At 37.0% G+C, this 72,089-nt stretch overlaps 3 protein-coding genes and 1 long non-coding RNA gene across 5 annotated transcripts; 2 read left to right on the forward strand and 2 right to left on the reverse strand.

Moving 5' to 3' along the window:
- The first annotated feature begins 15,721 nt into the window (after positions 1 to 15,721).
- LOC133789010 (fatty acid amide hydrolase) lies at positions 15,722 to 24,093 on the forward strand. The gene is made up of 20 exons (XM_062226717.1): positions 15,722 to 16,356; positions 16,490 to 16,599; positions 16,696 to 16,756; positions 17,698 to 17,888; positions 17,964 to 18,093; positions 18,473 to 18,550; positions 18,626 to 18,773; positions 19,016 to 19,128; positions 19,212 to 19,287; positions 20,168 to 20,239; positions 20,391 to 20,442; positions 20,577 to 20,657; positions 20,757 to 20,840; positions 20,959 to 21,062; positions 21,158 to 21,250; positions 22,614 to 22,682; positions 22,938 to 23,002; positions 23,088 to 23,149; positions 23,661 to 23,756; positions 23,882 to 24,093. Exons 1-20 carry the CDS (start codon positions 16,278 to 16,280, stop codon positions 23,936 to 23,938), a joined length of 1,821 nt encoding a protein of 606 aa, XP_062082701.1. The 5' UTR covers positions 15,722 to 16,277; the 3' UTR covers positions 23,939 to 24,093.
- An 11,443-nt stretch (positions 24,094 to 35,536) lies between these two features.
- On the reverse strand, positions 35,537 to 37,269 carry LOC133790073 (uncharacterized). Its single transcript, XR_009873874.1, has 4 exons — positions 37,105 to 37,269; positions 36,949 to 37,024; positions 36,419 to 36,480; positions 35,537 to 35,700 (listed from the first exon to the last, which is right to left on the reverse strand). It is a non-coding gene; the product is annotated as an uncharacterized LOC133790073 (long non-coding RNA).
- A 2,957-nt stretch (positions 37,270 to 40,226) lies between these two features.
- Positions 40,227 to 45,159, reverse strand: LOC133789012 (phosphoglycerate mutase-like protein 1). 2 transcript variants are annotated; one of them, XM_062226718.1, is made up of 10 exons: positions 44,979 to 45,159; positions 44,154 to 44,215; positions 43,874 to 43,981; positions 43,638 to 43,717; positions 42,410 to 42,572; positions 41,822 to 41,896; positions 41,623 to 41,711; positions 41,037 to 41,156; positions 40,879 to 40,923; positions 40,227 to 40,646 (listed from the first exon to the last, which is right to left on the reverse strand). In XM_062226718.1, exons 1-10 carry the CDS (start codon positions 45,115 to 45,117, stop codon positions 40,529 to 40,531), a joined length of 999 nt encoding a protein of 332 aa, XP_062082702.1. In that variant the 5' UTR covers positions 45,118 to 45,159; the 3' UTR covers positions 40,227 to 40,528. The 2 variants fall into 2 exon arrangements, with proteins under 2 accessions (XP_062082702.1, XP_062082703.1); XM_062226719.1 differs by lacking the exons at positions 43,638 to 43,717; positions 44,979 to 45,159 and having other exon boundaries at positions 44,154 to 44,221.
- A 2,720-nt stretch (positions 45,160 to 47,879) lies between these two features.
- On the forward strand, positions 47,880 to 48,381 carry LOC133792504 (uncharacterized). The gene is made up of 2 exons (XM_062230415.1): positions 47,880 to 48,038; positions 48,136 to 48,381. The coding sequence occupies exons 1-2, from the start codon at positions 47,880 to 47,882 to the stop codon at positions 48,379 to 48,381; spliced, it is 405 nt and encodes a 134-aa protein (XP_062086399.1).
- Positions 48,382 to 72,089: the final 23,708 nt, after the last annotated feature.

Raw genomic sequence — 72,089 nt, forward strand, 5'->3', positions numbered from 1 at the left:
TCAAGAATAGCCATGCATGTCACCTTTAATAATCAACCAACATGCATCAAGAATAGCCATGCATGTCACCTTTAATAATCAACCAACATGCATCAAGAATAGCCATGCATGTCACATATACACAGGGTGCAATTTTCTTACCTCCGGTTCGAGTGAAAGTTAGAACGAGAACGACCCCTGAGAAAGATCAATCCTTAATCCTTTAATGGTCACCTAGTCATAACCAAAACAATCTCCAATTAATGAAAATTACCAAAGATAGGGTCTTAACCTAAACCCCACTGTCGGGACCTCGAAACATGCCCACACGGTGAGTAGATTCGATCTCGGGCCTTAAGGATTGAAACCCCGAGCCAAAAACCCTTAAAAACACCAAGAATAGGGTTCTGAAGGAACAGGGTAGCGCTACAGCGCTGCCCTCCTAGTGCTCCAGCGCTCAAGACAGAACCATAACCACCCTACTGAAGCCCTGTGTAGCGCTATAGCGCCCTCTGATGGGCGCTGTAGCGCTACCCCCAGACAAAGCCACCCCTGAAACTTTCCTCTTCGACTCCTTCAATTCTAACTCGATTCCAATGCTTCCAAATCCCATTTTTGGTGCCAAATGAACCCAAAAACCATCTCCACATGTCCTAGGGACCACAACCCCAAGAACCCTAGCCAAAACTCCAACCAATTCCCAAGTTTTCAACCCAAAAACCAGCTGAAACTTAACTTGGAAAACAGAGCAAAAGCAAGAGTTCTAGTGGCTAGAAACTCACCTCAATCTTAGCAACACACCCTCTTCAATGGTGGATCATAACCCTGGCTTGGCTAAGCTTGGTTCCTTGGCTTAATTCCTCAAACTGAGCTTGAAAATCCAAAGAGAAAAGAGGAAGAAAATCTATCGGGAGAGAAGGAAAAGAAGCTCTGTTTTTTATACTTTTCTACAACCTTAATGGCTGATATATATCCTTTGAGGGGAAAGGACCTAAATACTCTTAGGTCTAAAATAAAACCATAACAGCCACCAAGGGCAAAACTGTCCTTTCGCACCTTATTTCATTAATCACAATTAACACCCTCCAATTCCTGTTATTCTCAATAACCTCAAACACCAATAATCCATATCCCATTACCCTTTAATTCCTGGTAATGCTCTAATCATTAAACTCACCCCGAGCCTCGAACTTAAACCCGTTATGACTAGACCGAACACTTGCATTTCATGATCGTCTCATGCCGAATAGCTCGAACCAATCCACCTTAGAATGTGGCTATATCAATTAATCACAAACATGCACCAAAATACACATTTACGCCCACAACGGCCGAATACCAAAATACCCTTATAATTATAAATACTCCCATATGCACGCATTTATCATCATATAATAATATAATTCACATAAACATGCATATGATCATTAAATAGCAGCATAATTCAATTATGGCCCTCCCGACCTCCCAATCAAGGTCCTAACCCTTATTAGGAAATTCGGGGCATTACAAGCTTAAGGTTACCAACGCCATGGATCTAGAGAGGTACAAGAACGCGACACTTCGGTGTTTCTACGACTTTTGGAAACACAACCAAGGTGCCGATTTCAGTTACCTTCCAGCAGAGGCCAGGAAGGCCGAGCTAGCGCGCTGTGCTGCTCGGTTAGCTGCTGAAGAAGAAAGAGCTAGGGTCCCTACTTCCCCAAGTATCCAGCCATCCGCCAATTTGGAGGGAGGAGAAGTTGGAGAAGATGCAGCTGAGCAAATTGCTCCAACAGATCCTCCTGCCCCTCAGGCTCCTTAAAGTTTTTTGTTCTTTTTCTTTTCTTTAATTACACGACCTACGGGTCGTGATGTAAAGACTGAATTTTTATTTTTAATTTTGCTGCAAGGGCAGCTTTTTACTTCTAATTAAACAATTACATCCGAGCAGTACTGCTCGCGGTGTAAAAGAATTTTGTTTGATATTATAATATTTCTGTCTATTATAACATCTGTTCGCATGATCGAACTTATCATAGTACTTTGGCTTGATTTAACAAAATATAAAATTTGAAAAATACTTTAAGTACCGTAGCATGCTTTCACTCATTTTGTTCATGTGTTTACATACCTCTTGGTATGCTTTGCTATCGATGTACCTTATATGCCCCCCAAGTGATCAAGGAGCTTTAGGTCCTTGGTCACTTGCCTTGATCACGACCTGTGCGAACATTACTGCTCGGTAGGAAACGTAACACTTATAATAAAGCAAAACAACACACGTAATGAACAAATACTTGTAAAAATAAATTTACAAAGGTTGGCAAGAATGACTGGCTGCGCACAGTCCCTTATAATTCTCGTATTAAAAATGAACTAAACATGTCTTTATGAGTGATCTTAAAAAGATCTTACTCTTATAAGCGATTAGCCATACAACGTGGCTAACCCTTTTTCACAACTTGTAAAAAGTAAAAATTAATACAAGCCAGTCCTTTAAAAAGGACTGTTTATTGGTAGTACTTGCGCAGGTGTTCTCCGTTCCAATAGCGTGGGACGAGATCTCCATTTAAGTGTACAAGCTTGTAGGTGCCTGGATGAAGGACTTCCTCAATCTGGTAAGGTCCTTCCTAGTTTGGTCCGAGTACTCCAGCAATTGGGTCACGGGTGTTTAAGAAAAATCGTCGAAGTACTAGATCTCCGACGTTGAATTTTATTTCTTTCACCTTTGAGTTAAAATACCAGGCGACTTTTTGCTGGTACGCAGCTACTCGGAGTTGGGCTTTTTCCCGTTTCTCTTCAAGTGAGTCTAGGGACTCCATCATCAGTTGGTTATTCTGGTCCTGGTCGTATGTAATTCGTCGGTGTAAGGGGGGATCTAACTCGACGGGCAACATAGCTTCATACCCGTACGCTAAGGAGAACAGGGTATGACCTGTCACTGTTCTATGAGAAGTTCTATACGACCAGAGTACTTCAAGCAGCTGTTCTGGCCATGATCCTTTAGCATCTTCAAGTCTTTTCTTCAAGGTATCTTTAAGTGTTTTGTTCACTGCTTTGACTTGCCCATTTTCTTGTGGGTGTGCGAGTGAAGAAAAGCTTTTGACGATTCCATGCCTTTCGCAGAAGTCTATGAATAAGTCGTTGTCAAACTGGGTTCCGTTGTCTGAGACAATTTTTCGAGGCAAACCATATCCGCAAACAATGTTCTTGATGACAAAGTCAAGAACTTTCTTGGTCGTATTGGTAGCGAGCGGCTCAGCTTCGGCCCATTTGGTGAAGTAGCCAACTGCTACGACTGCATATTTTACTCCACCCTTCCCTGTTGGCAGGGATCCAATCAAGTCTATACCCCATACCGCGAAAGGCCAAGGACTCTACATCTGCTTTAACTCGTTGGGAGCTGCGCGTGGGATTTTGGAAAACCTCTGACACTTATCGCATTTTCGCACAAACTCCATTAAGTCTTCGTTCATAGTTGGCCAGAAGTAACCCTGCCTCAGAATCTTTTTGGACAAGCTCTGCCCCCCAGCGTGGTCCCCACAGAAGCCTTCATGTACTTCCTTCATCAGTTCTTTAGCTTTTTCTGCTGTAACACATCTGAGCAGTGGCATGGAGTATCCTCTTCGGTACAGAACATCATCGACCAATATATACCTAGCAGCCTGTCTTTGAAGAGCTCTGGCTTTGTTTCTATCTGCTGGTAGTGCACCATTCGTGAGATACTCCAAGTATGGTGCCATCCATGTATCCTCCATCCGGATTTCCATATTGGTTTCGCCTGCTCGTATGCTCGGCTCGCATAATCTCTCAACTGGCACTATATTCAAAGTGTCAACGTCTTTCGCACTTGCGAGTTTGGCTAAAGCATCTGCGTTTGAATTCTGATCTCGGGGAATTTGCTGGAGGGTATACTTCTCGAATTGCGCCAACATATCTCTAGTTTTGTTTAAGTAGGCCACCATTTTGAGGCCCCATGCTTGATACTCCCCTAAGACCTGATTCACTACCAGCTGTGAATCACTTTAGATATCAAGCACTTTTATATTCATGTCTTTGGCTAACCTTAGTCCTGCGAGGAGTGCTTCATATTCGGCCTCATTGTTCGATGTCATGAAATCGAACCTAATAGCGCAGTGAAATCGATGCCCTTCTGGTGTTATCAATATCACTCCTGCTCCTACGTGAGATTCGTTGGATGATCCGTCCGTGAATAACCTCCACGAAGGAGCTTTGACTTGCGGCTCAGGCGCACTAGGCTCTTCGCACTGCTCGTCGTCTAGGAGCTCAGTGCATTCAACGATAAGGTCAGCCAAGACTTGTCCTTTTACTGCTGCTCGCGATGAATATGTGATATCGAACTGCCCGAGTTCGACTGCCCATTTCAATAAGCGCCCAGCCGCCTCTGGCTTTTGCAGAACTTGCCGAAGGGGTTGGTCAGTTAAGACTGTGATGGATGGGCTTGGAAGTAAGGACGTAACTTCCTTGAGGCCAAAATCAAGCAATAGGCTAACCTTTCGATTGGAGGATACCTTAATTCAGCCCCGATTAATCTCTTGCTTACATAGTAAACCGCCTTTTGTACGCCTTCTTCCTCTCGTACTAGCACCGCACTGGTAGCAAATTCAGTGATCTCCAGGTAAATGAACAAAGTTTCTCCGTCCATGGGTTTTGATAAAACAGGAGGCTGTGCCATGTGGGCCTTTAAGGCCTGGAAAGCCTGCTCGCAGTCTCCTATCCATTCAAATTTCTTGTTGCCTCTAAGTAGATTGAAGAAAGGGACGCATTTATCCGTCGACTTGGAAATGAATCTACTTAGTGCTGCAATTCTTCCAGTTAAACTTTGCACATCCTTGATTTTCATTGGCGATTTCATGTCGATCAGGGCTTTTATCTTGTCGGGGCTGGCCTCGATTCCTCTCGAATTAACAATAAACCCCAAAAATTTCCCTGATCCTACTCCGAAGGAACATTTGAGAGGATTTAACTTCATCTGATATTTGTTTAGAACGTTGAAACACTCTTGTAAATCCTTCACATGTCCTTCTGCTTTTTTCGACTTTACCAGCATGTCGTCCACGTACACCTCCATGTTTACTCTGATCAACTCCTTAAACATGTGGTTGACCAATCGCTAGTAAGTCGCACCAGCGTTTTTCAGTTCGAAGGGCATTACTTTATAACAGTATAACCCTGTATCGGTCCGAAAGCTAATGTGATCCTCGTCAGGGGGATGCATACTGATCTAATTGTACCCTGAATATGCATTCATGAAGGATAGGATCTCATGTCCTGCAGTTGCATCGACCAACTGGTCGATCCTTGGGAGTGGGAAACATTCCTTCGGGCAGGCTTTATTGAGGTCTGTGAAATCCACACAAGTTCGCCATTTGTCGTTAGGCTTGGGAACCAGTACTGGATTAGAGACCCACGATGGATAAAACACCACCCTGATGAACCCATTCTCCTTCAGTCTTTCGACTTCCTCTTTTAAGGATTTCGATCTATCCTTATCGAGCAGCCTTCTTTTCTGTTGCACGGGTGGAAAACTCTTGTCAACGTTCAGGACATGGCTGATAATTGCAGGATCTATCCCAGCCATGTCTTTGTGTGACCAGGGAAAAGCTTCCTGGTTCTTTTGCAAGAATTCCACCAGTGCTTGCTTCGTTGTTGTTTCTAAATTTTTCCTGACCTTTACGACTCTGGTCAGGTCTTTTTCGTCAAGTTGGACCTCTTCCAGGTCCTCGACGGGTCTAACAACTTCCTTAAAATCCCCAAAGCGAGGATCTAAGTCCCTATCCTCACTTTAGGCAACACCTTATTTGGTGACTCCATCACCAGATTGGGCTTGTGTATCAATTGTCATCTGCAACCTATCTGGGGGAGTGCTTTTCAACGTTCCCTTCTTCGCCTTTGTAACTGAGGCATTGTAGCACTCCCTTGCTTCTCTTTGATTTCCCAACACGCGTCCTACCCCTGTGTCTGTCTGGAATTTCATGGCCAAGTGCCATACTGAGGTGACGAACCGAAGATTAACCAGTATGGGCCTTCCAATGACAGCATTGTACGCCGAAGGACAATCGACTACTATAAAAGTAGCGAGTAATGTCGTGGTAGCAGGCGTTGTACCTGCTGTGACTGGAAATCTGATTGACCCTGCTGGGGCGAGTCCCTCGCCAGAGAAGCCGTAAATTGTTTGGTTGCAAGGCTCCAAGTCCTTGACGGACAACTTCATGCGTTCCAGTGAAGATTTGTACAGGATGTTCACTGAACTTCCTGTATCCACTAGTACTCTTTTCACCATCATGTTGGCGATTTGAACGTCCAGGAGGATCAGAATGTGGGAACCGGACATGTTGGGCGTCGCTATCAGAGAAGGTTATCTCACCATCCTCTGACCGAGCCTTCTTTGATGCCCTGTCCTCCATAGTCATCATCTCGATGTCCTGGTCGTGACGTAGGGTCCGAGCATATCGTTCCCTCGCCTTTCCACTACTTCCCGCGAGGTGCGGGCCTCCACGGATGGTGAGTAAAGTGCCAGCTACGGGGTCAGGCTGCAAAGGTGGCGAGCGTTGGCGTGTGGGCGCATGCTCGTTGCCACCTGGAGCCTCTCGTTGGGAATTTCCCGAGGCCCGTACATATCTTCTCAAGTGTCCTTGTCTAATAAGGAACTCGATTTCATCCTTTAGCTGGTTGCATTCATTTGTATCATGTCCGTAGTTGTTATGATAACGACAGAATTTGGTAGTGTCTCTCTTCGAAATATCTTTTCAAATGGGAGCAGGTTTTTTATAAGGCACACTGGAACTCGTGGCCTGATACACCTCTCCCCGAGACTCAATAAGGGCAGTGTAGTTAGTGAGCCGAGGTTCATAACGATTACCCTTGGCTCGTTTATTGTCAGAGGTGGAAGGCTCATTATGTGGCCGTTTCCCCCCATTCTTGCCATTGCCATTGCCGTTCCCGTTGCCTTTGCCGTTGCCGTTGGGTTTTGACCCAATGGCGGCTTTGGCGGGCTCGGAAGTCCCCTTATCCTTGCCTGGGGGCTTTCCTTCACTGGCTATGGCGTCTTCGAGCTTGATGTATCGATCAGCTCGATCCAAAAATTCCTGGGTACCCTATGCTTTTGGAGGCTGTTCCAAAGAGGTGTGCGGCGCTTAACTCCTGCAGTTATAGCCATCATCTTGCCTTCGTCTCCCACTGTTTTGGCTCCAGCAACTGCTCGCATAAAACGCTGGGCATAATCCTTCAGTGGTTCTCCGTCTTGCTGGCATATTTCGACCAGCTGATTTGCCTCAGTTGGGTGCACACGACCCACATAGAATTGTCCGTAAAATTCCTTTACGAACATCTCCCAAGAAACAATACTTGCAAGAGGGAATTTGAAAAACCACTCCTGTGCAGCATCAGAAAGTGTTGCAGGAAAGATCTTGCACCGAGCGTCTTCGGACACTTTCTGAATGTCCATTTGTATCTCAAACTTGTTGACATGAGATACTGGGTCACCATACCCGTCAAAGTTTGGAAGCGTAGGCATCTTAAACTTGCTAGGAGTTTCTGCCATAGCTATCCTTTGAACGAAAGGAGTGCCATTTCTCCTATTGTGATCAATATAAGACGTTCTTCCCCCGACCAGCTATTGCACTGCCTGGTTGAGGGCATCTATCTGGGCTTGCACGGTGCCAGGAATCTTCGGGGCCTCTGCTGCTGGAGGAATGTACTCATCATGTCATTCCCTGCGATCGTTGAGTACATCTCTTAAATCCTCGTCCCTTCTTCGCTGCTCGCTGGCTCTGAGCCGGTTGAAGACGTTATTTTGTCTGGGCTGCCCCCCAGCGTCACGTCTTTCAGGTTGGTCATCCCTAGGTGGTGGGCTTCTTCCCCCACCTATTTCTTCATTTCTCCGACCGGCGTTTCCTCTGCCTGAGTCGGCCTCATTATAACCATGGCCATCTCTGAACCTCGACTAGCCATGGTGGGATTGACTGTTCCCTCGGTTGCCTCCTTGGGCTGGAACGTCCCGAGCGTAAGAGGGTGGTCTGCGTTGGTCGGTGGGTCCCCGTGCATTGTCATGCTGTGGGGGGCCCCGGACTGCAGAGCCTGTCTCTGAGTTCCTTCTGTTACCAGAAGGACACTGCCCTCTGCTCGGTGGGTTCGGCTCTTCGCCCTGCTGCCCAGCCCTATTCTGCCTTGACTACGGGGGATTGCCGCGACCAGCCTGGGATGGAGGCTACACTTCAGGATCCCTTAGAGGGACCTCGTCATGAGGCATTGGTGGCTGCTCGGGCCTTTGGGGGCTCGAGGGCTGGATCGGTGGACTAGGATTAGGGCCCCTTTGGGGTGGCCTATTTGAAGGTTGATCAGGCTGCGATGCAAGGGCAACCTGATTCCTAGCCAGCTGTAGGGCTGCTTCGAGGGCTGCCATGGCTTCCCTCTGGCAACGGTCCATCTCCGCCTGCCTTTCACTCAGTTCCAGGCGCTGTCGTTCAATCTCTTGGTGCTGCCATGCCATAATCTCGGCAGCACTTTCCTGGCCGGCCCTCAGATTGGCCAGTTCATCCTGCAATACCCCCAGGGTATTCTTCAGCATCTCGGAATCCAGTTCTTCCTCATCGAATTCCAAATGTGGCTCATCTTTGGTCACGTTTGGAGGAGGAGGCAGTTGAGATGGTGCAGCGCTAGCCGCCTGCCCAGTCTTCTTTGTTGTTTTCGCCATTGATACTTCAACAATATTATATCAAGCTCTCAATGAAAGCACCAAAATGTTGACCCTGATTTTGGTCAACTGACACGGAGTCAAAAATGCTTGATGTAGACAGATATGTTGAAATGAGAATAATGACAAAAACAGTAAAGCACACAAGAATTTATAGTGGTTCGGCCCCAGAATCTAGTAATAACCTACGTCCACTTGAGCTGTTATTGATATAATATTTCAAATGAGTGATCAAAGAACTAGGGTTCAATGAGTTTCACCAACCTCTGAAGAACAAAACAATATATCGAATGTGATAGCTCTAGCTCACTCGTAAATCTCTAATCTCTAGTAATTAGAAAGCCCAACAAAAAGTCCTTTCCTTGAGCTATCTTTTCATTATTTATAGGCTCAAGGAAGATTACATGAATTAGTTACAGATATTCTTTCCTAATTAATCGGATCATCAGGAATTATTGGAGACAATCTCGGGATTGACTAAGATCTTTATAAAATTATCTTGAAATATGCGGAGTGTACGACCAGGCTGGTCGTAGGAAAAACTCAACCGTTATGCATGCAATATCTCACTGGTCGATAGTCGAATCGGATTCTGCCAGGTGTCAGCCACGTGTTAGAAATCACTTGCCACGTCATCTGTGCCTGTTTTTTGGATAACATTAACCAACTAAAAAAATATTTTATTTTTCTAACAAAAATAAAATAAGATAATTAATCTTTTAAAATCAAACAATTTAAAATTTTAATTAAATAAAATATTAATTACACAAAAATAGGATCTAGTTTTAGGGTCAACGACACCATGGAGCCTCAAGGACTCGGCAAGCTGCTATAGTGCAGTTGGTGCATGGGGCATATCTGGGCATGCAAGCACGCAGGTCAGGGGTGCGCGCAGCAGGCGCAAGGGCTCGAGCTGCAAGCGCACGAGCGCGGGCTCACAGTCGCACAGGCGCAAGCATCTTAAATTAATTACATACCTTTTTACATATTTGATTTCCACTCTTGCGAGCCTACATTTCGATGCTACTTTTTATATCTCGAGATTTAAGGTGTAATATTGTTTTTTTTAGTTATTTTCTTTACATATTGTGTTGTTAGTTAGTTTAATTTTTCTTTGTAGTTTTTGAGAGTTGAAAGTTATGAAAACAATTATTTTATGCATGAATTGTCAAAAGAGAAAGAGGAGAAGCAAAATGATCTCTAAGTTGATTTTTGGTGCTGAACATTCAGGTTTTGCTGTATCAGGGCAGATTTTGCTGAAGCATTTTCATCGGGATTCAAGTGGAGTTTTTCAGCATGTGAAGGAAATAGCTTGGCACTTAATTAATTGAACTAGAAAAAATTGTTGAGGTGGTGAAGACAGAAGCATTAATCAGTGTTTTAAAGCATTTTCAGGAGAGAAAAAGAAGGAGGTTCGCATGTGAGGGTGAAAGGGGAAATTTTGTCATTTGTTATCAAAGTTTGGTACCCTAGCTGGAGAAAAGAAAGTATCAGTCGCCTATTCTGGGTACTCTGCCATTTTGAGAAGAAGAAAACACACAGTACAGAGGAGAAACCAGAGGTACAAGAAGGGAAAAGAGGAAAGGAGAAGAGGGAGAAGAGAAGGACATTCATTCATCATCAATTGGCTTGTCTCTTCTTCTTTATTGTTAATCTTTTTCTAATATTCTCTAGTACTTTGTTATTTGATTACTCATGGGCAGATTTGAACTTGGAGTATTGTTTCTTAATTTAGCCATGAACTATCTCTTTTGAGGCTTGAATTATTAATGAACCCTATATCTTAGTGTATTAATTTCTAATACTTTATTTTAGCAAAATATATATAGCTCATTCAAGTATGCTTAATGTTTAATTCTTGTTGTTGTTTGGCCATCAATGGGAAAAAAGATGAGTTATATTTGATGCTGGAAAGTTTGAATATAATTGATGAACTTGAGTGACACAAGAGTGTGATCTTTATTAGGTTGTGTTTAGTGAATAGCATAGGGATGTGTTATTTGCATTGTGTAACTATTGTGAATTGAAGCATAAAATTGTGTCTTAAACCTGATTTGGCATGTGAATATGTTTAATTAGGTGAAGGAACTAATATCATAGGATTTGAAAAAGTTTTATGAACATGTGTTGAATTCTTTTTAATTCAGAGACTTTTGCTAAAATATTGCTGCAGCAAACTGTTCAAGTTACTACGGGAATTTAATAATTAAAGTCAATTTCACTAAATCAAGATTCTCTTGCTGTTAGAATTGTTATCTTGGTTTGCTTTAAGCATTTTAAATTCTCTATAATTAGTTTTAGTTTAAAAATCAACCCACATTATTTTTCACCATTATTAAATTGTTTAGCAATTGATTTTTGCATTTAGTTTTAACTTTGCAGACCATGTAGAGACGAACTTGAATACTTATCACTTTATTACTTATTGTATCATTATGTACACTTACATATTATTCATCAAATTTTATCACAACATGCATATTTTCTTATTCTTGGACATCATGTCTTTCAAAGTATTAACTTAACTATTGACAATATAGATTATGATACATATTATGATATACTCAAATCTTGCTTTAACTTAGCAAATTTAAATGTAACATAAATAGATAGAAATCATAATAAGCTAAACACGATTTATTAATAGATCAATATCAAATTAACCTATATAATAAAAAATTAACTTAATTAATATGATTACAAATTAAGTTGATAAATTATATTTATAATATTAAACATTTTAATAAGTAAATTTTGACATATTTGAGTTTTAATATGATTAGATGCAGTGAAATCTACAATTAAAGTTATTGAGATGGAGGGCATTGAAAACCTCTTGCACAAACAAAAATAAGTAATCGTGAAATCTTTGGGACATCAGTTGGGTGGTGTCGACCGAAGAAACTTCAACAATCAAGTTCGTTGATAGCTTAATAGTGGCTAAAGAAATTGATTTTTTGTCGGAGATTGCCAGCATTGCCGGTTGATTTCGCGTTGTTGTTCGCTAGATTTTATTACTATTGTTTTCTAAAGCTTGTTTCATGTGGGTGATTAATGAAGAAGAAACTCCCCATGCGAGAGCCATGACCAGATAGTATTTTTTAAGTAAGAAAAAAATACTCAAAATAGAATAAATTGAATTGATGGGATATGGTGGACACTTATTGGAGTTGCTTACGGTTGGAATGATTCTATAGGAAAGGTGCTCAAATATTGATGTGGAATACAAAAATAATAAAATATAATATTTTATGATGATTTGGCAAGTTTGGGCAACTGAGACACTTTTAAATTGCTCTGGTCAGAATTGCTCTAAAATTGATGTATATATAAATATATATATGTCAACTCTTAATACATGGAAATCAACATTAGAATAAGTCTAGGGATGATGTAAACTACCATTCTATGGTTGAAGTTTGCTTGTGTTTTTTAAATATATATATTTATATTAGAAATCAATATGCCCAACACCAAAATGATTAAGGGTTTCCATGGTAGAGTCGTACCTTATTCAATAATCAGTTTTAGTTGTTTTGTGAAAAAAACAGCTCAAACATAAAGTTATTGTGTGTTTAGTAAATTATAATTATAATATTTAATAAACTCTATTAAAATTATTTGTTGGTATAAAATTAGTAAAACAAATAATATTTTAAAATATTTTTATAATTATTTATTTATTTTAATTTTTTTTACTTTATATAATATATAAAAAATAAATAAATACATAAAATCACTATAAATTCTCATATAAGCTCAAATTTAAAATTAGATCGTGCATTCTAAATTTAACTTTTGCATAAAATTTAATAAGCTGTTTATTTATCAAACATATTTATTTCTTAGTCATTAAGAATAATGTGGTGACTACTTTTAGAATATTATCACCATATGCTACTATTGATACTAACCAATATTCGACATTAGGTGGCACAATTGATCACTTATCATAAGGTAGAAGAAAACCTAATAGGATGAAAAAGTACATCTTCATGGAGTCATCAATAAGTTGAGCCTTTGGTGACTTTAGGCTTATATTAATGTTGTAGATGCTGAAATTTACAATTACAAAAATCAATTATCGCTGACAATCTATAGAACAAGGGTAACCGGAAAACCTTGGGACACTGGAATGGTGCCGCCCGAAGGCACTCCGATGGTCAAGTCAATAAACTTGTAAATAAAAATATCATAAAGAAATAACAAGTAAAATACAGAGTGTAGAAAGAAAGTAAGGGTCTGGGAATTAGAGTGTGGCTCTCTGTATTGAGTGCATCATTGGCGCGATAGAAAGATTGAGTCTGAATTTGGTTATGGTAGTAGTCGGTCCCCTTGGTTGTCCTCCCCTTCAGTCTCAGATGAAGACCTTTTGTAAGCCTCTTAGGAGAGTCGTTCCTTTGCCATTCGTGGCTCCCTGGAGAAGTGGTCTCTCCTCTATTTTGGAGGAAGATTGCTACTTAGTTGGAGAATAGACTGTTTCCATTCTGCCACGTAATGTTCATAGACTAATGACCGTTTTTCCCTCCTACTACATGGTTTCAGTTACAACTCATTTTGGCTATAGATGAGTACTAATCTCATGGGCTCCAGACTATGGACTTGATCCAGGTAGGTGTTGACTGCTTTGAACTTGGACCTATTGGCCCAAGGTTACTAGAATACGTTTGCGTTGTGAGTTAAGTCTTACTGTGAGCCCAAGTTGTCATGTTAAGCCCATGATCAAATTTTGGCCATTATAAATACTAGGTGCAAGCGGTGTAATGCAAGTTTGCTTAGTTTTATTTATAAAATTTATTAATTTTTTTATTAATATTTGAATTTGTAGTAATATAATTACTAAATATTTATTCTACTGAAATTTTATTAAAATTATGAATATGTATTATATATTATTATAATAATAATATTTTATAACATTTGAAGTTATATTAATATTATTATAATATAATAATTTATATTAATATAATTATTAAATATCTAATCTTCTATTATTATAAAAAATGATATTTTATAATATTTGAATTTATACAAACACAATTAATAAATATTTATTCTACTGTATTTTTTAATTGGATTTAAAAGTATATTCTGTTAAATATTTGTAATATTCTGTTAAAATTAACAAAAAAAAATAGTCAAAACTATAGAGGTGATTTCCTACAATTGATTAAACGGGCAACATCAACCTATCAAGAACAAAGAAGGAGACACTAGTTCAATTGGGAGCACGGTGGGGTGTTAGCCAAGGGACTCCGTTGATCAAGTTAGTCAGATTGTTGTTAAAGATAACTGAAAAAGTAAAATAATAATGTAAGTAATAGTGAATAAGTGAGTAGAATGATGGTCAGGGTGATGGCGATGGTGACGGTGGAGTTTGACAGTTCGGTCAAGTTAGTCTGAATGGTTCGTGGTTAGGTGATGGCAGAGCTCGACAGTCTGGTTAAGTCAGTCTGACTGGTTCGTGGTCAGGTGACGGTGGAGCTCGACAGTCTGGTCAGGTCAATCTGATTGGTTCGACTCGCTTGACTGGATCAACTCGAGGGAATATTGCTAATCAAAAAAAGTATTGTGAGTAATGGTTATCAGATGATCTGCTACTATCCCCCAAAGGTCTTCCTTATAGTCATTTTCCCTACCATTGCTCCTCTGCCTTCCTGATCCGTCTGACTCACTCCAAGTGGTTTCCTTCCAAAATTCATGGGAAGGGTTGCGTGTACCTTGACCGTTTCAAGGTCCCTGGCTGACTAAGTGTATTCGGATTCGGGTTCAAGTATGAATTGGCCATTCAAGTGGTTCATTTTGTATATGTGAATCTGTTTACGTTGGGTTATGTCGTACTAGCTAGTCCGACTGGCTTATTGGGCCTGGCAGGCTAGTTTGACTAACTTGTTGGACTTTTTAATATATACACAAATTTTGTCCACTACAAGATCAATGAGTGTTCTCTTCCTCCCAAAGTGAGACTTGAGGAAATCTTCTACCGAAGATCACAAAGAACGTCCATAAGAACCATGACCTGTTACTAAGAACAAGATGGATACAAGAAACAATGGTGCACTCGGCACAACACCAAAGACTAAGGTGAACAACTTAGTCTTTACAAAACAACACAAAGTGCTCTCTAAAGAAATCAAACTATTATCAATATTACAAGATAAGACAGACAACTTTTCAAGAGCTCTAGCTATCTATTTATAATTGTTTGTACATTTAGAAAAGGCTCTCTTGTAATCTGGAGCAATAAAGAAATGATTTGCGAATTTCTCTATAAAGAAACAATCTCTCAGTCAGTGTGATTCTATTTTGACAGATTGAGCATTTGTCTGGGCAATTTCTGTACTTGGCAGATTTAAGTCTAGATTCATTTGAAAAAATCAATTACAACCATATCAATTGTTATTTTGAAAATATGTGATTTAATCTGCATGAAATCATCTTGATAATATCATATCTTCAATAATTTAATTACCATAAGAATCATTTTAGACCAAAATAAGAGTTAAAACTTTGACAACTCATCAATGAATCATACACAATTTTTACATGACACAAAATCAAGCTTTAATTTATAGAAATCATGATAAAATAAAATAATATATTTGTCAAACAAGGTCATAGAAATGTTTAGTTCATGTATCAATTTGTAATGTAGATGTCATATTCAATTTTATTAATTGAGTTTTTTACACGTAAACTTTTAAATTATTTGCTTTATAATTTGATGTTGATTATTAATTTTGTTGTTGAAAAAGTAAAATTATAAATATTACTTAAAATGTATCAAAATTAATAAATAGTCTTCATTTTTTCTCAAAAAAGTAAACAATTACTTTTTCGGATTGGATTGGAATGATTTTGAGTTAGAGTTTGGACTGTATTGGACACATAGTACAGATTGAATTGGTTATGGCGATGAACACCTACCTCTCAAGGATAGACAGAGAAATTTTCCCAAGTGATATTAGTAGCTATACTAACTAATATCACCATGTTATAATAGGCTCAGTACAAATAAAGCAACACATTTAAGTACAACCAAGTTTACGTAATTGGTTGTTTGTTGAGCTTCGTGGTCCCTCCCTGTACTAAATCTTTCTGTTTCACTGGTCGCCCCGATGTTTTTCTTCAATTCTCATTAATGTCCATCTTCCAGAATCAGATTTTGCAAATAATAGAGGATCAAAACGCTGTCGTTTTTTCGTCGGATCACGACTCTCGAAAAGATAACCAGTCTTTAATGCCAATTTACGGAGGTCCCATTTGCGTTTTCAGTCGACGAAAGTGTCAGCGTTGAATTCGTCGAATTGATTGAGAAGACATGAGAGAGAGATGGTGAGCGAGAGAGAGTGTGAAAACTAAGTTTGATCAACAAATGGCCTTTGTGGGTCGGTCGATGTCACCAACCACTTTGGTCTTCTTGTCGTTATAAGCTCTGAAGTAACGACAACTGGGTCTTACGGCACTCCCAAAGCTTCGTCGTTTTCTAAAACTCTGTCTCGGTTAATCTGGGGAAAAGGGTATCTGGGTTATTCTCTCGGAGTTGTGTCTCTCTGAATTGTTCCTTAACTGTTTGATCATTTGCTTTTGTTCTCTGAAGATGGGAAATAAGCGTTTTTTGGTTCCGGCAGAGGAGTTGGACTTGTCTACTGTCAAATATAAACTGGAAGAGGCTAAGGGTGAATTTTTTTTTTCATCAAGGAATTCACATGTTTTTGGGGATTTTTTTATGTAGTTGTTTTGGGTTTGGCTATGAAAAGTTTGAAGCGATTGATGGAACTGAATTGGGTTTGTATGATGTTGTTGTTGCAGCTCCTCATTTGACTGGATTTGGCTTGAAGTTTTTTGTTAGGATTATTGAAACGCCGATGATAGGTTCCTTTATCATGTCTCTCTTGAAGAAGCAGAATAGGATTGTTGAGGTAAGCACTAAGCAGGGTTCAAATATAATTAATTTTGTTAGAAGGAAGAGGAGACTAAAATAACTTGTTAATTTAATTGGGTCTTGTAATTTGCAGTTGTTGCAGCAGACTGTGATACCGGAATCACCCATGTTCAGACCTGAATATCCTCCACAAGGTATTCTTACTTTTTATTGTTTGTTTGTTTGTTTGAAAGTTATATTCTTTTTAGAATTTCCTCTGTTTCCTCTGTTTATAATTTTTATTCTCTGGTTGGTTATAAAGTATGAAGAGTCAAAAGACCATCTTCTTTACTTGTGTCTAATACTTAGCAATCGTCTTTGTATGGACATGAACATTCGAATCCAAACGCAGTATGATTAATAAACTTGTAACTCAACATGGCACTTGTAAATCCATTTAATAAATGTGATTTCTCGAATTCATCTCGATTAAGCACTCTTTAAATCAAAAGACACATATAAATTTTGTAAAATTAATCAAAATTATATATAATATATTAAAAATGTTAATAAGTTGGTTGTGATTGTATCATTTTGGCATAGAAAGGAATGGTACGATATTTGAAAACATAGAAAATAAAGCAGAGGACCTGTCGAAGAAGATCAAATTCTGGGTTGCATCCTGGGTTTACAAAACCAAAGGTTTCACTGAACTTGGCTTAAGAAACTGATGGTTATTTGTACTATTTTATGTATCGAAAGGATTATGTTCCTTAGGACCTTTATAATTGCCTTTTGTTACTACGGTTTTCCTCAGCCATATGTGTGAGGCTCCCTAATAAATTTGGGAGGAGGTCAGTCTAAGAACATTTGAGCTCTGTCTCTTTTTCAAAAAAAAGAAAAAGATTGTATCATTTTGACATGACACTGCCTTTTAGGTAAATGTATAACGAGTCTCTTTTGAGTTAAATGTATCTACACATTATTATCAACACAAAATATCATACCATGTAAAAAATTGTTCATTCTATTTTAATGCTTGCGAGGCATATTAGGGTGTTCATATGTGTAAATGAATTGCTTATTCCCGTGGTTGCACTTGCAAAACTAAGATATATTATCCATAAATATGACACAACTATGATGTTGACTTTAGAATCAGAACTGGCTGTTGTCACTTTTGATGAAGATGGGAAACCTGAAGAGAGAGTTTCATTAACCTTGGAATGCCTTCCACAATATGATCCTGCTAAATGTTGGAATGGGGATACAAATCAAACTTTTCGCTATTGGAAGATACGTGACTATGCTCATGCTTATCGTTCAAGGATTGCAACACCTTCTATGGTGAGTTGATGTTACTTCATTAAAATATATATTACTATTCTTTTGCTAATGAATTCCAACATCACATGTTTATAGGTTGCAGAGCACGTAATTTCAGTTCTTGAGGAGTTTAGTTGCAAGAAACCTGCAATGCCTCTGTTGATTTCTTTTAATGCTGAGGAAGTCAGGAAGCAAGCTGCAGCGTCGACAAAAAGATTCGCGGAAGGTATTCTGGATCATATTATTTTTGCTTGTACATTTTCTGTTTCTGCTTCAGTTGCATCTTAAAATTTTGAAAAGATGCTGGACATCTCTGGTTTCTCTGTGTTGTACAAGCTTTTTTTTTCTTATTTTTTTGCCTGAAAGAAAATTTTGAGTCATATTTGATTTGACTGAGGGCTGGAATTTTTACCACCAGTGATGGATATGCATTTTTAAAAAGGGAATTAAAATCCAGTTATAATAAGCTATGCCTAAAGCAACTAGTAAAAGCATTTCTCATGGAAGATATTTTTTTTCTTTTTTAAATGTCTCACAGAAGATTTGGTGAACTAAATCAATTCCATTAATATCCTAAGACGCACCTATTGATTTTGATTCTGTAGGCAATCCACTATCTATCTTGGATGGAATTTTTATGGCAATTAAGGATGATATAGACTGTTATCCTCATCCATCAAATGGTAACACTCTCCCCCATTTTGCTTTCCAATGATTGTATTTCTTTCTTTAATAACAGTTTACATCCATGGTGACAGGTGGAACAACATGGATGCACGAGGTTCGCCCTGTCAGCGAGGATGCAGTTAGTGTTTCGAAACTACGTAGATGTGGTGTAATTTTTGTAGGAAAGGCAAACATGCATGAATTGGGCATGGGTACAACTGGAAACAATCCTAATTATGGGTAAATTTATTTCTTGGCACTCATTAGATGTGAACATGAATTATGGTGTTTGATATCACTATAGACTGTCTCCAACGCCATGATTACATTTTTGCGTCAATGAATTCAATCTGGTGTTGGCCAAAACAAAAGGGCTTACAAATATTGTGTGCTTATGATCATGAATCTTTTTGTCATGCCTTTCTTGATTTATATCCTTCAATCTTCACTGAATTAATTTTTTTTTTTAATTATGGATCAAGAACAACAAGAAATCCTCATGCAGTAGATAGGTACACGGGTGGATCTTCCTCAGGTCCAGCAGCAATTGTAGCTTCTGGAATATGCTCTGCTGCACTTGGAACAGATGGTGGAGGTTGTGCAAAACTTAATGAAGGGACTATTAAAACTACATTATTTATAGTAATCTTCTAGACTTAATTTAGCTTAAAAATGCAGGTTCAGTCCGTATACCCTGTTCCCTTTGTGGTGTAGTGGGATTGAAGACAACATATGCACGTGTAGACATGGAAGGGTAAGCTCTTTACCAGTATGCTTTGAAAAAGGAAATCACTAGTTCCTTTTATAATGTCTTTCACCTATAATCATTTATAAATATATATATATATTATTTATATTTAAGGAAAGGATTTGAAATTGCATAGTTGGTAGGTACTAGCTATCATTTAATCTTGGGTTATCTATTACTTCTTTTCATTGGTAATTTTGTGCACAAAAATAATGTTTATGAATGTCCATGTACTTATAATTTACTAGGTTTAAAGGGAATCAGAATCGTAAACTAAGAGTATGTTACTCATAATCTCCCACTAATTGAATAGCCATAATTGGTAAGCATTACATTCAAGGCATGATGGGAGAGGGATACATTTGCTTGATGCTTCATTGGTAATCCCTTAGTATATTTCCTTAGCATCGGCTGGCCAAAATGTGTGTATTAAGAGTGCCTCGCACGTCAAAAGAGTGGAAAACATTGATTCATTTATAAGAATATGGATTCCTCTACTGATTACCAATTGGTTTTGAAATGGAATATTATGATTCTTGGTATGGTATCAAAGTTCAATAGTTCTAACGAGTATTTGATCCAAAAATCCATCCGAATAGCGAGTTTATATTTCATTTGGGTGTCAGTGATACGATTTCTGCTTCTTTACCATATGTATGTACATATTTGAGAAAAACTAAATTTGAAAAGTTTAATTTAGAATGTACGTTTCCTACTTAGTGCTGTGGATATAACCACAACTCGAATCTGAAGATTTGAGAATTCTCTGTTACTAAATGGAATATCTATATCATACATTCTATTTGTTATAGACACCTATAATAATATTTGATAGTTTTGGTTAGAAATGTGCTAAGTTTATATGTTAATTTTCTTTTCTTGATAGTTCTTTATGTGGTGGCGGGACTGTGGAAATTATCGGACCAATTGCATCATCAGTAGAGGATCTCATGCTAGTGTAAGATTATTTTACATTAATTGTAGTTTAACTACACTTCTTTTAATTTTAATTGTTTAAGAACTCATCTTAGAATTCCCTTAATAAAAAATACATCTTTGAATCCCAATATTTTGATAATTCTAATGGTAGATGTTGGGTGTTTCATCAGGTATTCAGCAATACTTGGTTCCTCTCTTGCTGATAGAATTAGTTTGAAACCGGTAACATTCCTTATATCTTTTGATAGATTACTAACTAAAATAATTGCATTGTTGATATTTTTCTTGCTATGTTTTATTATTGGATATTGCACCCTAAGAACCTTTTTTATTTTTTTTATTATTGTTCTGGATAGTCCCCACCTTGTGTGCCAAACTTGTTAGCATATGACAGTTCAGATATCTTGGGATCCTTAAGACTAGGAAAGTACACAGAGGTAAGCTGTAACCCTTCTATTCAGTACTTTTTTTTTCTTCCATTGTCTGATTAGTTATCAAGTTTCATGGCATAAACATCTAGTCTCATTTTCCTGCAGTGGTTTAATGATGTATATTCAACTAATATATCTGACAAATGTGATGAGGTTCTTGAACTTTTGTCAAAATCATACAATTGTGAAGTAAGTCATCACCAACCCTTGTAATACTTTTTCTAATTTCTTTCTATTTCTATTAGTGGAAGTAAAATTTAATTTTCAACATTTGGTGCAATCTGCTTATTAACCTTAATATTCCAAGGTGGTAGAAATTGTGGTCCCCGACTTACATGAGATGCGCACTGCTCATGTTGTTTCCATTGGATCTGAGTGTGCTTGTTCATTAAATCCAGATTGCGATGACGGGTATGTTCTTAGTAATTTTTTTTGTTGTTCTTTACTTTTTTTTTTATTTGTTTGTTTATACAAAATTCATCTGCAATTTAACTTCTTTCTTTCAGGAAACTTGAGAGACTGACATATGATACTCGTATCAGTATGGCTCTTTTTAAATCTTTTACTGCGGCAGATTATGTGGCGGCCCAGTGTCTCAGGTAAGGAAAATTCCTGGCTAACAAGACAGATATTCTTGTGGCAAATTTTTTGCATTACAACTGTCACACAAGCCATTTAAATTAAGTGAGTTATGACTGAGAAGCATCTACACATGTCAGATTCTAGTACTTGTCCACTGCAGAGTAATAGTTTGCTTCCAACTTCTTTTTGATCTGATTAACATGTGTATACAGTTCCTGAATAACATTGTTACTGATCCATAATTTCAAAATTCCAGTATGATTAGGAAACCCCAAGAATTGCTTAAGGGCTTTAGGGTTGTGAACATTGAGGACTATAATGTTATTTAATAGGAAGAGAAATGGAAAACAGTTTTTATTTATTATATTTTTATCTTAATAAATCTCTTGGATATTCCCGAAGTTAATTGGAAAGTTTAAAACTTTTGGGATTGTAGGATTTTAATTGTTTAGTGAAAAAATGTATACAATTGGTCTTTCATAGAATTAAGAAAGAGAGAAATTGAGGACTGTACTATACAGCATTGTAGAGTATGTAAACAAGGTATTGAGACTTCAGAGAGGAAGTGAAGAAGGATAAGCACTCATGGAACGACAGTCTTGTCTAAAAAAATTCTAGGAATAATTAGCTTGTTAAAACCACTAATGGAAAAATTGAGTGGGGGATTTTTTTTAAATTTCTACATCTGCCCCTGAACATGGCCGCTGCTAGAACTCACATATTCAAAAGTACACTCTTAGCTACTCTGTCTTTTGAACTGTATAACAGATTATTGTTCATCTTCATTGCTCCAAAAGGCTCCACATTGTAGAACTTGAAATACAGAAATTTAGAATGTAGTTTGAAAAGAGAAGTTTAATGTTGTTTTTATTGCTGCCTTGAGCGTTTGTAGGCTTTTCTTAGCAGGGAATCAATCTATCAGTAGTTAGGCCAAGAAGTGATGAATAACCTCCAGAAAATCTTTATTGAATGATGAAAATGGTACACAGAAATAGCTATCATTCGAGAGGCTAATCTCTCCTATTACAACAAGTTCGAGAGGGCTGTTCTCTCCTTAGTAACTCAAGATGCCTTACAAAATGAAAAAGACCCTCTATATATACAAGTTGATTGGTTAAGTGATAATGCCGCCTAGGACTAAAAATAGAATAAAAACTAAGCAGCTCTTACCGGAAACACAGCTAGAGAAATAAAACAATAAAGAGTTAAAATACATAACACTTGCTATGCTAGGTATAAACAATCTTGACTGGGGGTTTATCAAGCGTATCGTAAGTGAAATGGGTTTGAAATTCTTTTACTATTTTACTTCCCAACTAGATTGATTGTATGCTTAAGTAGTATGGTTACACTTTCAAATTGCTATCTTGCTTGATTCAGGAGAAGGATGATGTACCATCTTATGGAGATATTCAAAAAGGTTGACATCATAGTTACCCCAACAACTGGGTATGTATAGCCTCTGTTAACATTCTAAATGAGTGAATGATTTGATAGATGAAAGAATTTTATATGCTTATATTAATACACATAAAATGTGATTCTTGTTGCATGCAAGTAACTATATATCATCCTATACGGAATTTAAAGTATTACTGTTATAGTTTTGTTTATTGAAAGTCGTTTTCTTGGTTTATTTTCTTCCGTCCTTTTGCTGTATTGTAAGCAAAATGACATCCATTTTCTTTCTTTAAATTAAAACAGCATGACCGCACCTATCATACCATCAGGTGCTATTCAAGATGGAGAATCAAACATGCAGGTTACAGGTATGTTGATAACAAATAAACAACACATTCGTTTCGCATTTTTCGAGAAATTAAAAGACTGATCAAATGCATTTCTTATGTTCAGGTTACCTTATGAAGTTTGTCGCCATTGCAAATCTTCTTGGACTTCCTGCCATTTCTGTGCCTGTGAGTGATGTCCACTTTTCTCTTAAACCTATTTCTGAAAGTGCTAAAAATAACTTAACAAATTCCAATATTAGTACCAGAGGTCCCAACAAAATAAAAGTTTTGGAAAAGCATTTTTCTTTCCTTACTGCCTAACCAGCAAATATTGCTAGTGAGTAAAAACAGAACTTTTACAGTTCATCTCAGCAAAAGGATAGAGAGATTCTCTTGAATTCCTTTATTTTCCTGAGTATAAATACATGAGGATAATTGGGTTGAAAGGAAATAATATTTGGGTTCTAAGTCTGTATACTATTAAAATTGGATTCAACTAAAGGAACTGGAAATTTCTACATCAGGGTCATTCTTGCATACTTTCCCTGGCATTATACAAGACAGGCATCATACTCTAAAGGGATAATACACCATTGTCACCACAAGAATAATTGTGTTAGATAGTCACCATTAAATTACACATAATTTCTTATTGACTGGTTTTCAATCTTCTTAATCAAATGTGTTCTAAATTTAGGTGGGTTATGATAAAGAAGGCCTTCCAATAGGCTTGCAATTGATTGGTCGTCCATGGGCTGAAGCTACACTTCTGCGTTTGGCTTCTGCAGTGGAGGTATCATCAATTCTCAGAACTTGATAATTGTTGCACAATTAAGAAACAAAACTAATATTTCACAAATTTTCTCAAAATAGTAAATATAATATGATCTAAAAGAGTCAATCTTCTCATGATTTCAGGAACTCTGCCCCTTAAAGAAGAAGCCTGCATCATTTTTTGATGTTTTGCAAAGCTGAATTTGCTGCTCTCTTTACTTGAATCATTAGATTTTCATGATGTGATCACATGTTTTAAATTAATATTTGTATGTGTCTCCCCTCACATGAGGATCGCTCTAACTATTAAGTGAAATAATTTCAAGCTGAATAGTAGTAGTGCTTGTAAAACTTCATGTGATAGTATTGGAATAGATTAGATCGTCCAACCCGAATAAACTGCCCAAACCAAACCGAAAAAACCGATAAAAAATGCAACTCAAATAATCCGACAATAATTCAAGCTACGTAATTATATTATTGGGCGGTTTGGGAATTATATCAATCCGCTCAATATAACTCGAATATACCGATAAAAGTTTTTTTTTCATTTATACATATATATATTACGAATATTATTACCTATATTATGTGTATTATTGAAAAATTTTAACAATGAATTTAAAATATTGTTTTAAAGTTTCAATTTAGAATAATATGTCTAAGTTTGGAAGGTGGAAATTATACTTTTAGTTTGTTGAATCTAATTGTTTGAATATTAGAAAAAATAAAAAAACTCAAAGATTGGTTTGGGCGAGTTAACCCAGCCAAACTGCCTAAAACATTGGATGAGTTAAACTTTTTTTTCTAAATTTGACAGTTTAGAGTGGGATTTTTGCAATCGGAATTTTACATTGGGTTGACTAAAATATGTTACAACCGACTAAATCTACCAATGAACACTGCTAGATTAGATTGTGAAATAGAAAAAGAAAAATATATACCAAAAAATAATCAGTGAGTTGATCATTTACACATTATAAATTATGAATACAAAGCTGTATATTATATATGAAGATTGTGAAAGAATTAAATTATTGTAAATTCCTCATAGCAACTTCAAAGGATTTTGAAATTACTTTTTCTTTTAGCTCCAACTACTCTCTTTATTCACCTTCCAAAATAGAGGAATAAAAATCTTCTGCCCTCGCCTAAACGAGGAACGGGGTAGGGACGGAGGCCATTTTCTAATCTGGATGTTAAACAGGGCAAGGACGGGGATAACACTCCCCGCCCCAACGAGACCTCGTTTAATTTTTTATATATTTCACATGTTTCTTTATGTGATTTTGTAGCATATTAGTAACTTTTTAAAGATTTTTAATTTTATTTTGAACATATTTCATATATGTTTAGTGATTAAAATGGGGTGATACATATTAATTTTAGGTAGTTTTATTTTTGTTAAATAAATTGGTACCCACGATGATTCTCTGCCCCACCCCTACCAGAGCATATGCGGGGATGGGGAAGGGATGGAGATTAAAATAGTTAACGGGATGGGGGCAGGGGGAGCACCCCCACCAATTACCTGTCTTGTTTCCATCCCTAATCCTTTCTTTGTTGCATCAATGAGAAACAACCACGTGTATTCTCTTTTTTCTACTCACATGATTTACCTCTCTACCTTAGTCTACCCTTCCTTCAAAAATTTGAAATAATAAATACTGTAAATATATTATTAAACCATTTCTTTAGTAAAGTAAATTATGTGAGTATTATAAAAAAAAAAAAAAAAGTAAATCGCGTGAGTAGAAAAAGAGTAGACATGTTTTTCATTAATGCGACAAAGAAGGTGTTGGGAATACATTTTACACGATCATTAATATTTTTATGTATGTTTTATATATTAAACAAATTAACATATAAAACAACCTAGAAATATGTTTCTAATTAATTTCATTAAGTAAATCAAATAACAGAGTTTAAGAATCTTACTTTTACACAGCGGATATTGAGACTTCTTCCTTCACTCTCTCTAACTCTTGTTCTTTTCTGTCGCAAAGTAATGACAAGAGAGTGGACTGAATCTTCAAACTATACAGTCTTTCACAATTTCCTTTGATCACCTAGACTAGAGTGGGTAATTCTCTACACATTAGATGGAACAATTATAGAGAATAAGAGAAAGGATATGAGCGGCTACTGTAGGTCTCTTGAGTCTGTTTTTTTGCACTACTTTGAGATTACAAAACCCTAGACTTAAGTACCTATTTATAGCAACACTTTAGGGTTAATTCAATTTAATTAAATAATTAAAATAAAATATTTATTAATTAATTAAATAAATATATTATATACACTTTCGTATATTACCAAATCTTTAAAGTTTTATTAAAACTTTATATATATATTTAAACAATAATTAATTAATTAAATCATTTATTAAAATAAACTAATTATAATTTTAATATTGCATTAATACTATTTATCAATTTGACATCAGTTTGTCATAATTAATAAATTTGCCCAAACTTCTCTTCTTTAAATTCCACATCTTAGTAAAACTATCCAAAACTGACACAACACAATTTTGACAATCCTAATTGATAATTAAATCAATTAATGGAGACTATCTAGATGATTTAATCAAAGGCATTGTAGGGATCATGGACCCATGAATTCAAGCTCCAATAAGTTACCATAAAATTATTATCGAATAACTTCACTACTTTATTAATTCATCGTGACTCCACTAACGACTCGGAATTACACTCTTGCACTCATAGAACGCTTTACACTTAAAGTAAATATGTTATCCATTGTTACAACCATAGTTTGTCATTCGATCTTCTATAGATGATATACAACTAAGTCGGGTACAAATTATCGTTTTACCCTTCATTGTATTTTATCCTTAAATACCACTAAGTTCCTTATAAATGATATTTCTGTGAACTTTAATCACATAAATGAGTACTCAATCATTTAAGTCGTTGAACCAAGCTATAAGGTGATCATCATTTCACTTCTTGCTAGAAGCTATAGATGTTCATATCTATGATTAACACTCCCACTCAATAATACTACCAAGTCCCCAAGATGTAAAATTGGGCCAGTCCATAGGGTAAGTTGATAACGAACAAATCAAAGGACTTGACTAATACAATCAATTAGAATACTAAACACTCAGAATTGAGATTGAATTGACATATGATCAACTTTATGATATGACTATATTAGATAATAACGGTACATTTACTTATCTATCTAAAGTCAATATCGAATCAGTCTGATGTAACAAATACATCCGATCTTATCTACTTTGTTAATGTTTTGGAAAGAACATAACACTACAATGTGTAATCAGACCATATCGTAGATTGGAAAGTCAGTGTAAATCATGTGCACTGACTAATCTTAGGACTAACTTACTTTTGAACATATAATCATATTTATATTCCATTGTGATTATGTCACTATAAATATGATTAGCTATATAATCGGGAGTTAATAGAAGTTTATATTAAACAAATAATCATGAAAATAAAACATGTGAGAAAAGTGATTAACCAAGTAAAAAATGATTTCTAGTATTTTATTGATAGTAAAATGAGATTACAAAGAAATTAGGTTTTAATTAGAGCATAAAATCCCAACAGAGGGGACAACTAAGTGGGAGCAGAAAATTTTGAGTACCAAAGTGGCTAGCCAAATATGGAGATTTCTCTAAACATTATTCCATAGCTTTTAACTTGATTTTTTTAATGAATTATTAATAAAAATCTAAATTTGTAAAAAAATTAATAAATGTTAACAAAGATAATGAATATGGTTGGAATAGAATTAACAAAAGTGACTATCTAAAATATATATATTTTTAACTATTTTAGATTTTTAAAAAATAGTGAGCACTTTTAGAGTTGCTCTCAATAAACTAATATTGTAACGTCTTCCTAATCCAGAATCGTTACACTGTGTATTTTAAATAGTGTCAGACTTGCTAATCAAGTCATTTGGTTATAAATGTGTAACTATGGTTAATGTCAAGAATTAGGGTTAAAAAATTTGGTTAAAGGAAACGTTGACTTTTCATTTAAAAGTTTAATACATACATGGAATCCCAAAAGGTTACAAATAGATGTTTGAAAAGGTATATACAGTCAAAGGCTACAACCAGCCGGCCTAAGCGGCAAAATAAGGGATACAACCCTAGTTCCTCTGAGATATCATCGGTCGTGGTGGACGAGCAGCCGCATATGTACATGCCGCCACCGAAGCTCTCCAACTCATGGCTAGTCAAGCTTTCCTTTCCCCTTACCTATACCACATAGCACCCATGATCCAAGGCTCAGCAAGAAAACTTAAACATGTGCATGAACAGTAAATACATATTCTAAATACATATCTAGCATGCCCAATAGTAATAACATACGCATGCATGCATACATACATACAATTACAAATAAATGATCATTGGATCATTCTGGGGCTCGTTGCCCTTAATAGATGACCATAGAGTCAATCCTGGGTCCTATGCTCTAGCCATGTGACCATAGGGTCACATGGGGCCCTTGCCCTTAGCTCTAAGTAACCAACCAAGAGCTAGACAAGTGCTTTGTTTTCCAACGACCATAGGATCAACCAACGTAATAGTACGTCCCTGATTGGGCCTAAGCCTTTCGACCAGCACGCATCGCACTATTGCCGCCCTTGACTAATAAGTCAAGCCCTGAAATAAGTATTCAAATACATATACCGATACAGATAAGCATACTTCAGACAATACAAGTATGCATACATATTAATTATATAACACAACCAACGAAATGCAAACATAGTAATAACCATGCTCCTTAACAGGGTCAAGCCCTAACCACGCAGACTATGCGAACAATCATATAACACTTAGCCAAAAATGGAGCATTCAAGCATTTTTAATGAACGAGCACAAACATAACTCAATCACATTCATTCTCAGACCCGAGCCCTATTCATAGTTATAATCAACAACTAGGCCAAGCCCTAACCACATATATCACGTATTGGGTGCATTTTTCTTACCTCAGGTCTGAGTACATCGTAATAATAAGAACGACCCTCGAGCACGATCATTTCCCAAGCCCTAGTGATACCCTAGTCATAACCAAATAAATGATATTCATCAATATCGAGTAAATAAAGGCTTCCGGACCGAGTCCTAGCCTCCAGGACCTCAAATTCTACTAAACCGAGTAGTAGAATCGATCCCGAACCCTTAGGTTTGAGTTCCCGTTACTCAAAACCTAACCTGGCCAAAGTTTTCCAAGTAGGCGACGACTTGACCTTAAGGGTCGCGGCGCGCCCCAGAATAGAAAGCCCCATGTTTGGAATTCGAGACATGGGCCGTAACTTGCCCCTGAGGGTCGCGGCACGCCTCTAAAACAGAAACCCCTCCTGAGCCCTGGGTTCACATGGGTCGCAGCGCCCCAAGAACAGGGTCGCATCGCGACCCTTTGAACCTTGATTTTCCCCATTTTCTCCTTAGTCAAATCCTATCAAAACCATCCCAAATAATTCCTAGAACCATAATTCAATCCCCATAACAGAATCAACATATTCCCAACAACAAAACTCAACCTTAACTTCAGCCAAAATCCTACCAAAACACAAAATCAACACTTTGAGCCACAAAGCTCAAGAACACTTCAAGAATAAATCTAGAAAACCATGACAGAATTCAACTAAAATAGGGACTGGAGCTTACCTCAACTGTGTTTAATGACCTCCTAGCTGCAACAAATCCAAATCCTACCCAAGCCTTCAATTCCCTTGGTTTCCTCAAGAAATCCACACCAAAAGTTGAGAGAGAGAGAGAGAGAGAGTCGGTCGGGAGAGAAAGAGAGCTTATGAGAGTTTAAGTGTTTGCTAAGTGTTTTTTATTTTGTGTGGTTTACCTAGGGTTCAAGTAACCTTAAGTAAATCTCGAGACTAGGGTTACCCAAAAATGTCCGTGAGGGTAAAATGGTCAAAATTCCCAAAATCCCCTCATAATCTCGCTAACTCCAAATATATCCTCGAATACTTATTCCCGTTACCCGATAACCTGGTAATCTACTAGATTCCCAAAATACCCCTTGACTCACCCCGAGTCGGGTATTAGGTCCCGTTGTGACTGTAATGCCCCGAATTCTCCGATGTGGTTTAATAGCGGGATTAGTAGGTCGGTGATAACTCTACAAATTAGAGTTATTTTACCATATTTTATATGCTAATTGTTGCTTAATTCTTGAGTTTTTAAATAACTTATTAAATTTTTATGTAATTTTTAATTTATTAGTCTTATTGTAGTTTTCTAGATTTTTATATGTTTTTATAGTTATTTTATTGTGTTATGTTGTAATTGAATTAGTTAAAATTAGTATTGTTAGTTTGAATGTTAAAAATTTGATTTTATTGAAAAGAGAATGTTATGTAAATTAAATTTTAATTAATGTTTTCATGGGAGTTTTATGGTATATTTTATTAATGAAAATATTTAATTTTAATTTAGTTTATAATTTATTTTGTAGGAGAATTATTTCATTTGTGGCATTTTTGAGGAAGAAACAAAGAAATTATGGCATTTTTGTAACATATTCAGCCCAGGCCCGTGCCTCCTGCCCATGCTCCAGCCGGCCCACCATGGCCCACGCCTGCCTACTGTACGGCCCAAAGTCCCCATGCCTCTTGGTGCATTCCTCCTTCAGCATATATACACTAATGCCCAAGCCTCTCCTTCAATCGCCCAGCCACGCCAGCTGTCCTTCTCAGCATTCAGCTTCTATAATACCCAGCAGCCTCAATTCAATTCATCTCCTCATATGCATATATGCATTTGCCACCTTGGGCCTTGCCTTCAACCCAGCCCAAAACCGTGGGCAAGTCCTTCACCATTCAGCCATGCATCTCTTCAGCCTCATCTCCTTCAGCAGGCCCACGTTGGCCCAGCCTTGCACCAGCCCGTCCGTACGGCCCAGCAGCTCCACGCCTGGCACAAAACAGCCCAGCCGCCTGCCTTCAATCAGCCTCTTGAGCCCATAAAATTACATTTTGTCCCCTATGACAAAAATGCCACCTTTTTACCCATTTTCTACACATTTTTTACCCCAAAATCATCATCACTCCTACAATTTACCCCTATTTACCATATTATTATTAATTTAATCAATTTACTTAATTTAAATTGATTATTTTAATAATCTCATTTTGGCTATAAATAAGGGTTTTAAAGACCATTTTGGGGGTGCTTAATGTTTTGGTTACCATCTTTTTCTCTCATTTTCTATCTACCATTCTCTCTTCCATTTGGGTTTTTCAAGAGCATTTTGCAAGTATGTATGTCATTTATTTTGTAATTTCTACTCTAGTTATGTGCTTCTAATCTTTTTCATAAGATTATTAAGATCATGATGAAGCAACTTGTAACTAGGTAATATTTATGTTGTATGTTGATTTCCCTTGTAATACAACAAAGTTTATGGATTTTTCTTCTACATATATTTCTTTCATCTTAAATATCTTGTATTTTAGATTGTTAGAACATATTTACACTTTGTTCTTCATTAGTGCATAAACATAATATTCTTTGTGTAAGATGTGTCATTAAATTGTACACATCCATGCTTAGAACAAAAATATTATGTTTTGCCTTATAAATAATGTTCATTGATTTATTTGTTATTTCATTAGATTGATTTACACTAAATGCTTTGAGATTATAATTTTGAAAAGTGAAGAAAAATCCTATCTTTTTATAAGAAAATTGTGTTTAAAATTATAAATCTTTTTGGAAAATGATAGTTTAAATTATTTTAACTATCACTAAAACTTGGGAATCAATATACTAATAAATATTATTAAACTTACATTTTGTGGATTCTAGTATCTTAATAATCTTTTCTTTTAACACTTATTTTCAACTCATTATTGCTTTATTTTTATTCTCTTAAATAGCTCTATTTTTCAATCTTTTATTTTATGTTCATAATATTAAAATTTATCAATCTTTGGAGCTAGGTTAGAATTTGTTACTCTTGATATTAAAAAGTTTTCTTTTTAATTTTAGACAACTCCTTTGGGTTCGACCTCGTGCTTACACGAAAACTATTCTATAAATACGATTCGTGCGCTTGCGAGTATAAATTTTAAACATACCCGTTTTTGGTCCATCAGTCGGGAGGGCCATACTTGCTTAATTATGCCATTAATTGATAATATGCATGTATATGTGAATTATATTATGATATGATGTTATATGCGTGCATGTGGGTCCACATTTGAATATTATGTTGTTTTGATAATTTGGCCCATTGAGGGTGAATATGTGTATTTGGGTACATAATGTGATTTGTGAATGAGATCTCATTATTACGGAGATATATTTTAGCTATTCGGCATGAGACGGTCATATATAATGGATTAGCGATTTTATCATAACGGGGTCAATTATGGGGTAATAGGAATGTTTATTTGATGATAAATTGGGAGTATTTGAGATCAGGATGGACTTCTGGAAGTTTTGACTATAATGTCCCCGGGGGTGTTTTTGGGACCCCGAGCACTAGGTTTTATTTGAGGTTACTTAAGCTTGAAGTAGCTTATTAGATAGAACGTACGTTAGAAAACCTCTTGTTCTCCCTTTCGTCAATTCGTTTTACCGTTTGAGCCTTTTTGAAGAAATCTCGAGTTCTAGAAGTCAGAATCAAGCGAGGATCGAGGCATAGCGATCCTAGGAAAGATTAGAAGCTTCTTAACCGAAGGATTTGACGGAAAATAACCCAATCGAAGGTAATCGAAGTTTAAGTTTTGAGTTTTTCGAGTTTCTAAGCTTTGAATTAGATTTTGTAAATTGTTGAGTTTTCAGTTCGTTCGAACCTTGGGTTTTGAGGGTTTTGGAGCATTGGGAAGCTTGGGAACTTTGATTTGATGATTGGGGAATGTTTAGGTATGATTTTGGAGGCTTTGGAGTGTTAAAAACGTGTTTTGGAATGGCCCAGAGTTGGGGGCCGTGGCCCTGTTCTTGGGGTGTCGCGGCCCTGACTTGAAGAAGCAGGTGGGGCTCTTTCTGCCTGCTGGGCGTCGCGGCCCTTGCTTCAGGAAGTTCTGGGGGCTGCGGCCCAAGGTGCTAGGGTCGCAGCCCTTGCCCAGTTTTCACCCCGTTTGCATGTTTTGACCCTGGGAACTTAGTTATAGGCCTCGGGAGTGTTCCTACTACTTGGATTAGTTTGGATTGATGTCCCAGAGGCTAGATATTGGTTTGGAAACCTATGTTGATCATTATTATTAATGATGTCCCGTGTTTGGTTATGATTAGGTGACCACTAAAGGACTAAAGGTTGATCGTTGTCAAAGGTCGTTCTTTTAATCGTTCTAGCTCGAATCTGAGGTAAGAAAACAATGTAAGAATACAACTGCACCCTGTATATGTATATGACATGCATGATTGTTATTGAGGCATGTTGGTTGATAAATGTGGACATGGATTGCATATTATATGCTAGTGAATATTGTATATATGTATATGGCACTGACTAGTCAGGGATACTGACCTAAAGGTCAGAACTGGCATAAGCGTCATGAACGCAGGGCCGAATGAAGATTAGATCTAATCGATATCAGCGTTTAATGGTTCTAAGGCATTAACGCTGGACCGACCCTAAGGTTGATGAACTTATAAGCGCTTGTCTAGTCTAAGACTAGTTACTAGAGTCGGGGCCTAGGGCCCAGGTGACTGGTTGTCACATGGCTAGGGAACGATGTTCCAAGGTTATGACTCTATGGTCATGAGGAAGGTTATGTTGGTGACTAATCACCATGCACCTATCATGTTTAAGCTATGGAAGGTTCACTTATCTGTTAAGCCCTGGTGACCCTATCGTCACATGGCTAGAGGGGGCTGTACCCACTTTTGTGACTTTTGCGACTGTCACCTATCTGTTTTGGACTGATAGTCCTGAATGATTATTATGATCATTGTTAATATTATATCATGCTATATTGTGTTTTCTTGCAGGGCCTTGGCTCATGGGTGCTATGTGGTGCAGGTAAAGGGAAAGAAAAGCTCACCCAGCCTTGAGTGGAGAGCTTAGGTGGTGATGTGTACATATGCGGCCGCTTGACCACCACGGCCAAGGAGTTCTCAGAGGAACTAGGGGGTTTACCCTATTTTGCCGTTTAGGTCGGCAGGATTGTAAATTTGAAACAATAATGACCAATTTGTACTGAAAACAACTTGTAAATGTTTTGATTAGCTCATGAGCAGTTTATAATAAAATATATCATTTCCTTTTTATTGGTTTTACACCTTAACCTGTTAATTACACTTAGAGCACGTTTTTAACCAAAGGACTCGGGTAGCGGGTCAAATTTCCAGTTCACTATAACTGTTCTGGGGTAAATAGGGCGTTACAGTGACTTTCCTACTAACTTGCTCTCTAGGATCGTCTCGTGCTGAGTAACCCAAATATATCCACATAATAATGTGGTCTCACACATATATTCCAAATATACCCATAACGGGCCAAATTACGAAAATTGTCATTCTAATAATAAACGGGCCCACGTGCATATTTAACATAATTAAACATGCATATCTAGTCATATTATAATATAACTCACATAATCATATAATGATACACATATATACCACATAAACACACAATTTTCATAATTTTTCATCCTGACCCCCTAATCAAGGTCATAAGCATCATTAGGTAATTTGGGACGTTACAAATATATTTTCTAATTTCATAGTAAAAACATATAAAAATAATAATTAAACCATAAAGCAATTGAAGAGAATAAATTTCCTTGAAAATTAAAACAAACAAACAAATGTATAAATCCATTACTTTTCACTAACTAACATGTGGCACTCATCAGAGCAGTGATTAAGCTCCACGGGAGCTAATGAAGTCCTTGACAGATCGCCTAGAGCTCCTCGAAAGGTAGGCCATTCCCAGTATGTTGTGATCCGCTTCCAGAGGTGAATGTCTCCATGTAAGGTTACATGATGGCTGTCGTATACCACAACAAATTTAACAATGATTTTTCTTTCAATACTTCCAATTATTTTAATATAATAGCAAGGACAGGTCGAACACACGAGGATTATTATTCACTTTATTATTCAATAATTAACACTAAAACTTAAAAGGGGATTTTAATTTTTAACTCAAAATTAAATAACATAAACTAGAAAGCAAATAAAGATTGATATTACGATATTAAGAAACAGTTAAAGGTTAATCTCCACCATCAACAATCATTCCTAATCACTAATAATAAATATTATTCAAATTTCTCAATTAAACTATTAACCCCGCAGATAACGCAGAAGCAGTCAATTATCCCAGTCTCCCTATTATAAGTAATCAAGGCAAAGCGCTCTATAATTAACTCTTTTAGCTAAGCAATAAATCTATGAAGCATACAATCTATTTAACTTAGATAAAGCATTAAGTCCTATGGAAACAAGTTAATCTAGGTAATAAATTAATGAAGCATATAATTCATTTAACCTAGGTTCTATTTTTTATCACAATCAACAATTCTTTTGACATCACTATCAATTGCAATTTATCACATACACTTAGAATCATAAACTATTAGGTTAGTAGTAATAAGATGACAATTGAATAATGTAAAATCTTAATTAGTTGTGTAACACCCTCACTTATTTTAGTTAAAATCATATTTGAGATGTTACGTTTTAAAACTATATCATAATTTATTACTGCGGAAGTCTGAACATTTTTTTTTTTTTTTAAAACTTGAAAACTTATTTCACATTATTTACATTAAACATAAAGTGTGTCTCAAACATATTATACATAAGTATTAAATAACCCAATTTATTTTCAAAACATAACTTCACACTTTATTACAAACATCTCACTAATAACTGAAATAACCCAAAAAAGGTCGATATGTTCATATGTACAAATTAGGGTCAGGACCATGCTTCAGTTCTCCTCATGTCATTCACACATTTCTTTCTCTACCTGCAACACAAGACAACTGTGAGCCTAAAGCTCAGTAAGCAAAGTAATGCATGCAATGCTAATGATTACCCAATATCAATGGACATACACAACTTATTTTTAAATTTTGGGCCCCTTAATATTGTGCACACTGTTTGAATTGGTCAATGCCTGCAGGGCTTGTTACACATACAATACAAAATCCCATGGGTTCTCCTCCGGCTAGCCATCACCACAGTAGGGCACATTAAAAACCTTATTCCATCGTTGCCCCGTCAGGCTCAAGAGTTAAGGCGGCCACACACTGTGGTGTCAATACATATAACAATAACTCATATGGAGGAGAAATAAAAACGGAAACATGGCAAACAATATAATTGGTTCACTAAAACCTAGCCCAAATTATTGGGCAGCCACTATAAGCCTACTATAGGCCTCCGTTTACACTTATTAACATTTTCATTTGCCTTTTCAAAATAGTGGCACTGAACTTAAACTTCTTATTACAACTTTCTTTTATGTTGCACAAAACTTGCAAAGGCATCATATAATTAATCATCATAATATCATGCATGGTCTTATATCATATAATAATTTACCATATCACTATTATGCCATGCATAAAAATTTATGATGAAGTGTCACTGTATGTTAATACCACTTACTCACAAAATATTCATATAATGCATACTTTCACATAACACATAATTCTTGTGTTGCAGTTGAGTACTTTACTTACCTTTTGTCCAAAATATATTTCACCGTGTAACAAGTGATGTCTTAGGTGTTGATATGCTTATCCTGACAATGGCATGGATTTCTCATCATAATGAAGGCAGTAAGACATTGAACTCTCATTTAAAAATACCCATAAAACACCATATCAAATTTCATATCAAAATCATGCCTAAAATGCCTTAAACCACCTAGATCGAGCGTTAGATTTATCTTAGACACTTAGAGAAATTTTGACAGAGTTTCCCCTTAATTTTAGCTATCCTAAAATATCAAAATCATCCAATAATCAACATCAAATAACCTGCCATAACCATATATCCCAAATACCAACATAATTCATCATAAAGTTATCATATACCGATTTTGATAAAATTCTAATTTCCTAGATCATCACCCAAATTAAATGAGTCTCCACATCTATTTAAACATTTATAAACATATCTACCCTCTTATAAACTCCATAAAATAACCAAAAATCAGCTTGTAATCCAAGAACCCCAAAAACCTCATAAAACACAAAATTTCACTTACCGAGCAAATTTTCGGCGAAAACAATTTCTTCAAGCTTTTCTAAACCTCAAACCACTTGGAAACCACCAAGAAATATCTTTAAAAAGATAAAACACCATAGATAATCTCTTAGCATAATTCAAAAACATGGTTTAACTTCCAAGTACAAGAACTTACCATAAAAAGGCTAGAACTAAGCTTAATCCACTTCTTTGGCTTTGATTTCACTTGGATCTCCTTAGAATTTCTTCAAACCAGCCAAGAAATGGTTTTTGGTTTTCTTTTCTCTCTGTTTTTCAGAGTAATGGCCGTGCAAAGTGATAAGGTTGATGACAATCCCTTATTTTCAATGATTTAGCCTTATTGTATCAAAATTTGACACCTTTCATCTCATCATTTCACCTTTTGACTTATGAAAACCTTATCACTTCAATAATTACGACTTAATCATCTGCTAGGCCTATTATCCTTATGTGTAAAATACTCACACCAAACCTTAGGTCCATATGACTTCATACCCAATAGTTATGCTTACCCGATCGAGCGTAGCGCACTTATGCTAAGCTCGTTTTGACTTTGCATCAATACCACTGATTATGTATACCTCCCATCAAGAATTGATCTAATGGTTCTAAAACAATTTTTACATCATCAATGAGACCTTAATCATACCTCGATTACATTTGGTAAATCCATAAATACTCAATTTTACACCAAAATACTAGTAATCGACATTGTACTATTTTTCACTACTTAACCTATTTTGCCTTCTATATCTCACTTTCACCACTTAATTCCATGCCTTGTCCATATTTTTCATACTTTCTTATATCTTGAGCACACCAAACACCCATAAAAGACAACTCAAATGCCACAAGGTTAATAATATTGAGCATACATATAGACATCACATACACAACTTTTATAAATATACATGAAAACACTTATAAGAATATGCATATGCTCAAATTATACATATTGTATGATATGTAATGCAATGCAATCATGTGATTATTGGCTATATTATATCAAAATAATGTGGGTGCTACAAGTTGGCCACCTAACAAGAAATCACAAAATTCATAACATTCAATTGGAAAAATAGAAACAATTTAATATTGAGAGAAATTAAAGAATAATATTCATTATCAACAATCAAGAATTCATGTCTTGGGTTTTGAATTAACCCTTAACCTAAAAAGAACCTTGTACGCCCTAATTTTCCACGGACTATTAGCAAGTTGAGATATGACATAATTATATCAGCCACGTGGCCGGAGCTGCTGTTGTCAGGTCCTATCTCTTTAGCTCGAGGTAACCAAAGGTTTACCAAGATTATTTAAGGGCCGAGTCAGGAATATGAAGACCGAAGGTCAAGAAGGCATCCAGCTCGAGGCACGAGCTGGAGTTAGAAGCTGTGACCCTTTATAAAGTCAATTACGCAATGTAAACGTGCATATATCAAACATCACGTGTCTGATATATCCCTGAATTCTCGGACACGCAGCTTGAATGTGCGTGTTCAGGCACCCACGACTGGGTTGGGCCGTGCGGCCCATTATCCCCCTTACCTATTGATTAGACCACACTTCATTTGTCAGGTTTTAGGAATTAATCATGAATGTCACAGAAGTGACATGATGGGTAAGAAGGTCACGGGATGCCCCCCCTTACCAACACCCAGGTGTCCTCTCCTATAAATATGGAGATCCTGGGAGTTGCAAAGGGTTGGATTCTATTATGTAACGAAATACCTTGTAAGGAATACCAGAAATATAGCAATAATATTGGCTGGTAGAGTAGAAAGATTTTAACCTTTGAACCATCTAAAAAAGTATTCTTGTCATTAGTCCATTTTAAGATCATTCATCTGTTTCGGTTCATTATTCAGCACTAATCCCTTTCTCTTTTTTTCTTAATTACCTGTTGGCGAAGAACCGCGTCAACAAACCTACTCCATAATAGTAATCATAATCACAAACATAATTATAATTAAGATTAAAGAGATTAAGGGAATAAAAGAAACTAGATTGATGAACAAAAGTAATGTAGTCTTGTAGTCTTCTCTCCAGCCCTTTCTGAGTCTTTTTCTCTCCTAAACCGTCATAAAAACCTCTCTAAAATTAACCATAATAATCCTTTATAGTCTCAATTAAATTCTAATTAAAAAGTAATTAAAAATCTAAAAACGATGTCGCAAGCCGCGGCCTGGAAAATGCAAGACGCGGCCTAGAACAAAATATGTGCAGAAATTGGTCATGCAGGCAGCGGCCTGAAAAAATTGAGCAGCGACCTGTCTAAGAAAAAAAATTCTGAAACACCAATTTCATTTAAAGTGTCGCGGCCTACCTTCAATTCCTTCATTTCTTGACCTTAGATAGCTTGTACGTTGCCGCCATTTCAACATTTCAATCCCGAGAGCCTGGAATACTCCTAAAACTTCATTTTAACTACACTTGCCATCAAAATGTCTGATTTATCATCATAAAATGCAATGTAGAAAATATGTTGTAGAATCACGAAACTAAGTTAAAACTATTAAAAATGCTATCATGACACCATCCAAGTATAGAAAAACTTAACAAATATTAATACAAAAATGACATTATCATTACGTTCGGAGGACCATCATCGTGGTTCTCCCATTCTCTTGTTCATATAGTCCTCCAAGCCTAGGAAGTTGTCCTCGGGGCATGGGGTGAAGTGTCAGGTGTCATGCACAGCGAACCTGGACCACCAGCAACCATCTGACAAAGTTACTGCTCTCTCAAGTAGTGGTGTCGAGTCCGTACACTTGACAAGCGGCATGTCCAAAAAGTTTGTGGGCTGTAACCTCTGAAATGGACCTCACACGGACCCACCACTACCTTTATTATGAGAATGTGTACTAACTAGCATTTAGCTCTCAATTAATTGGGAATGTTGGTAATAAATTCCCGTTAAGGGAATTGATTGTTCAACCACTATAAATAGGGCTAGGATACCATTGTAAAAGATCCCCCAACTTTTTGTATTTAGGGAATTGCTAAAATACCGCCTGAAACTCCATAGAAGCTTGACTCAAGCTTCTCAAATCGTAATACAATCACCTCGTTGACTAGGATTAATTAATAACTTGGACCACGTAAATCTTCGTGTCCTTTACTGCATTTCTTTAAGTTTTTGTTTAATTAATTGATAGCAAAAAAGACAGATGTAATATTTATCTTGTTGAATCACTAATAAGAAATGACCTAGTAGATTTGAGATTTTTTAAAGTTTTGGATTATTACAAGAAATCATTATTATAACAATCGGCATTGATAAAGAGTGATATGGTCATTCAAATCTCCCAACAATTTAAGCACAGATATACATGACTTGTAATCTTACTACCTCAAATCCATAGAGAAGAGACTCCATATCACAAGTCAATCCCTTTGTAGTGATGATCAATGATGCTTCATATATGTTTTGTAAGCATCCAAAGCTATCTAAATACAAAAGCCCTCAAGGCACTTTGGATGGGAATGCCATAAACTTTAACTAAGAAATCCAATAAATAATTCTCCTCTTCAGCTTTCATTCTTTCAATCCTCTTCTTTCTTCTTCCGAGTTAAAGTCAAGAATTTGAGCTCCCATTCTCAAGGTTCTTGTCATCTGCAGCATCACTGGGAAGATCAAGTCCACTAGGAATCTTTCCAGGGTAATTAGTTGTTGAGGGATCTGAGCCTGCCATACTGGACATTGAAATTTTTTTTCACAGAATCAATATACTTTGAAAAAATTATTTTAGAACAAGCTTAAAAGAGAATACTCAGTTTGCCAGAACTGGAGCTTGGTGTTGGGATTTGACCAGATTACTAAAAGGCGGGATGAGTGATAATGTACAAAAGTCCCACAATATGATTTCTAAAGTGCATCTACAATTCTTTGTTCCTATCAGTGGAATGTAAACTTTCACAAGCTAACCTTTTATCAACGATGACCATAGAGCGAAGCTCACAGTTTGCGAAGCTGCAAATATGTTAAAAACAATAGGTTATTTCTTACAATAGAATGTCATAAAAGGTGATAACATTGTACTTAAAAAACTAGATTACATGCTAAGAATAAGTATGCACACTTACTGTTTGCCTATTTCCCTTTTCACCAAAGGATGACAATCATCTCCCAATGCCTTTAGTGTATGAAACAAAAAACCGCTGTGAGTAACAATGGCTATCTCCTTCTCTTGCCTTGTCCACAACCTGAAATTTTTACATTTCAATTATAAGCTTCATCTGTCAAATCAACTAAACACCCATATGTTTAATATAAGTTGTATGGTCTGGACTGGAGCACTGATTATTTTGTCTAGACCTCAAACAAAGTCCGGGTTAATAAACTTTAAAGGCTAAAACAGAAAAATGGACAGGGCATAAAAAATGACTAAGATGATGGGCTTCCCTCACTTTTGCTGACAAGATAAGCTCAAGTAAAGAGAAGCTCCTTAAACTTGTACTGTAAAACAATAGAAGTTTAAAAACACCATTCTCCCTTTCTTCTAAGAAGTATCTTGATTATGCCGTTATAAAGTCAAATTATAGAAAATTGCAACTTAAATGTAGGAGATCTAAGTTCTGAAAATTTATTTCATAGCATTGTAATTTTGAATTATTTTAGGGTCTGAATACATCAAAACAAATTCATTGTCCTACTCCTAGTAGTGACTACCAGTTCAGAAATTTCAGTCCTCTGGCTGTAACTTCTTCTATTGTCTCTCTAACAGTGGCCTTCCATAACACATCCTCATCACTTTCAATCTGCACAGATACAAAGGGTCATTCAACACACCACTCAAATATAACAGTCATCATACATGAAGTTATAACCAGTAAATTATTCCAGGTTATTTCGTCACATCAACACTTGCCAGTGAAAAATCAACTGCTGGAAATAGATACTGATATTCACTGATGCTTCTCCTCCTATCACAAGGATGAACTCCCTGAAACCAGAAATATTTACAAAAAAAAGTTAAAAGGCCTTGTAAATTGATAGGACTCTGATACCAATTTTTTTTTCATAAAAAAAAATAAAGAAAGAAAAAAAAAGTATGCAATGAAACAAATCCTGTGTTTAGTATGTGTTAGTGTCAAGTTAATGAAAATGAAAATTTAATAGTCAAAAACCTCTCCAAGTCAATGAACCAGAAAAATCTAGAGTAGCAATCAAACAATAAGCAACAAGCTAATTAATATAAAACTTGCATCAAACAGCATAAAAAATAATCAAGAAGCAAATGAAATGGTCACTATCTCCCCTCTGAATGAGATAATCTTTTTCACTAAACCCTTTGTTTCTTATCGAAAAATTATTCACTAAACATAATATATGCATTTTTTGTCCTTTGATTACAACTCAGGGATATACTACACTTGAAATGTATCCTTACCCCACTTATCTTTTCAATAAGATTCATGTATAATTGTGAGAAAGATATATTGTCATTCTTACATACCAGATGTTCACGACAAAGCTCTACTGCTAAGATTGGTGGGGCGTCAAGACTGGAAATTGCAGGACGTTTACTATTCCCTGCATTTGCTGCCATCAACGGCACTACATCCAATCTATCTGTGTAGCCCTCACCTCCAAACACTCCAACAGCTGTTTGCAGTGTCCTAGAATATCAAAGTTAGAATAATACGAAGCTTAGCAGCGTCTAACAACGGAAATGTGTTCTTTAGGGAAAGTTATCAGGGGCTCTTAGGGAAATGACCCATCATTGAGTTTTTTTTATTTAGTAAATGAGCATGTTTATTAACTTATTAACATAGTTTACCAAAATATGAACCTGATCCATCAACATGCTTTATCAAATTTTCAACATGGCTTATCAAATTATCAACTTGGTTTGTCAACATAGTTTATTATAATTTAGAGAAGGGTTGGACACTATATTAAAAGCTTAAAAGTGGATCATTCACCCAATATCCCAAAAATAAACATGACCACATACAATAGGCAAGTAACACAACAAATTGAAGACAACTGTATTCAGAATTGAGAATACCCTTAGCAATTTAGTTCTGATAAATGACATTTGGGAGCAATGGATTCATCAATTGTACTTATATCAGATTAAAGTTCCAAAGACAATGCTAGATTACAACTTTAATTTTTGTCATACTTCAATGATACAACAGTATAATTCATGTGTGACTTCCTCACAGGATGTGGTTTTAACATTTAACTTTATTTATATATATATTAACTCCTCCTAAATTCAAACCTGTGCATCAGTATTTGACACCAGTTGAAGATAACATTAGCATGAAAGGAAGCCATCATATTAACACATACAAAGGCATCTGATACTTTGAGTGGTACAATACTTCTAAGTTCTACTCCATCAGTGGGTTTTTACTGTTGTCTACCAACCACATACGATAACAAAGGCTAAAAAATTCTACAAACATGGATATGAGAGTTCGTACTAACAGAATAATTGCAACACTATGGAGATGAACAACAGGATAACCGATTAATAAATAAGTACATTCTGATTGTAACATACTAACATCATATAATACTTTTGAAACCACAAAGTTAAATGTAGTACTATAAAATGAAAATTCCAACAAAAAGAGGGTGCCAAATATATGATCTAAAGTTATTTTGAGTTTCAATGATTTTAGTATTTATTTTAACTAGGCTTCCAGAAGTACAAAAATAAGTCTAATCACCTTAGCAAAGGAGATACAATGACTAAATCAATCTTCTTGTAAAGCCCAGATGTATGAACATGCTTACGCAAATTGTCTACCTGTCAAAACCAAGAATACTAATGTATTTTTCTCATGGACATGGTAATGCTAATATTGCTTTTCGCTATTGGAAAAAGTTAAATGGTGGACACTCCTTTTCATTATTAATTCAAGGATTTTGCTGAAAGAAATATATATGATGACTGGCTTCTTACTTGCTGCCACCCCAATGGAGTAAGATGGGCATCGAAATAATCAGGATTCAAGTATGCTTTGTAGTTCTTATCTCCTTCCACATTGTGGATACCTTGGGCATGCCTGACCTGGATGTATGGTTTTATAAGAAGAAAAAAAAAATAGAAACCAATCTTAAGTTGTTCAAATTGCGGATTTAGCCATTTCAAATTTACAATAAACAATGTATCTAATGGGTGATCAAAAGGCTCAAATCTACAATTAAAAAGGTATCTGACTTGAGATGAGATGATTACAAACCAGGTGAATAGTTTTGCAACGGTGCAATGGAAACAAACTGGGAGTTGCACCACTATCCATCTCTGCAATTAAGGTGAATAACTCAGCTCTTATCAAAAGTTAAAATGAATTTCTTGAACGAAAAGCGACCACCATTCTTCTTCAAGGAAACAAAACACCAAATACATATCTAATAGAAATTCCAAATACATCAATTTACACATTTTAACAAGACAAAGGAGGAAAGAAATTACACAATGGTCAGTAAGTAGATGAATTTTAATTAATTTAACTGGCACCAATAACCAATTTCATCAGATCGAACACTACAGTCAGATCACAACTCAAATGAAAGCATACAGTAAAAAAAAATTCTCATTGGCTTACATTGATCATTGTAACATAATCACTACCCACATTTCCAAATCCAAGAACCATCACTTTTATGACCAAGGATTCCTTTTTTAAAAAAGAAAACCAAATGTCAAACACAGTTCCTAAATACCAAGACCCTTCTTCCGCTAAAAAAAGCCATTAACTTTTCAGCTTCATTAGCTACTAGACAACCAATAATTGATATGTATAATCAACCCAAGAAGTCACGTCATGTCAACCATGCAAAAAAAAATCCCAATTCCCAGTTCCCAGATCAGATATCAGATTATATACATACTACAATTCCCATCCGATCCAACGTGCATAAATTATGAAACAAGAACAAACCCAGATCAAATCAAACCCACCACAACAGAAAAGCAATCTACTTTACCAATTATACCAGAAAAGAAAATAGTGCAAACTCTGCACACACACATACATATAGATTTAAAGATTTAAAGGTGTTACCAGAAAAAGCAGAGAGAGAGGAGAAACAGAGAGACGAGAGACGAGCTGGGGGTGAGGTTGACGAGGACCTCAGTTTGGAAGAAGAAGAAGAGAAGCAATGGGAGGGAAAGTTCAGGACAATGCTAGTGGTAATGGACATGTCGATTGGGCGCAGACCAGACCCATTGCTTTTGTCTTATTCTTTTTTTATTCAGATTTTTAATATTTTAGGCATAACTATCCAATCTCCATCCAATTAAATTATTTTAGGATTTTTTTGGTGGGCCCCACACTCTTTTCTAATACTATTCTTTTTGCATCATCACTTGACTCATCTCATTAAATCAAATCAATTCGGTAGCCTCACTCATCCATTAAATTAAAAAAAGAAAAAGAAAACAATCAATTTGGTTAGAAACCAATCCATTATTCTAGTAGTAATGTATATTATATGTTTATTGTATTACTTTTTTTGCCGAATTTTTTAATTTCCTTCTAGAATAATTCTTTTAGTTATTCTTTGTTGTTTGATGTAAAGTTATACTTTTACCATATTGGTGGGGGTTCAAGTTGTCCACTTTTAGTTTCTTTTGCACTAAGTTTTTTTTTTTTTTTTTTCTAAATTTTCGAGTAACTCTTTCTCTCATGTTAGGTGCATTATTTTATAATACAAGTTATGAATTGGTTTAGTATGTCATTTGGTTGGATAAAAAAAAAAGGGGGGAAAATCTACAAAAATACACTAAAAGTTAAAAAAAATATGAAAAATATGGTATATTACAAAAATACAGAATTTTTGGATAAAAATACGGAACGACAAAAATGTAAATACGGAGTGACTTTTAAATCTTAAATAAAAGCGGTAAAATACAATTTTTTGTGATCAATGTTTACAAACTTATAAATATCTGTTACAAAATTGTAAATATCTTTTACGTGTTTGTAAATAATATTTACAAAAATTAGTTTTAGAATTGTATTATTTTGTACATAAAACTTACGAACAAAATTGTAACTAATTTTTTATTTTTGTAACAATAGTTTACAAATCTAGTTTCATAACTAGGAAAGATATTTTTGTAACTAACATTTACAAAAATAATTTATAGTTAAGAAATCGTAACCAAAATTTACATAAAAATATTATAATTTTTCATATGTTACAATATTGTACCAAAAAATTACAGTAAACATCAAATTTATATTATACAACTTAAAAATATAATTTTAAGATATTCATCATTTATAAAACACTTTATTATTATATATATTTATATAAAAATACAGTTAGAGAGTAGTGAATTACAATAATTTTATATACAAGTTTTACATTTTTGTAACAACAGTTTGCAAAATTAATTTCACAATCAAGAAGTTTATTTTTGTAACTAACATTTACATAAATATTTATAAATTTATTTAACATGATTGTTACAAAAATTTACAAAATTAATTTTTTAACTTTAAAATATATTTTTACAACAAAGCTTAAACTTTGACTAGATTAAGATTTTAGTTTAACATTGAGTGTTGAGATTTGACTAGCTATGATTTTCAAAACAATGTAATATTTTTTATCACTATCTCTCATACTACTATTAATATATGTTACAAAAATTTATGAATATATATATAATAAAATTGAAATATCATTTATATCAATTTAAATAAAAATAGGACTGTAAACAAATTAAATATAAAAAGTAATATTAATGGAGAGAAAAAAAAAAGTGAAAAATGACATATTTAATTAGAAATTTTATGTATGATACTCTGACAATAAAATAAAAAAGTAGAAGATAGTTGATATTAGAGAAAACTTATGACTGTGGTGTAAAATCACCGTATTTTAGTAATTAGTTTACATTACCGTATAAATCAAAAAAAAAATTCAATTACCATAAAGAATGTAATTTTCCAAAAAAAAAAAAGTTGTGTCTTACACATGTCACATACTAGAAATATCACATGAAATATTATAATTTGTGCTAACTAATAGTAGTTTTCATATATTTTAATTTAAATTAGATTATCAATATTTTTAAAAAGATAAAGAAATATCAACTAATAGGTCTATCCAATATAGTTCATTACAAAAAAATAATACTCATAACAAAATCAACCAACATATGCATAACAAATAGTTTACAATAATCAATAGAAAAAAAAAAAACACTAATAGAAACTTTAACTAAATGTCTAATTAAAATACCGTAATTTTATTATAATATAAAAGAATAAGAATCATAATTTGTATTATATTATTTACTTTAAACTAACTATAAAAGTAAATGGAATCATTTATGTTTTTTACATAACTAATAGTCTTAATAAATGTTTTAAATGACTAAATTATCATTTTATTAATAAAAAATAGTATAGGATAATATTGTAAAAAGATATATTTTTAAAGGGTAAAATTATTTTTTATTTAAAAAAAAATAAAAAAAAATAAGTGACGGAAATGACATTTATGAGGCAAAAGTATTCTCATTCTTCCAGGGGTGAAAAATTAAAACAATAATAATATTTGATTAAAAAATTATAGAGTTAAAATAAAATGAATAAATAGCAATTTCCCCCCCTCAACTATTACCTCTTCAGATATTACCCCCTAAATTATTTTCAATGTTTAAAATCCCCCTCAGATTATGAACTTCATTGAAATATGGTACCATGTTAAGTTCCAGTCAAATTTCCCGTTTAGTACTGACGTGGCAATGCTAGTTTGAGTTTGTTTAAATAATGAAAGAAAATTTTATACCATTAAATAAAAAAACACAAAAAGTAAATAAAATTATTTATCTATATATTCATTTATTGTCTTCCTTATAAACTGTGGGTTTACATCTCTTCTTCTTCACAATTCTTTTCAACCTCCTGTGGCTTGCTACAGTTGTGGAAGAAGTTATTTCAACATAAATGTCTCATTCTAGTAATTCTATCAATAGTAGAAGAAGGTGTGAAGAAATTTTGGAATGGAGTGGACCATCTTGTGATTGTGGGTTTGAGGCTGTACAACGCACTGCTTGGACAATAGATAATGCAGGTAGAAGATTTTATGGCTGCCCAAGATACAAGGTTGGTTGTTGTATTTGTTTTTTTTTCTTCTTTGATGGGCTTAAGATCTTCTACTTTCAGTTATTAATCTTCTCTAATTTATGTTACTTTTTAACAGAGAAATGTGAACGATGGATGTGGATTTTTAAGATGGATAGACCCCCCTACAAACATTCAAAGATTTGGGAATGATTTAGGAGGGTTGTTTAGAAGGCTAGATGAGATTGAGGACAATCTTAAGGAACTGCAGGGAATCATTGAAAAAAGAGATGAAGAAGTTGGAAATTGTTTTAAGTTAATGAAAGATGTGAAATTAGGTCTTTGTTTTTTTCTTGCAATTTTTTATGGTGTTTTGTATCTGTAATGCCCCGGATTCCCTATTATGGTTAATGGCTGGATTAGTAGGCCGGGAGGGCCATAACTGTTTAATTATGCCATTAAATGTGTTTATGCATGTTTATGAGAATTATATTATAATATAATGTTAAATGCATGCATGTGAGTCCACATTTGTTTACAGGGGTATTATGGTAATTTGGCCAGTTGAGGGTATAATTGTATATTTATATGTGCGATAATGATATATTGTGAGACCACATTATAATGTGGATTGGTTCGAGTATTCTGACATGAGACGATCGTTAAACGTGATTATCGGTTTGGTCATAACAGGTTTGAGCTCGGGGCTCGGGGTGAGTCTCGGGGTGATATTAAAGGTTATCGCGTTACCGGGGATTTTAGGGTAACGGGTTATGAAATATTGGAGTTTGAGGATATTGAGATTAGCGGGAAATGGGAAGCGTTAATTATAATTAACGGGTTAAGCTAGAAGTACCAATTTTACCCCTAGAGTAGTTTGAAAGGCTTTAGATGTCACAAGGGCATTTTGGTCTTTTTAGGGGAGGATATATATAAGGTTTAGTGGCTGAAGGCTGTGGAATAAAACAGAGAAAAACAGAGTTTTGCCTCCTCCATTCCCGTACATCACCCTCTTCATTGCTTCTTTGAGGTTTTGGAGCTCTAGTTGTGGATTCAAGCTAAAGGAACTTAGGGCTGGGTTGGAGACTTGGTTCTGCTTGTGTGGGAAGTTCAAAACAGGTTCTAAGGTAAGCTTTGACCATTGAATTCAAATTAAGCTCTGTTTTTGTTCTAGCTTTTGATTCATGGAGTTTGATGTGGGAAGTGAGAATCAAAGAGGGTTTTGGTGTTGGTTTGTTTGGGGTTTGATGTGAGTAAGCTAAGGGTGTTGTTTGGGGGTTCAATTATGGGTTAGGAAGAGGTTCTATGAGGGTTTAAAGGTCTGGTTTGAGAGGGAATTACACAGGGAGAAAAACTGGTTCGTGTGGCCGACTTAACCATTCTGGGCTGGGCGCCGCGGCGCAGCAGGGGAGCGCCGCGGCCCTTGGCGTTTGGCAGGCAGGGAGCCTCTCTGTCTGGAGGCGCGCCGCGGCGCAAGAAGCAGGGAGGGCCGCGGCCCTTGTGGCTATTTTTGCTAAAATGAGGTTTTTAGCTTGGGGATTCAAACCATAGGCCTCGGGGTTGGACCTAGTACCCGGTTGGGTAGTATTTGATGTCTCGGGGCTGGGATTTGGTTTGGGAACCCTTGGTTATCATTTTTTATTGATGAATCCTATATTTTGGTTATGACCAGGTGACCGTCGAGGAATTTAAAGGTTGATCGTTCTCAGGGGTCGTTCATATTATAATACTCACTCGAACCAGAGGTAAGAAAACAGTGTATGAATACAGTTGCACCCTGTATAGGTACATGACATGCATGGTTTGATATTAAGGCGTGTTGATTGATATATGTGGACATGGATTGCATATTAAATGCTATTGAATGCTGATTACCTGCTTGAGACACTGACTAGTCAGGGACCGACTCTAAAGTCGAGAATCATGCATTGAATGGCTCTATAGCATTAATGCCTGACCGACCCTAGGGTCGAGGAACTTATAAGCGCTTGCCTGGTCTACGACCAGATGATTATAGCCAAGGTATATGACCCCGGTGACTGTTTGTCACAAGGCTAAGGGACTTTGCCAGCCTTGAGTGGAGAGCTTGGGCGATGTAATGTACATACAGGGCCGCTTGACCGCCACGGTCGAGGAGTTCTCAGAGGGACTAGGGGTTTACCCTCTTTTTGCCGCTTAGGCCGGCGGAGTTTGTAAATTTGAAACCGTAGCGACTCTTTTGTAATACGAACTACTTGTAAACATTTTAAAAGGCTCATGAGCAGTTTAATTACTTAATGAAATGTACCCTTTCCTTTTACTGGTTTTCCACCTTAACCTGATAATAACACTTAGATCACGTTTTTAGCCAAAGGACTCGGGTAGCGAGTCAAATTTCCGGTTCACTGTTCTCCGTAACTGTTCTGGGGTAGCCAGGGCGTTACAACTTGGTATCAGAGCAATGCCAAGGTTAGGGTTCCTGTAGACTGGCTGGGTATGTACACACATCACCGAAGACAAGCTCGACTCACGGTTTGGTAACTATTTATGTGGTTACATGTATAATTGTGTAAATGTGATATATATGTGTTACCTGCGTGCATGAGATATTATGCTGAGCCTGTGCCCTGAAATATCATATCTTCAGCAAATGTGTACTGATTAGTACTGAGATTGCTGGCGCCTGCTTATTAGCATGGTTGTTTATAAGTTATTATGTGATACATGCTGAGTGCTGAGTGCCATAAACATGTATCTGATTGTGAATATTGAATGACCGTGGAATGTGACTATTATCTGTTTGTTCTTGGACCGTAAGGCGGCAAGAGGTTTAGTTATTACTACCTGACTGGCCGTGTTGATTGTTGTTTCAGTAAGGTATCAGTGACAGAATGAACCCAGAACAGACAGGCACCTCAGCTGGCCAGAATGGTCAAGGTCAGAATAATGACAGTTGTCAGGGTCAAGAGAATGACCAATCACAGGTTCCACAGCCAGCACCTGCAAACTGGCAGCAGTTGTTTAACGATTTGCAGGCTACAGTGTTAAAACAAGGAGAGGAGCTTCGTCTCCTAAGACAGCAGCAAGTGCCTGTAGTTGCCAGTGTTGCAGAGGCACCTTCTGTGTTGATGCCAGTTATTGGGCCACTGCCTGGGGTTGAAAACAGATTGGAACCTTTTTATGAGCGGTTCAGGAAACAGTAACCTCCTGTGTTTGAAGGCAGTGCTGATCCCACCAAAGCTGAACAATGGATGAGCATGCTTACCACTATGCTTGACTTTATGAGGGTAGTTGGTAATGAGAGGGTGGCCTGTGCTGCCTATATGTTTCGGGAAGATGCCCGGATATGGTGGGAAGTGGTTGGCCAGACCAAGGATGTTAATCTCCTGAGCTGGGAGGAATTTCAGACCTTGTTCAATGAAAAGTATTACAATGACGCCATTAGAGCGGCGAAGGCTGATGAATTTATGAGGCTACTTCAGGGAAACTTATCAGTGCCCGAGTATGCCTTAAGGTTTGACCGTTTGGCTAAGTTTGCCAAGGAGCTGGTGCCCACAGATGGGACCAGGAGAGTGCGTTTCTTACAAGGGGCTACAGCCCAGGTTAGCCCGAGATGTGCGCATCACCACTGTGGCAGGAGTGACTACTTATGCACAGGTGGTGGAGAAGGCACTTACAGCTGAAACTGCAGAGATTAAGATCTGGCGTGAGAATGCAGCCAGAAGAGATTTCAGGAGGCCAGGTCCTCCATTTATGGGTTCTGGTAGGGGTGTTGGCCCCAATGATCAGAAGAGGAAGGTTCCTGACACCTTCCCAGTTCCAGGTTCTGACAGGAGACCTCGTGGTGTTACAGTAGGTCGTCCTGGGGGCAGTGAAGCCTGGAAGTCCTATCCCGAGTGTCCTAGATGCAAGAGGCATCACTTGGGAGAGTGTAAGGCAAGGGCCTGCTTCTCTTGTGGAGCAGTAGGTCATCTGAAAAAGGATTGCCCTAAGGCAAGAAAGGAAGAGCCCAGGAAGGCAGATAGCTCGGCCCCAGCACGAGTGCATTGACTCAGGCAAAAGCTGAGGCTTCCCCCTCAGTTGTTACAGGTCAGCTTCTTAGTGCAGGAACTGTTTATAATGTATTGATCGACTCAGGTGCTACGCACTCCTTTGTTGCTAGTAGCGTTATTGATAGATTGTGTAGACCTTGTGATTTCCATGCTGTGGGGTTTGGTACTTTGTTACCCACTGGGGAGCTGGTTGTATCCAGAAGGTGGGTTAGATCTTTGCCGGTGATAGTAGAGGGCAGAGAGTTGTCAGTGGATCTTATAGAGTTGGTTATGACTGACTTCGATATGATACTGGGTATGGACTGGTTAGCCAAGTATGGGGCAACCATTGACTGCAGGAGGAAGATGGTCACCTTTGAGCCTGAAGGTGAGGATCCTTTTGTATTTGTTGGTACTGTGCATGGACCCCGTATTCCTATGATTTCAGTATTGAGGGCTAGGGATTTATTGCAAGGGGGTTGCATTGGATTCTTAGCCAATGTGGTTGATACCACTAAGGTCGTGCCAGTGAGACCAGAGGATACTAGACTTGTGTGTGAGTTTCTGGATGTATTTCCAAAGGATTTGCCAGGGTTGCCACCCCACAGAGAGATTGAGTTCGTTATAGAATTGGCCCCAGGGATGGAGCCAGTGTCTAGAGCACCATACAGAATGGCCCCAGCTGAGTTGAAAGAATTAAAGGTACAGCTGCAAGAGCTGTTGGATTTGGGTTTTATCAGACCTAGCTTTTCACCTTGGGGAGCGCCAGTTCTGTTTGTGAAGAAGAAAGATGGTTCTCTGAGGATGTGCATAGATTACAGGGAACTGAATAAGTTGACAATTAAGAACCGGTATCCTTTGCCAAGGATAGATGATCTGTTTGATCAGTTGCAGGGTAAGACGGTATTCTCTAAGATCGACCTTCGTCCTGGTTATCATCAGTTGAGGGTCAAGGAGGGAGACATACCGAAGACCGCTTTTCGCACTAGGTATGGGCATTATGAGTTTTTAGTTATGTCATTTGGATTGACTAATGCCCCTGCCGCTTTCATGGACATGATGAACAGGGTGTTCAAGGATTATTTAGACCAGTTTGTGATCGTCTTTATCGATGATATTCTGGTGTATTCTCAGACTGAGTTAGAGCATGAGCAGCATCTGAGGTTGGTTCTGCAGAGGTTGAGGGAGCACAGATTGTTTGCGAAGTTCAAGAAGTGTGAATTCTGGTTGTCTCAGGTGTCCTTTCTTGGGCACATTGTTAGTAAGGAGGGGATTACAGTAGATCCAGCAAAGATTGAAGCGGTCAGAGATTGGCCAAGGCCAAAGAATGCTTCTGAGGTTAGGAGTTTCCTTGGATTGGCAGGGTATTACAGACATTTTGTAAAAGGGTTCTCAAAGATTACTACTTCGTTGACTGAGTTGACACGCAAGGGTCAGAAGTTTGTGTGGTCAGACAAATGTGAGAACAGCTTCCAGGAGTTGAAACAGAGGTTGATTACAGCTCCAGTTCTGAGTCTTCCGACAGACCAGGAGAAGTTTGTGATATACTGCGATGCTTCTCATCAGGGTTTGGGCTGTGTTTTGATGCAATCAGAGAGAGTTATAGCTTATGCTTCTCGTCAGCTGAAGGAGTACGAGAAGAGGTATCCTACCCATGATTTAGAGTTGGCGGCGGTGGTTTTTGCTTTAAAGATATGGAGGCACTATCTCTATGGAGAGAAGTGTGAGATTTATACAGACCACAAGAGCCTAAAGTATTTCTTTCCGCAGAAAGACTTGTCTTGGTTTGTAGGGCCAGTCGTCATTCCAGAAAGCAGCCATAGTGACGTGGGGCGTCACATAATGGTATCAGAGCCTTGACCCAGCCGGAAGTGTGGCCGACGGGGACGTCGGGCCTGTAAGGGGGGGTGATTGTGACAGTCAAAATCCTGTGATCCGTAAGGGGAAAGACCGGGTAAGCTGTGCAATCCCACACCGCCTGGGGAAGGTCAAGTGTAATGATTCTAAGACTGTGTAGGTATGGGACTACATAGTTGAAGAGGGCTTATATGGATTGATGGGTACTACCTATATCAGGAAGGTGCATCTTCTTTTCGCTAGCCCATCACTTGAGAACTCCATGGTTAAGCGTGCTTGACCTGGAGTAATCTAGGGATGGGTGACCTCCTGGGAAGTTTTCCCAGGAAGTGTGCGAGTGAGGACAAAGCACGCTGGAAAGACTTGTCTTGGTTTGTAGGGCCAGTCGTCATTCCAGAAAGCAGCCATAGTGACGTGGGGCGTCACAGTATCTGTTAGCGGGGAGGGTCTAACTTTGAAATCTGTTGTTATGGAATGTAAATTCAGTTTAGTTTTTTTTACTATCTAAGATGCCAATAGTTTAATGAATGAAATTTTAGTATCAGTTTTGGTGTTCTAATTTACTCTTGGTTTTGGTGTTGTGAAATTATTGAATATGTCGTCATGTAGCTTAAATGGTGGCAGATTTTGGTGTGGAACATAAATAAATTTTGATAGTAAATAAAAGTTTCAAATACTGAACTAAAAACTTCATTCACTTCCATAATATGTCTACAAGAATCCAAAGAGGACAGCTGCTGAAATACAATTTCATAAGATAAAGGTATATATATATATAGGCAACAAAATAAAAAAAATGGATAGAGTAATTTATCTAAATGCAAATTTACAATCATCATGATTTGTAGTGAAATGCTAAACAAACAAAAAATGATACAATAAGTTATCCAAACTCATAGACAATGAATACAACCAAATACATAGGTAGTGAAATATACAAAAAAGATCCAATAACTTATCCAAATCTATTCATTGAGCATGAAAATGATAAAAGATAACAAACAAAAAATCGGCATTACAGCCCTGAAATTCAGTTCCAAACTGATAAAACCAAAAGCACATTAGCCAAAAAAAAAAAACTGATTCCAAAAGATTATGCTTCTTTGTTCCCAGCTGCAATTTGGTTGCTCCTCCTGACCATGTTGTTCATAGATTGGTTGTTGGAATTGTTCCATGTAGAACACCTTGATTAGTTGAAGAACTGAGTGAAGCATTTTGTGTTTGACTACTATTTCTGTCATAAGTTCCAGGATCTTTAGGTAGAGTTCTATTTGCCTGTAAATACAAACATTTCCAACCATATATCATTAATTATGTAATTTTCAGTTATTCTGAAAATGAAAAAGCAGTCAAACTTACTGAATTTGTATTGTTTCTAGCACAAGTTCGGAAGTTGTGACCCACTGCACCACAGCCAGAGCATCTAATCCTCACATATCTCCTTTTTAGTTTATTTCCTGTTGGTGGAGCAAATTTGTCAAGTTCCACTCTCCTGTTTTTCTTAGGCCTACCAGGTTGTATTTTGCTAATTGGCTTAATCATTCCCACATTCCCAGTTCTAGGCCACTCATCTTGATTCCTAATTGGAAAAATCTGTTGAGAGTAGGCTTTCATGTAGTATTCCTTGGTGTACCACTTACTGACATAAAGGACTGGGTCCTCTCTTTTATGCCAAATTGCAGCAACAGCATGACTACAAGGAATACCAGTCAAATCCCATCTCCTACATGAACAGACCCAAAGTTGCAAATCTACTGAATGCATGCCTCCATGCATATTCATGACCTAGTACATAAACTCATCTGATTTAGTGGGAATGTGACTACTAGCTTCCACTTTGTTCTTCTCAAGAATTGCTGCTATCTTTGGTCCAATATTAGACTCCCACATTACTACAGATTGCCTATTTCTAGTCAGCCTTTGCATCATGTACATTCTAATACGCTCAAGCATTGACAATATTGGTCTATCTCTAGCAGCCAATATTGCCTTTGTACCATTAAATCCCTCACACATGTTATTCACAAGTATATCACACTTAGGTGATGTCCTAAAGTGTGATCTACTCCAGTGATGTGGACCTGCAGCCATTAACCAATTGAAGGCGTCCTTATTCACAATTTTAATCTCTAACATGGCAGCTTCAAATCTCCTGACAGTTACCTCTCTTGCAGCCTTCCATAAAAGATCTTTCAATATTTTATCCCTGAATACCTTGTTAAAATTCTTCTCTAAATGCCTAGCACAATGTCTATGCTCTGCCTCAGGTATCCCCTCATCCCACATACCCTTTAAGGCTTGTTCTAAACCTTTTTGCTTATCTGTAATAAAGCTCCAGTGGTTTGAGTTTTCAATGCTGAGATCCACCTTTAACAAGTTCACAAACCAACTCCAAGAGTCTTTATTCTCTATTTCCACAACAGCGAAAGCAATAGGATACATTTGGTTGTTTGCATCTATTCCCACTGTCGTTAGGAGTTGTCCTGGATGTACACCTTTAATATGACAACCATCCAAACCAATCAGTGGTCTACATCCATTATTGAAACCTTGTTTCAATCCAGCATAACATATATACATTCGCTTGAAACGTGGCTTCCCATTATCTCCAGGTTCTGTCATATATTCTATAGTTGAACCTTTGTTGGTCCATTTAATCTCCTCAGCATAATCCCAGAGAGCATCATATTGTTCTTCATAACTCCCTTCAATTGTTCTTATTGCCTTCAGCCGAGCTCTGTATGCTTTATCTCTTGAGATATCAATTACATGGTCCTTACTCACCTTGTGAATGAATGATGAAATAGCCCATTTGTCATTCATCTTGAACTCATTCAGATACTTTTGACCCAACCACTTAGAAGTTGCAAACCTATTTGTGTTCTTTCTACTGCACTTGTGCTCACCAACATATGTTTTGATGACAAATGTCAAATTGTCATCAATCTTAGATGCAAAACACACCCAAGGACAGTTCACACCCTTGCATTGTGCTCTAATCCTATGTGGGTCATTCTTTTTAAACCAAATATCCTTTCCATTTTGAATAGCATACTCTCTAACTGCTTGCTTAAAAACTCCTCCACTTGGAAATGATAAACCAAGTTTAAAAACTGGTTTTTCCATATCAACGGCAGCCCTAAACTCTGGTAACTCAAGTAGCTTAGTTTTTCTAAACCTCTTGCTTTGTTTATGAAACTTTTGCATACTATCATTAGCAATCTCATCTTCATCCTCACTAGAACTATCTTGTACAATAAAGTCACTATCATAATCATTAGCAGCCACATCCCCTATGTCAATGTCTAAATGTTTTTTCCCTAATCCTTTCAAGTATTTTTCAGCTGCATCCCCCACATTCAAATCATCTTCACTTTGGGCATAGTCTGGATCAACCTCATAATCAACATCTTCACTACTATCTTCATTGGATTCTTCATTTTCAACCTGATCATCAACCCCAAATGCAACATACAAAGCAGGTGATATTTCCCAATTTTCTGTCAAATTTCCCTCACTAAAACAAGCCCCCAATCTAGGATCAATTTGTATACATGAGTCATCCTCCAAAACAGGCCTAAAGTTTGACACATTTCTGTCATGCAAAACATTCCCACTCTCAACAATTTGGTTCAACATTTCCTCACCAAAACCAAGCCCATCCTTACTTATCTGTGTCCCATCTGACCCATCCAAAATGGGTCGATAACAACTAGGCTCTGTCCCATTTTCATCACCAAAAATATGCACATCCAATCCATGCATAAACTTATCCAGCTGTGTCACAATTCCCTCACCCGAATTATGCCCAGGTTCATCAATTCCTACATAATCAATTATGCAAAATACAGAAACAACATTTAATGTGTTAATATATTTGTGATAAACTAATCAATTGGTGGTCCCAAAATATACTTCCTTTAATACATGGAATCCCACAAAAGTAAAAACACACAGGCACATTAATATACAATACACCCCACAGACCCCACAACACCCATAGGCTACACAAATAACTAGTGAAAACTCCAAACAACTTTTACAATACTACATGTGCCATCTGAGAACTTTAGTACTTACTAAGATTCTTATGACCAAATTGAGCATCAAAAAAATAATAAAAAACACTCTTCAGTTGGATATAAAGTATATAACCTTTCTCTTTAGCTTTTATCTATTTCTTAATCCTTTAAAATCCAACAACTAACCATACGACATCATAGAGAGAGAGAAGAAAAAAAACAAAGATAGAAAGCAAAAAACCAAAATGAAAGTAAATGCTTACCATTAAAAGGAATGTCATTCTCATTTGTCTCTTTTGGGTGCCCTTTGTTCTTTGATGGATTTTTTCTCTTCCTTCCCATTATAATTAATTACAGTACCTTTGAACCACAACAATGGCTGCTATGAAAATCTCCCTCAAGTGCAATAAGAATAAATGACCTAACTTTACCCCAAAACCAATGACTGAACACTTATTTTCCCTCCTAAAAACATGGTCTTTTTTTTATTTTAATTTATTGATAAACCTAAAATTAAGACGTGGCAAGCTACATCAACTATTATATTGCCAAATCAACCATTACATTGCCAAATAAGCATTAGCATCCAATTATGCTTGCCATATCATTGTTTGAATAGACAGAAGGTAACAGAAGGTTCATTTTTCACTAACGGACATAGTTTAGGGGGTATTTATAACATCAAAAATAATTTGGGGGGCATAATCAGACACTGTTAATAATTTAGGGGGCAAAAATGCTACATATTCAAATAAAATTAACAATAATGTATATGCAGGGACACAGCTCCACATGCCCTATATCCACAAAAATTTGTTCTGCGGCGTTATCACTTGTAATGGATTATGTCTGATTTAATTATTATTAATGGATATTATTTTACTTTAAAAAAAATAAGAAAAAGAATATGAAAAATTAGATGGTGACATGCTTGTGCATGATTACGCGATGACTTATAAGTAATCACAACTATTAAAATCATATATATTCATTTAGTTTAAGTTCATTATAAGTGTTTTATTCGGGTTGGATAGTTCGATGCTAAGCTCTGCTAGGGTTTCTTCACCTTCCTCAACTTCTCTTCCCTTTCTCCTCTGATCCTGTTGTGTACTGTCGATATGTTGTTGGCCATGAGTGTATGCCCCACCCTTCAAGTACTTGGATGCAGTTCCCTGTTTTTCTTCTCTAGAAGATCTACACCCACACGGTTTGGGGCTACCGATAGAGATCATCTCTCTACCATTAATGCCTGAGTTATTAGAGGTAAGACAACAATCAAATCTTATCTCCATCTTGTCAAAAAATTAAATCTTCTCATAATACCACTCGCGGAAGCTAGATTACTTATTATAGGAATCCGAATGAAATCTAGCTTCTTTAATTTTTTTTCCTAATAGAGTCAGGATCATCTTGTACAATCTCCTCATTTTCCACCCTAGGCATTCATCACTGCTCATTGTAATAGCTGCAATTTTGGATTTTCTAGTTGTTTTTTTGGACAAGATTGATCTCCCATCTCACTTCTCGTAGAGATTTCTCATGATGGTTTATTGATAAATGTGGGTTCCTCATAAATGGATGGGATGTAGCAATTTCATTTTGAGTAGTCTTCAGCATTATAAACTAAGCATGTTTGATCTTTTTTGGTATGCTTATACATCTCTCGCTTTCACTTCTTTAGCTCGTTCCCCTGGTTTGCCCAAAAATAGCATAGCCCGGTTTCCTATTCAAGTAGTGCTCATGGATGAACTCACGCAGTTTTTGTCTGTAGCTCTAAACCTTACTAAAACTGAAAATCGTATTCACATTCTTACAGATACCCCTGAATCCCCTGGATCCCCATCACCTGCTTTCTACCTTAATGGACCCAAAATGGGTATGTTTTAATTATGTAAATTACAAGCGCACAAATCGTATATATAGTATAGAGTTCGTGTAAGCAAGGATGTCGAACCCAAATGAGTTGTCTAAAATAAAAAAGAAACTATTTTAAACCAAAATTAAATAAATTATAACCTAACTCCAAAGATTGATAAGATTTAATGTGACAATCATAATCCCGTGATCCGTAAGGGGAAAGACCGGGTAAGCTGTGCAATCCCACATTGCCTGGGGAAGGTCAAGTGTGATGATTCTAAGACTGTGTAGGTGTGGGACTACACAGTTGAAGAGGGCTTAAATGGATTGATGGGTACTACCTATATCAACAAGATGCATCTTCTTTTCGGTAGCCCATCACTTGAGAATTCCAAAGTTAAGCGTGCTTGACCTGGGGTAATCTTTGGGAAGTTTTCCTAGGAAGCATGTGAGTGTCCCTCTTGGGAAGTTTTCCTAGGAAGCATGTGAGTGAGGACAAAGTACGCTGAAAAGACTTGTATTGGTTTGTAGGGTCAGTCGTCATTTCAGAAAGCAACCATAGTGACGTGGGGCGTCACATTTAATGTCAAAAAAATAAAATAAAAGATTGAAAATAAAGTTATTTAAGAGAAGAAAAATAAATCAATTATGATGTGTAAATAAGTTGTAAAAGAAATATTATTAAGATACTAGAATCGACAAAATGTAAGTTTTATACTATTTAATAGTATATTGATTCTCAAGATTTAGTGATAGTTAAAATAAATCAAACTATCATTTTTCAAATAGATTTATAATTAAAGCACAAATTATTTCTAAAAAGATATATAGGATTTATCTTCACTTTTAAAATTATAGTTTCAAAGTATTTAGTGTGAATCAATCTAATGAAAAAAAAAAAACAAAGAGCATTACTTATAAGGAAAAACATAATATGTTTGTTCTAAGCTTGGATGTGCTTAATTTAATGGCACACATTAATCAAAGTGTGAATATCTTCCAACAATAAAAAATACAAGATATTAAAGATGAAAGAAGAAAGAAGAAAGAAGATATTTGAAGAAGAAAATTTATAGATTTTATTGTACAAAATGAGAAATCAACATACAAAATAAATATTATCTAGTTACATATTGTTTCATCATCACCTTAATAACTTAAAAAAAATGAGAAACTCATAACTAGAATAGAAAATACAAACCAAAAATTACAAACATAACTAGGAAAATTTGGAAGCGAGCCTCCAAATTGTTCCTTTAAAAATACATAGAAAAATAACCAAAAAGAAGAAGAAGAAGATAAAGAGAATAGAGTGGTCTTGAAATGTGGTAAGTGTGTAGTGTAACCTCCTCAAATGGTCAATGAAGAATAATATGACGTAATTAGTGTATAAAGATGTCTTGAGCCATGTGAAGGTGACTTTTGGGGTGTAATGATGGATTTTGTAGTTAAATATGTAGAAAAGTTGGATAAAAATGACATTTTTGGACATTGTGGGACAAGGAGACATTGTTGGACTCAAGAAAATTGGAGGCATGCATGCGTTTGGCAGTTGTTGGCAGGCCTAGGAGCTGCTGGGCTCGCGTGAGCCTGGGTTGGCATGGCCCGTGGAGCTGGGAAGTTGCAGGGAGGTGTGGGCTAGGCCGAGGTAGCTGGGGCGCGGGCTGGGTCGAAGGCTGGTCCAGGCCGGTACGAGTCGGACTGGGGTAGCTGGGGCTGGAGAGGGCAGGCGAAAATGGGCCTCTCCTTTGGGCTTTTGATTTTCAAAAATGTTAATTTCCCACTTCTTTTTTCAGCTTTAATTCATTCTTTTTCTCTTTTTTTCAAAGTACTAAAATGCAACATAATTCCTGCAAAAATAAATCAATTTAAATCTAAACTAATATTTTCAATTGTAAAATTTATTCCATTAATTTCTTGAAAATATTAGTTAAGACTCAATTTAATTTGATATCTAAGATTAATAAATGTGCACTTTTGACCACTAATCACACAACACTAATTTCAAATAATTAAACTATAGCATATTATAATAAAATATCTATAAAAACATATAAAAATCTAAAAAAAATTACAATAAGACTAAAAAATTCAAAATTACTTAAAAAGTTATTAAATTACTTAAAAATTCAAAGACTAAGCAACAATTAGCATAAAAAAAGTGATAAAATAACTCTATCTTGTAGAGTTATCACACCCCCATACTTAAAGTTTTGCTAGTCCTCAAGCAAAAGAAAATTAAAACACTATTTTTTTTAACGGTGATATCTTAAGTATTTACTCAAAAATTGCACAATGATAATAGTTCTCAAAAAAATTATGAATATAGATTAAGCTTATCAAATAATCAATCTTGATTTCTAAGAAGATTTAAGCAATATTATTTTTCATAGGGTTTATACCTTTTTGGACCCTGTATTTTTTCCCATTACCTGTTTGGACCCTGTGTTTTGATAAATTATTTTTTGGACCCTATGTTTTGTAAAATAGTTAAAATAGAACCCTAAACCCGATTTTGGTTAATGTTTTCTCAACTAAAATCACAAATAATTTACCAAATTAACAATTCAGAACAAAAATAAAATTATTCTGCTTAAAAACTGTGTTGTTATATTCAATTTTTTATTCATCAAAATTGAGTTTAGGGTTCTATTTTAACCATTTTACAAAACATAGGGTCCAAAAAGTAATTTGTCAAAACACAGGGTCCAAACAGGTAATGGGAAAAAACACAGGGTCCAAAAAGGTATAAACCCTTTTTCATATAAACTTATAAGAAATAGAAGTGTTCTATTATGAAAAATATATATATATAAAAACTTAGAAAACTTGACCCAATAATTAAAAACAAAGCTTAAGCACTATTCATATTTTTAAGAGAACTTCAATTAAACTTGGTTAAGGTTTTTAGTTGGACATGAAAAACATCACCAAATTTTTATTTTTTAACACTTTATGACAAATGAAAAACACACATAAACAAAAAGAAAATCACTTTAAACAAAATGAAAACACACTCACACACACTACACCCCTAAACTTAAATGAAAATTTTCCTCAATGAGTAATAAAATGGAAAAAGTTAAGAACTACTCCTTTGGATGTATTCTTCCTTGATTTGGCTCTTTTTTTGTTTTTTTTCGCAAGAAGTTTCCTTCAAGCTTTTGAAAACACATGAAGCAAAAACACACAACAAAAGTGAAATATAAAATGAAACATAAAAAGTATGGGTAAAAGATGACATTTTTGGACATTGTGAGACAAGAAGACATTGTTAGGCTCAAGAAAATTGGAGGCATGCATGGGTTTAGCAGCTGCTGGGCTCGCGTAGGCCTGGGTTGGGATGGTCCATGGAGCTGGGAAGCTGTAGGGAGGCGGGGGCTAGGCCGAGGCAGCTGGGGAGCGGGTTGGGTCGAAGGCTTGGCAAGCGGGTGCGGGTCGACGGGTCCAGGCGGGTGCTGGCCGGACTGGGGCAACTGGGGCAGGAGAGGGCAGGCGGAAATGGGCCTCTCCTTTGGGCTTTTGATTTTCAAAAATGTCAATTTCCCACTTCTTTTTTCAGCTTTAATTCTTTTATTTTCTCTTTTTTTCAAAGTGCCAAAATGCAACATAATTTTTTAAAAAATAAATCAATTTAAGTTAAACTAAATATTTTCAATTGTAAAATTTATTCCATTAATTTCTTGAAAATATTAATTAAGACTCAATTTAATTTGATATCTAAGATTAATAAATGTGCACTTTTGACCACTAATCACACAACACTAATTTCAAATAATTAAACTACAACATATTACAATAAAATATCTATAAAAACATATAAAAATCTAAAAAAAATTACAATAAGACTAAAAAAATTCAAAATTACTTAAAAACTTAATAAATTAATTAAAAATTCAAAGACTAAGCAACAATTAGCATAAAAAGTGGTAAAATAACTCTATTTTGTAAAGTTATCATACCTCGTTGTCAAAGTCTTCACAAATCGACCCTTCAACAAGACTGCTTTCCTCGACAGGGTCAAATCTTTTTGGCAAGGATGTTTCACCATCAACATCTCTGAAAATGAACCAAACTTCTATATTGTTGAGTTTGGTTGTGATGGAGATCATAGGAGGGTTCTCAATGGTCAACCTTGGCATTTTGATCATAACCTCATCCTCATGGCGGCACCGGATTCAACTACGACTCTTTCCCTTGATATTCACACTAAGACTTTTTTTTGGCTGCAGGTTTATGGAATTCCTTTCCTTCATAGGTCTCTTGCCCTAGCCCAAAAACTAGGATTTGTCTTAGGCGCATTCATAGAAGTGGACTCTAATTCATGGAGTTACATTAGAAATTCCTAGGCTTAATTTTGGCAGAAATCCTGTAACTCTTTTGGCAACAAGACATTAATGTAACTCTTAAGTCTTATAATATTAATCATTTTGAATGTTATATTAGTTTACCATATTATGTTAAATTTCATTTAACTTGTTTCTATGGAGCCTTAAATGAAAATTCTCGTCATTTAACTTGGCAACTACTCGACCGTATTGGTTCTCAAAGTCTTCATAACCCTTTGCTAATAATAGGGAATTTCAACTCTTTTCTTTACAATTAAGAAAAACGTGGATGGATTAGTAATAGAGGAGTCTCCAATAACTTCTGCAACTTTTTGGAAAAATTTGAACTCTGACCACTCGATTTTCAAGGAGATCCCTTTACTTGGACAAACAACCAACAAAACTCTTGAAATATCAAAGAATATCTTGATTGGGTGGTGATTAATCAACAATGGGATGCTCTGTTTCCCCTACCTGAACTTTATCATCTTGACTTTTATGGATCTGTTCATAGAGCCATTAAACTCACTCTCCCTAATACCGACGACCAATTTATAAATCGGAGATCAGCTAGATTTCATTTTGAAAATATTTGGCTCACTGAACTAGCTTGTGCTTCCACAGTTCGATCTATTTGGGCAATTTCCCATGATCATGAAAATCCAATCAACAACCTCCACGACAAGCTCATTCTTTGTGCCACCGCCCTCATTGATTGGAAAAACACAATCTAACTTCAATTTCACACATCAAATTCAAACAACTCATAAACGGCTTTTGCAGGCTCGCCAGCTCAATGATTTTTCTCCTCACGGTATCGCATACAGCTCTCAACTCCAAACGAATGTTGAACGGCTGCTTTATAAGGAAGAAACTTGTTGGGAGCAATGATCTCGCATTTCATGGCTGAATTTTGGTGACCGCAACACACAATACTTCCACAAAATTGCTAGCCATAGGAAAGCCACAAATCATATTAAATCAATCACACTCGAGGATGGCTTAGAGGTGTCAACTCAGTCAGCTATTGTCTCAACAGTTGAAACTTACTTTTGCACACTATTCTCCACTCAACAGCCTAATGTAAACCATATTGATGACACCTTGCAAGGTATCACTGAAACTGTAGCTGACCATGAGAACCAAGGACTAATCCAACCTTTCACTGAGCAAGAGGTTCACACTGCAGTCTTCCAAACCGCCCAGGATAAATCTCATGGTTTAGACGACTTCAATGGAGCCTTCTATCAAAATAACTAGGCAACTATTGGGGATACAATCACTATAGCTACTTTAAGCTTCCTCAATGAAAAAGCAGACATCTCCTCGATCAACTCCACTCTTATTGTGCTCATCCCAAAGCTTAGAAACCCTACTACTATCAAGGATTACCAGCTCATTAGTCTTTGTCCCACTTTCTATAAAATAGTCTCCAAAATGATCATCAACAGACTTAAACCAATCCTCCAACGCATCATCTCTCCCACCCAAAGTGCCTTCCTCACGGATAGACTTATCTCAGATAACACTATCATTGTACAAGAACTTATCCATTCCCTCTCTCACTGTAAGAAAGGAAAAGTTAGACGTGCCATAAAGTTAGACGTGGCCAAAGCTTTTTATAGAGTAGAATGGGTCTTCCTTCGCAAAGTTCTACAAAAGTTTAACTTTCCCCCTCCTTTCATTGACCTTTTCATGGCCTGAATCTTCACTCCCAGCTATTCTTTCTCAATAAATAATCAAGTTGTTGGCAAGGTTTTACCTCAGAGAGGGCTCAGACAAAGAGATCCACTCTCACCATACATTTTCCTCTTATGTTCGAAAGGTTTATCCTCCCTCATTCGTATGTATGAATCCCACCAATCACTCTCTTGTTTCAGAATCGCTCGCTCCGCCCCTCAAATTTCCCACCTCTTCTTTGCAGACGACAATATCCTCTTTAGTCAAGCGACGCACAAATCAAGCCTTTCCATAAAGACTATTCTCAATGACTATAGCTTAGCCTCTGGCCAATGCATAAACTTCCAGAAAGCATCCCTCCTCTTTTCGCCAAATACCACACAAGAGGTTAAACATATTATTACAAATTATTTGGGCATTCCTATCAATGATACTTTAGGCAAATACCTTGGCCTACCACAGAGTTTTGGCCGTTCCAAAAAAAAGTCTTTGCATTCATCAAAGATAGAGTTTGGAGTCACCTTAATAGTTGGAACCAGAAATTATTTTCAAAAGCAGGCAAGGAAATTCTCATTAAAGCTGTCATTCAAGCGATTTCTACCTATGCAATGGCTTGCTTCAAACTCCCTCTTTCCCTATGTCACCAAATTGATTCCCTTATGGCTAGGTTCTTAGGGGGGGGGGGGGGGGGTGGTTCATCAGATAATAAGAAAATTCACTGGAACAAATGGACCTCCCTTTATCGCTCAAAGTTTCTTGGTGGGTTAGGATTCCGATCTCTAGTGTCCTTCAACCAAGCCATGCTCTCCAAGCAAGCCTGGCGCATTTTGACCCACCCTAATTCATTAGTTAGTCGCATTCTCAAAGCCCATTATCACCCAAACAATCAATTCATGGATGCTAGCTTAGGTCATAGACCCTCACTAGTTTGGCGCAGTATAGACTGGGGCAAAACTCTGCTAAAAAAAGGACTTCGTTGGCAAGTTGGGGATGGAAGATCAATCACTGTCCAAAAAGACTACTGGATCCTTAAGCAAAGACCCCATTGATTTCTTTTGTCCTCTCTTGAGCCTCTTCAATCAGTTTCAGACCTCATTGATAGTCAAGGGCAATGGAACTATAACGACCCAAATTTACTAATGATGCTTAAGGGCCTTTATTAGAGTGATGGGAGAGCATAATTGGAATATATGTGATTTAATTATTAAAAGTATGTTATATGGCTATTTGAATATTTGAGATGCATGACTATGTGTATTAGTATGCATGTAGGCCCTAATTAGATTAGAAAGGGCATAATTGTAACTTTGGCCCGTTGAGGGCATAACTGTATATAAATTGTTGGGACCGTATTATTATGTGGATATTTTTGTGCTCTGTGATTCGAGACGATCCTAGTGAGCGGTTAAGCGAAAAAGTCACGGCGGGGATTTATACCCGGCTCAGGGCGAGCCTGGGGGTATAAATGGGAATTTAGAGAATATATTGAGGTCTATTTTGATATTGAGGAATATAATTGATGATTAATTAGGTATCTGGAAGTAAGCGGAAAATAATAGAGACACTCGAGGAATTAGCGGGAATTGGGTGAAATGACCAAAATACCCCTAGGTGGATTAAAAGAGTTAGAATTAAAGGGGAGGGTATTGTGGTCATTTGGGCTTATAAATGATAGGCATAACTGAGGCTTTACATTTAGTGGAACTTGTAGAAAGAAATAGAAGACTGAAAAAAAGAAAGGAAAGGAAAGAAAGAAGAGAAGAAAAGAGGGAAAGGAAAACATGGCATTTTATCAAGGTCGGTTTAGGCTTTTCTCCATCAGCTCATGAGGTCTTTTGGAGCAGAAGCTCAGGAGGAGTTTGAGCAAGAGCTAGAGGCTAGGATCCTTGTTCTAGCTTGAGGAATTGGTAGAGCAATTCATCCACTTGAGGCAAGACTTTGAGGTTTTCTTCAGTTGTTGGTGTTGGTGTTGAGCTAGTTTTCTAAGCAAGGTTCTGTGGGAATCTCAGGGAGTTGAAGCTGGGGATTTGAAGAGGAGAAGGCTAAGCAAGAGTGGGAGATAACCTAAGCTAAGCTCATTCATCAGAGGTAAGGAACTTTAGTTTCAAGCTCTGTGATTTATGTGGTTTTTGCTGAGTTTCTGAGTTTTAGGTTCAACTATGGTGAATTCTATGTTTAGGGATGCATGTGATTGGGTTATGTTTATTTGGGATGCTTGGGATGAGTGGAGCATGTTGATAAGCTTGTTTTTAGGTTTGGTTGAAGATTGGAAAAGTTTTGGTAAGGTTTGGCTCGGGAAAATCGCAGGAAGGAAAAATGCAGGGTTGCTGGTTCTGTGACTAGCGCCACAGCGCTAGCCTTTGGGCACTGTAGCGCTAGGCCAAGTATTCTGAGGGTGTTTTTGGTTCTGTTTATAGCGCTGTAGCGCCCTCCAAAGAGCGTTGTAGCGCTACCCTGTCTCCAGAAAAGGATTTTTGGGTTATTTTCAAGGGTTTTTGCCCGGGGGTTCGGGGTTCAATTCCACCACTCTGTTTGGTGGAATTGGGGCTTCCCGGGGGCTCGGGATTGGTCCCGAGGCTAGGTTTTGGACTTGAGGTTTAGTGATGATTCTAATGTATGGTTGTAACTAGGTGCGCGCTAGGGCTCAAGAGGGATCGTGCTCAGGGATCAAAGTGAACGAAGCTAGCGAATCTAAAGGTAAGAAAACTGCACCCGGCTATATGTTTGTGATGGGACTAAGTGCTCCTGATATCTGTATAATGTCAATGATGGTATTATGCCATGGGATATGGGATAAACGGCCTAAGGGTGTCGTATACAATATTTGTGCACAGGGCGTGGCTTGGCCACTGGTAGCCGAGGACAGCTTAATATTCACTGAGTTCGGTTTAAGCGGTTCGGAGTTAATGGGATAAACAGAGGGTGCGGCCTAAGGGCGCTAGCCCTAGTTATCATTTGTGATTAATTATTGATATGAAATGATATGCTTGGTATGCTGAATACTTAATTATCATGGGTGTTTGGTCTAATGAGAACATGCTTGTGTGATATGAGAAAGTGGATTGTTTATTAATTGATTATGCTCTGTTGTGTTTTCTTGCTGGGCCTTGGCTCACGAGTGCTACATGGTGCAGGTAAAGGCAAAGACAAGTTGGACTAATCCTAAGATGGAGAGCTGCAGGGCTGAATGTACATAGTCAGTTCTTCGGCCGCCATGGCCGAGGAGTGGGTCAGGACAAGGACTGCCTAATAGTCTGTTTTGCCTTAGCATGGCTAATTACTATATTTAAACCTTGAATCTTTGTAAATGGTTTTATCTTATTGTTTCTGGGATCCCGTGTAAACAGGAAATGTTTATTTATAAGAAATGTGGCTTTTGAGACCAAAATATTTTAACCCTAGTTCCACTATAGTTTCAGTAACATGTTTTCAATTACATGACTTGATTAGCAAGTCTAGCACTTTTATAAACACACAGTGTAACGGTCTTGGCTATCCAGTGCGTTACAACTTGGTATCAGAGCGTCCTAGGTTTATGGGTTCCTGAAGACTGGCTGAACATGTACATTCATCGTGAAAGACAAGCTCGACTCAGGGTTTGGTAATTGTGTATACATGACTATGTGCTTAAATGATTTGAATGGGATATGACTGTTGATATATGTTTGATTAATAGGGAGCATGAGATACTGATAGGGCCTGGCCCTTGACTATTGCATGATGATATTGAGGCGTGCTTATCAGCACTGCTATGTATGTGAATGAATATTTGGATAAATTGGTTGCTACTGAATGATTGGAGTCTCAATGATGGATCATGAAAGGATTATTTCCCTGTCATCATAGTCTGATTACCGAGTCATTGATTGCAGATTGACTTGGATAATCATGCGTCCAAGAAAATCTACGCGACTAGCCGGCAGGTCTGGGACTAGAGATGATGATCAGGGCTAGACCCCTCCGCCAGTACCTGAGAACTGGCAGCAACTTATGGCAGACATGCAGGCCCGGCTTCAGAGCCAGGATGAATAGATCTGAATTCTGTGGCAGCAGGCTCCATCAGGGAGTGTTGCCCCCATTGTGCCACCTGCAGTGGTACCTGTTGTACAGCCAGTTAAGGTTGGGAATAGATGGGAGTTGTTGTATGAGCGGTTCAAAAAGCAACAACCCCCGATCTTTGAGGGAGGACCTGATCCACTGAAGGCTGAACAGTGGATGACCATGATTACTACCATTCTTGATTTTATGAGGGTAGAGGGACATGACAGAGTGGCCTGTGCCACATATATGCTGAGAGAGGATGCCTGAATCTGGTGGGAGGTGGCATCATAGACCAGGGATGTTACTACCTTGACTTGGGAAGGATTCAAGGACTTGTTCAGTCAGAAGTATTATAATGTTGCCATCAGGGCAGCGAAAGTGAATGAGTTCGTGGGGCTAGTTCAGGGCAGTATGACAGTTACAGAGTATGCCCTGAAGTTTGACAGACTTGCAAAATTCGCACCAGATCTTGTGCCTACTGATGCAACTAGGCAGGACAGATTCATTAGAGGGCTTAATGCTATGATTGCCTGAGATGTGAGGATTACAATAGTTCTTGGAGGGACAACTTATGCCCAGGCTGTAGAAAAGACTCTTACCGCTAAGGAAGCGAAAAATAAGATATGGAGAGAGAGTGTAGTGAGGCGGGAGGGCCGCAGGGCGGTGCCTCCATATTCTGGTTTTAGTAGGGGTGGAGGCCCTAGTGATTTAAAGAGGAAGACCCATGATGCTTCGATTGCTCCTGGTCCTGATAGGAGAGGTCGGGGTACTCAGGGTGATACATGGAGGACTTATCCTGAGTGCACAAGGTGCAGAAGACGCCATCCGGGCGAATGTCGGGCTAAGGCCTGTTATGTGTGCGGGGTGGTGGGACACCTCAAGAAAGATTGCCCGACAGTGAAGAAGGGAGATGCGGGGAAGGTGGACAGCTTGACTCCAGCTCGAGTGTTCACCCTGACACAAGCGGAGGCCGAGGCTAGTCCCTCGGTAGTGACAGGTCAGCTTTCTAGTGCTGGTACTCCTTTTACTGTATTGATAGACTCTAGTGCTACACACTCATTTGTTTCTAGTAAGGTGATTGATAGATTGTGTAGACCTAGTGAGTATTGTGTTTCAGGGTTTGGGACTGTTTTTCCTACAGGGAAACTGGTAGTATCTAGGAGGTGGATTAGAGCACTGCCAGTGATAGTTGATGGTAGGGAGTTATCAGTAGACTTAATTGAGTTGAGTATGGAGGACTTTGAGATGATTCTAGGTATGGATTGGTTGGTTAGATATGGAGCTACCATTGACTACAGGAAGAAGATGGTGACTTTTGAGCCAGAGGGTGAGGATCCCTTTGTTTTTGTTGGAGCGGTGCATGGACCCCGCGTACCCAGGATATCGGCGTTGAGAGCCAGAGACTTGTTACAGGGTGGATGCATAGGCTTCCTGGCTGGTGTGGTGGATACCACCAGGGTTTCACCAGTAGGGCCGGAGGAGACCAGATTGGTTTGTGAGTTCCTGGATGTGTTTCCTGAGGATTTTCCTGGGTTGCCGCCGCGTAGAGAGATTCAGTTTGTTATTGAGTTGGCGTCAGGGACACAGCCAGTGTCGAGGGCACCATATATGATGGCACCGGCAGAATTGAAAGAATTGAAGATACAGTTGCAAGAGCTTCTAGATTTGGGGTTCATCAGGCCTAGTTACTCACCATGGGGTGCTCCAGTTTTGTTTGTGAAGAAGAAGGACGGGACTTTGAGAATGTGTATAGACTACCGGGAATTGAACAAGTTGACTATCAAGAATAAGTATCCCCTACCAAGGATTGACGACTTGTTCGATCAGCTGCAGGGTAAGACGGTGTTCTCAAAGATTGATCTTCGATCTGGTTATCACCTGTAACGCCCTGGATAGCCAGGACCGCTACACTGTGTGTTTATAAAGTGCCAGACTCGCTAATCAAGTCATTAAAGTAAAAACGTGTTATTGAAATAGTAGAGGAACTAGGGTTAAAAACGTTTTGGTCTCAAAAGATACATTTTCATTGCTAAACATTGTTTATGTACATGGGATCCCAAAAATGACAGTTTAAAAGCCATTTACAGAAGTTACAAAGTTTATATACATTAACAGCCATACTAAGGCAAAATGAGCAGTTAGATAATCTCTGTCCTGACACACTCCTCGATCATAGTGATCGAACGGCTGGCTATGTACATTTCACTTCGGAGCTCTCCACCTCAGGCCTGGTCCAGCTTGCCCTTGCCTTTACCTGCACCACGTAGCACCCGTGAGCCAAGGCCCAGCAAGAACACA

Source organism: Humulus lupulus, chromosome 7 (genome assembly GCF_963169125.1).
Source record: "Humulus lupulus chromosome 7, drHumLupu1.1, whole genome shotgun sequence".
Taxonomy (NCBI): Eukaryota; Viridiplantae; Streptophyta; class Magnoliopsida; order Rosales; family Cannabaceae; genus Humulus; species Humulus lupulus.

Coding starts and splice junctions, on each gene's coding strand:
- LOC133789010 (XM_062226717.1), top strand. CDS start 16,278: ATGGGAAATAAGCGTTTTTTGGTTCCGGCAGAGGAGTTGGACTTGTCT. Junction 20,841..20,958: donor CAAAATCATACAATTGTGAA/GTAAGTCATCAC, acceptor TAATATTCCAAG/GTGGTAGAAATTGTGGTCCC. Junction 23,003..23,087: donor ATCAAACATGCAGGTTACAG/GTATGTTGATAA, acceptor TCTTATGTTCAG/GTTACCTTATGAAGTTTGTC.
- LOC133792504 (XM_062230415.1), top strand. CDS start 47,880: ATGTCTCATTCTAGTAATTCTATCAATAGTAGAAGAAGGTGTGAAGAA. Junction 48,039..48,135: donor ATGGCTGCCCAAGATACAAG/GTTGGTTGTTGT, acceptor ACTTTTTAACAG/AGAAATGTGAACGATGGATG.
- LOC133789012 (XM_062226718.1), bottom strand. CDS start 45,117: ATGTCCATTACCACTAGCATTGTCCTGAACTTTCCCTCCCATTGCTTC. Junction 42,573..43,637: donor ATTGTATCTCCTTTGCTAAG/GTGATTAGACTT, acceptor TTGATATTCTAG/GACACTGCAAACAGCTGTTG. Junction 40,924..41,036: donor AAAAGGGAAATAGGCAAACA/GTAAGTGTGCAT, acceptor ACATATTTGCAG/CTTCGCAAACTGTGAGCTTC.